General features: G+C 42.1%; 2 protein-coding genes across 2 annotated transcripts; both read right to left on the bottom strand.

The window, feature by feature from the left end:
• Positions 1 to 24360: 24360 nt before the first annotated feature.
• On the bottom strand, positions 24361 to 25906 carry LOC147435319 (uncharacterized). The gene is made up of 2 exons (XM_086487939.1): positions 25501 to 25906; positions 24361 to 25050 (listed from the first exon to the last, which is right to left on the bottom strand). Exons 1-2 carry the CDS (start codon positions 25796 to 25798, stop codon positions 24464 to 24466), a joined length of 885 nt encoding a protein of 294 aa, XP_086344065.1. The 5' UTR covers positions 25799 to 25906; the 3' UTR covers positions 24361 to 24463.
• A 5733-nt stretch (positions 25907 to 31639) lies between these two features.
• LOC147435318 (uncharacterized) lies at positions 31640 to 32080 on the bottom strand. Its single transcript, XM_086487715.1, has one exon. It carries the CDS (start codon positions 32078 to 32080, stop codon positions 31640 to 31642), a length of 441 nt encoding a protein of 146 aa, XP_086343841.1.
• Between the last annotated feature and the right edge of the window lie 40009 nt (positions 32081 to 72089).

Here is a 72089-nt window from a genome sequence, read left to right as displayed (position 1 = left end):
GCTATGGATGGCGTAAATCCATTTGGTCAAAGATCAACATCTTACAGTGTATGGCCCGTTGTCATCATCAACTACAACATTCCCCCGTGGTTGACTACGAAGAAGGGGCACCTATGGCTAAGCTTGATTGTGCCAGGGCGATATAAAGTGGGGAATATGGATGTGTATCTTTGTCCACTATTGGAAGAGCTACAACAATTGTGGATTGGCATAGAGGTGGTGGATATGAGCCGACACACAGGACGACGGAATGCTTTGATCAGAGGCATTCTAATGTGGACCATGCATGACTATCCCGAGCTAACAGAATGCTCAGGTGATCTCTTGACACTCCTCACTCAGACACTGTAAATCTTGTTTTTTCCCATAGTTGATCTATTATCATGTGTATACATGCAGGGCTTCAAACAAGCGGATACAGAGCATGTGTCACATGTGGACCTAGACTGAATGCACGTAGGGCACCCTCACTGAAGAAGCAAATCTACGAAGGTCATCAAGCGTATCTTCCAGAGAATCATGTGTTACGCGATGGCTTTTTGGGAAGAGAGCCACCAAGGATGTCTACACAAGCATGGTTAGAGCCGAAGGAGATGTGCGATGACGGATTGCCTCCAGGGATGAAGAGACTATCTCTATGGTACGAGTTACCATACTGGCCCCGACTCATGATCAATCACTTGCTCGATCCAATGCACATATTCAAGAATGTGGGTAATCTACTACGGGACCATCTGACCAGCAAGAAAGATACTTTGGGAGCCAGAGTTGACCTTAGAAATGTGGATCGTATGGAGCAATATTGGCCGCAAACAGCGTCTGATGGATCGATAAAACTCCCTAAAGCACCATGGATTTTCATAGGAGCCCAAGAACGCAAAGTAAAAGAGACCATTCGATCTTTGCGGACCCCCACTGGCGTAATGTACTCGCTCCGATCGTGTTTTACTAAAGAAGGAAAGCTTACCGGTTTGAAGTCACACGATTGGCATAAAATGTGTCAGGTACGTTCATAGTGGACTTTAATATCATTGCATAAAATGTGGACTTTAATATCATTGCTGCACATACTTTACAGTTTATTTTACCGGTTGCCATTGAGGGATGTTTGTCTCTCGACATCCGTAACACAATCTACAAACTTGCAAAGCTGGTGCAATGGATCTCACAAAAGGAGATCAACGTAGACTCCATACCATTCGCCAAACTAAATGCGACGGAGCTTGTGTGCATGTTTGAGAAACATTTTCCTACTACAATGCTAACCATTCAGGTGCATCTTCTTGTTCACATAGTTGATGAGGTGGAAATAGCTGGCACAGTTCATTCCAGATGGATGTTCTTCTTAGAACGTTTCATGAAAACGCTTAAGGGATATGTGCGTCAAAAGGCACGTCCGGAGGGTAGCATGGCAGAAGGTTGGTTGGTATCAGAGTCCCTAGTGTACATTGGAGAGTGGCTAGACGGATTTGATAAATCCCGGGACACGCTATGGCGAACCATAGATGATGAGCGCATATCTGGGATTGTCATGTGCAATCTCGGTGTTGAGAAGAAGATGACGGAAGATCTAGAGGCTAAAATCAACCGATTTTGCATGCTTCACAATCCAGTGATGCAAAAGTGGATTTCACAATATGAGGATGCAAAGCAAGAGCGACAAAGGGCACAAATCGAGTGGAGACGGGGAAGACAACCACCGATGCACTGTCCAGCGGTTCTGGAGAGCCTACCAACCTTCATGAGCTTAAGATGGTTGCACAACCAATTGAAAAGCGCACAACAATGCGGTGACGAAGTGACTGAAGAAGAGTGGGAGTACTCTCGGGGTTGCGCGACCAAGGTAAGTTTGCAATGTACGACTAGCAAGTGACTTTATTTATAAATGTTTGAACGGCCACTCATAATCTTTGTTCGTTGTAGTATAAGTCATACACAGCAGCATGGTGTAAAGGTCGACATTTTAGGGTGGAACGAATCGACAAAAAGCGTTTTACTCAAGATTGTGGAATCATGGCAAAATTTGAACAGTCTAGTCGACGACGTTCCTCTGATGCAGATCCTGTGGTGGCGGAACTCACTTACTTCGGCACGCTGCAAGAGATTTTGAGGATCGATTACAGAGGATTTTTTGTCAACTTGTTCGACGTGCAATGGTTCAAGATAATCATGGAGGGTTGCAACGCTACTGTGCGTAGAGGAGAGTCTGGTTTTCTTGAGGTGGATTCTACTAAGAAATGGACTGACCTAAGAGACACTTTCGTACTACCCAAGCATTGTGAACAAGTAAGTATGTAAATAGTTAACATCCCCCTTTTACAAGTTATGTGCTTGAAAGCTCTCATGTAAGTTATGTGGCTCTGGCAGGTAATATTTCATCCTACAAAGTCTACATCAAACTGGTGGTACGTCATAGAGGTAGCCCCTCGTAGTGCAAGGACGTATGAAGGCTACCATGTACCAATCACAACGGCATCAATGGAGGAGATCAGAGAAGATGCTCAATCAGAAGCCGTTGCGGTGGTGCCAGACGAGCATCAAGATGCTACTACTCTATATGGGGTGCATGCAGAGGAGCTACAAAATGAAACAGAGGATATGTGTTTAAACGGAGAGCTCTATATAGATATAGGAAGTTATGCTGAGTTATGAGAGGATGAGAGAGAGATCTCTTAAAGCCACAAATATTGTATTTGAACAATTTTGCTCCGTGTTGTAAAAGCTCTGGCTCTCTAAGTACCTTCCATGGTGTATAACGCTCTTTTCTACTCGCGCTCACATCTTTTGATTGAAAATTCTGAGTTTTCGACTTGCCTCTTCTATCACTCAATTCATTGCGTCATTGTATTTATATGCGTCATTACGTCATTGTATTTAATGGTCTTTGCTCATTGTCTACTCTATTCATTCAATATTAAGTTTAAATATTCGTGTGTTTAATGCAGGTATGGATGATGAGGAGTTTCTTTCTTCTTTGTCACCGTAGCAGAGACAGTGGTACGTGGAGCGTCATCGCTCTGGCGCATCATCGCGCGTTCCTACTCCATCCGCATCTCCCTCTCTTTCGGAGCATTCGGCGCGCTCCGAAGCTTCGGCGTCGACGAGACGAGCTTCACACTTGTCTAGACACCGGCGCTCTAGTGGTGGCGGTGGCGGTTGTTGTGGGGATTCCGCCACCGATGCCTCCACACCGCCTCGTGTTCGATGAGGCTCTTTACCCTCCCCTTCTTTGCCCACCCCCACACCAGCCACAGCATCGCCATCTACGCCAGGTTTTGCACGGCTGACTGTTCCTAGAAGCTACACACCTCTACCTACTCCGCCAGGAGCCACCCCACTCGACACTCCTCGCTTCGGGGCCCAGACGCCGATGGAGACACCTGACGTCCGTACCCCCATTGACACACCGCTAGAGACCCCTGCCGGGACACCCAGGTTCACCCGTCACCGGCCAGAGGGCTTGTCTTACTCCATCGACTTCAGCGGCGGCATCATCATGGATGATGACGGCAAGAAGGTGATCTCGCGCATGCGTGGTCTTTGCTCTCAGCTGTTTAGACACTACATACTAAACAAATGGAGTGAAGTACCAAGTGATTTAAAAAACAGAGTTATCAGCATACTTCATGATGAGTTTCCCGTTCCAACACGGGATCAGCGCTTCAATGAAGACCTGATGAAGATTCGAATGCGCGAATACTGCAAACACAAGCGTTCCGAAGTGCAAAAAGCAATCAAGAATGGGTGGAACAGGCCAGATTGGCTGGCCAAAGAAGATTGGAAGAATGCGAAGAAAGCAGCGCGCAAGAATCCCGACAAGTGGAAGCAACAAAAGGATGCAGCCAGAGCGCAAGTAGAGGCAGGGAGCTCGCACCACTTGGGGAGCGGTGGATGGGCATCATTTGAGGCCGATTTTGTAAGTGTTTTCACATTGCTCTTTATGTTCGATAGTTTAGGGTTTATGAGTTTTTTAATTCTAACATAATGAAATCTTTGTATGTTTTGACAGTGGTCGATGATAGGACGTGATCCCACACCGTACGAGCGCAAGTACGCAGGCACGAAGGGCTTAAACGCCCTGATGGACATTCTCAGTTCTCGCGGAGGCATGGTTAGTATTAGGGTTTACTCTTTTTTATTTTTTGTATTGTTTTATAAATGTCGTTATATGTTTATACTTACTGAAAGCTGTTTTATTGTCTTTTTTTGTAGAATCCGACAGATACGCCGCTTGGACGCGATGAGACGTCTGACTAGACGACGTCAGTTTAGCCGTAGCTAGATAGCATTAGTTTAGGGTTTCTCATAGCTTATGTATCATGAGACGGATTTTATACGTCTTTTTGAACCATGTATATTATTACATTTGTCACCGCAGTTCCTTTTGGCAATCAATTCTTTATGCCTATGATGTTGTACAATTGTCATTATTATATTTGCCAATCAATTCATTTTGCCTATGATGTGTACAATTGTCAATTTTGCAAACAATGCGTCTTTTGGGTGACTATTTTGGGTCTATTATCTACCCTTGCACTTTTTTTAAAAAGTGAATCAAGTACAATATGGTTGATGGGTGGCAGGGCATTCAATGCCCTGCCACCAAAAAAAAATTCTCTCGGGCATCGCTATAACCGTCGCTATTTATGGCTCTGTAGTGTCGCTATGAGCGTTGCTATAGTCTTCAGTGTAAACGTCGCTATAACCGTCGCTATGAGCGTCTCTATATTGCGACGCTTATAGCGACGCATATAGCGACGCTCTTGTAACGACGCTCGTAGCGACGGTTTTAGCGACGCCGGGGGTTATAAAAACCCAGTGTATTTCCGTCGCTAACAGCGTCACAAGAGCACACAACCTCTTGTAGTGGAAGGGATGCGGCCCTAGCGCAGTACCTTTCAAAGCTTTGCGAGTCGCCGATAGTAGTTTTTCACAATTCCATGTCACAAGAGGGTTCAATAGCAACTTACACATTCAAGACACTATCACGCTTCTTGGGTGGACCGGTGCTGCCCAAAAGTGCAGATAAAGTCATTCTTGTGGACAAAGTGTTTGCTAGAGATTGTTTTGGTTACTGCCCGGGCTATACAGGTGGTCGGGCAGCGTATTACTACACCTACACAGCAATGGCACTAGCTCTTGGTAGACAAAACCCAGATGAACTTTTAGAGTATGGCAAACATCTCATGATTCGTTACAAGGGTGACGTGCCAACAAACAAAATTGAACCTTCAAAATCTTGATACACTTCAAGTAGAAATTGTATAAGATCATGTATTACATAAATTTTTTACAATGTCATCCACTCAGAGTATCTTTCTCCACTTGTGATTCACATACACCATTGTCTCTCTCCACCTTCATTGACTTTCACGAGCTCCGGAGTTGTTGTATGCCATTGATCTTTTAACTTTTTGTTGTTATAAATGTCTGATGGCTTGTGCTGTTGCTGAATTTGCCAAGACTTCTTTTGCCTGCATTCGATGAATGATTCTACGATAGAACCATTCAAGTAGTTCTCTCAAACTGTTAGCCTTGATTCGAGAGCCACCATGTCGTGTGTGCCTGAAATAAGCATTTCTCGCCATGTAATGAGACTTTTCCATCCCTTGGGTATTCCATATTGCCGGGTTCCCATAATTTTGTATAAAATATGGTAAATGATTGAAGATGATGTGCTGGATATAAAAACAGATTAGTTAGAATGTTTTACAGTCACATATTTGCACATAAGAGAGAAAGAAATACATGATAATACCATGTAGTGAGTAATCTGGGTGTCTGTCCATGCTGTCTTGAATGATTTTTTCAGAAGGTTGAGATTTTCCTTGAACTTGTTCATATCACCTTGTGACCAGTCATCTTTGTCGCACATCAAAAATAGGATGTCTATTGATCGCCAAACCTCAGCCTTCGCGTTACGAGTAGTTGGTTCGTGGTCTTTGACTACAATATGTAGCTTTTTCTAGCTCTGATACTCTACCTTGCTAACATAAGATGTGTTATATATCTTTCCATGTTTTGTTAGCTTCGGATCTCTTGTACCTTGGGGCTTAGATAAAAACCTCCGTGCCTTCACCCCACCGATGGATGGTTTGCATGGGACATCCTTCTCAGCAGTTGATCTCTTTTCATCCCGCTGGATTTTCACATTGCCACCATGAAGCCCCATATCCGACAGTACCATTTCTAAGCACTGCAGGGCTACTTGTCGTTCTGCGGAGTTCTTAATCTTCCAAGCAAACCCGATGTATAAGTAGACCAATTTCTCCACAATTCTACAAAGGGCATGCATTGTACAAATGTGGACATTCACAAGTGGTATTTTCAAAACCGGTCGAAAAGCAGGATCCTCAATGTGACGTGTTGGAGCTTTTCTCCACCACTTTGGGTCCATGACCTTTGCAGGCTCCATGCAGAACAAACACGGCGACTTTGCCATTGCACCCATTCCACAATTATACATGCACTTTAATGTTTTGAGGTCACCTGCAAGATGCCACTGAACTTGAAAGTCTCCCCTTCCATCTAGACGTAGTACCTCTCCCTGGTTAGTCTGTCGATCAATCACCTTGGGAATATTAGTTCGATGGAACACCCAATATAGAATCTCATGATCTTCTTTCTTTACCTGCAACACAAAATAAATGAGACTTAAGTAGATGTGAACATTTGAGCTTACCTGAGAATCTCGCTTACCTCAAACGCACCAAGCCACCATATGTTAGATTCTGATTGAACACTAAAATATAAAGGATCATCACTGGGACACTTTGAGAGGGCTCTATTCATTAAAGTAATAGTAACATGCTCTAGCTTTTTGTCTTTAACAAGCTCACACTCATCCAGTTTTAACACAAAATGTAATACCCCTCGTGACTCTTCAAATGTGATGTTGTAAAACTCCACCATTCTCTTCTATAATATCCGCAGGTCCATAAAAATATTGTTGAACTCATCATATGCCATGTTTGCTCCATGGCCACTGTAAGTTGCTTTAATATGAAAGGGCTGTCCAAGATAGTCTCCCTATGCCTCGCTAAGCTGAAGCCTCTCTTTCCAAACACTTGAGGCTGATGGTAGAAGTTTGGATTTTATACCCTTCCTAACAAAGATGGATGAGACAGACTTTTGGATAGCCGAATATCCTCTTTTGCTTACACCAAGTGAATCAAGTGTGCCTTGTATCTCTTTTGCAGGCACTGAGTTCTCTGAAATAAAGCGGTCCACTACATTTCGTTGTAGGACCTTAAACTTCTTGTCATGTACTATATCTGCTGCCAGGCTTCTACTTATAAGTGGCTTCAATCTCTTTCCTATATTGGCTTTGGGGCCAATGTTTTCCTTGTCAGGATAGATTGAATCTCTACATGAAGACAATGCATAAGTAAATAACAGAAAATTTGCTTCACTAACACTATTTAGGCACATGAAAACAATGCATAACAAGAAAAAACAAAAAGATTACTTAACTAAGACAATGTAGCCAACCAAGAAGCATCACCTTAATGCTCGGATTCTTTTCTTGAGACCTCCTGATGCAACCTGCAATGTTTCAAGATTGCGCAATTTCTTCTTTCGGATACGACCACCCAAGATGGTGTCCTTCATTTGACAACTTCGCACGTTTCCTTTCAGTTCTTGTACCTCTATTTTATGTTGCAAAATGGTAACCTGATCTGTAGAATGTAAATGTGAAAGGCGAACAATCTCACATTGTTGAGCTTGGAGAATGCTCTTGTAAGTTTCAGCTTCTCTTGTAAGAGATTTACAATAACCCAGAAGGCCCTTTTCTCCATCACCAGCAAAGGTCAATAAGCTTGTAGAATTGACAAACGGTGGAGACGCATTAGTCATTGGATTCTTAGGGTAGAGAGAGCCTCTCGTCCAGATATCTATGTGTTTAGCTCCCTGAGCTCTGAGCGTGTCTATGGAAGCGGGAGGTATATGTGTGTTTGTTTTACGCGCTTAATCAATGGTTGGTACTCATTGTCCAAATCAATGTGAAGATGATATTTGGCTCGTTTCTGGGTAACATTTGTGCCCTTTGAGGAGTGCGCCATTAGCCAAATGTGCAGGTTTAATGGAAAGTGAATAGCGGATGCGCCTTCGTCCCTCCATGTTAGCCTCATTCCCTCCATATTGACAAGGTTCATTCAATGCAACTGAAAAGAGGATTATCCCTCAATCACTACGAACGAATGTTCAGAAGAGTAAGGAATCTACTTAAAGTACACATTTTGAACTTTTACTATGAAAGACCCAGCTCTTTTATTTGCCATTTTTTCTAGAGAGAGAGTGCAAAAAATACATTTTCTTAGAAGGCACTCCAAATGACCTCCGAAATTTCCTAATGATGGAGATGCTTTAGGTTAGAAGTGGTTCTTGCTCACGATTGCGACTGACATGTTGACACTGCGGCCACGATGGGTATATTAGGTGTTGCTGCTTCAAGCATATGAGGCAGTGAAAGAGGCAAATGCATGGTGCTACTATGAGGACAGATGCTAGAGAGTATGCATGTGATGGGCATGTCACGTTTGAATCTATCTTGCCTTCATACTTCTTTGTGTCTTGGGATAGCATATTGTCTACGTGTTTTCTACTAGAGGAGCATGTAGTTTTTCACGTGATGCCACGTCGTGATTTGTTTTTCTCTTTCTCTAGTGGACGACTTGGTTGTGTGCAATTTACTGATGATTCAGCATATGACATAGAGGATGATGGATATGTATGCATGTCTTTACCTAGCGGTGCATTGCTTACGCTACTACGAGATGTACGTTATGTACTAGGACTCAGTTAGAGCCTCATTTCAGTGCGTCAAATACAGAGTAGTGGACATTGACTACTCCTTGGAGAGCGGTCATTTTAGATGCATAGGGGATCACTCGTGATAGCCAAAGGTGCTAGGAGTGGTCTGGTATACCCTTTAAATATTTCTGACACACAAGGCAGTGTAGTTTCTTTGTATTTGCAACCATGTTTGGAGTGAGAGACAAGGTGTGTCTCTTTTGTGGATATGCTACATGGATTGCAGATTATGCGTTTGTCTTGTGGTGACATTCACGCAGATAGTGGTATCTCTGGGGATGCACAGCTTGGTCAGTCTCATGAGTTGAGGTGACATCAGTTGAGCCAGAAACCGATGCATTGTTCTATGATGTGTCTGATATGTTTGAGGGCGACAATGTCCTTTAGATAGTTGTGTGTGACTGCAGTGGTGCTGATTTTTTGATTTTGCAGTCATTCTCAATAGATATATCTTTGTCAGATGATGCTGACACGGTGATGCATAGTCAGGTGGTTCCTGAGATGAGGATGCATATGGCACTGAGGTTGCTGACAGGGATAGGTTGGCACACATAGTGCATGTTTTGTTGGCTTTGGGTCGCTCATCTTTGACCTTTTGGTTTCGAGACCTGATCTTTCTTATGTGGTTGGTGCATTTGCACTGGGAGTTATAAGTTGTGCGATGACTGACACTAGCATTGTGCATTGTGGAGCCATGCAGATTGTCACTTGATACCTACATCAGGAGTGTCATTGTGGCTCTAGCCCTAGTGGTATGCATGTTGCATTTCCACTAGAGCGGTTATAGATGCACTCACGTGTTTGGAGTGAACCAGTGGGCATAGGCTGAGAGCTATCTTCTATATACTAGTTGTAGGCTAGTCTTCTCTCCACTTATCAGCACACAGCCTTTAGTGGGAGAATGTTAGGTAAAGGTGGTGTGCCTCATCGTGCTTTGCCCGTGTACGCCGGCTAGTGTCCAATTGCCCACATTTATCTCTTGATTCTTTATACATACAAAGAATAAAGATCTCTCACTAATTCTCACAATGTTCTCATATAAAGAGATTTGGGAGCTCCACCCCACATACCTGTGTCGTGCTCTCTCTCTATCGCACTCTCTCCATCTTTGTTGCACACACGCACGCCTATGATCCATTCCTCCACACACACTCATTCTCATGGTGTGTTGAGCAAGAACTCCATCTCCTTCTCCAAGATTGAGAAGTTGAGAGCCTACACCATCAACCCTTGGCTATGGAATGAAAATCCAACCAAGAACCATGCTCCAAAGTGCAAGCTTGCCATCTTCTTCATCTCCATTACTATGCTACTATGCTATGCTAAGCTACAAGAGTAATACAAGTGAGAAGATTATTTCTTTCTCGTAAGTTACTTCTTCTTCCTCTTTCCTACCCTCATTTCCTGCTAGCTCTCTCCACCTTCGAAGGTGTTTGAGGTCTTGGGACTGAGACCGTGGACAAGTTAATGCTTTCATTTAGCTAAGTTACAATCATATTGTGGTGCATGATGCCCTCTAGCTTCATTGCACTATCAAGGTCTCAAGGAACACAAAGCTTGTATTTTACCAAGTCTCTCTTTGTGGGAGAATCTATAATACAAAAGCCTTTTGGAGGGGGGACCAACTCCACATAAATCCAATCCTCAACTGTTGTCAAGTTCTCTAATTCTCTTTGTTGAAAAGTATTGTTCATGCCAAGTTAACCAAGTATAATGGTTATGTTGCTACCTCTAATCAAGTTCACCCTCTGTTTTCTCAAAGTATTCTCATAAAAATGCCCAGTACAATTTTCTTAATTCCGTTGTTCTTGGGGCTTGCCTTTGGCTTAACCATTATTGAGTTACTAGCAAGCTCAATAGGAACCATAATCAATCGAGCAATTTTAGACCCTCTCCACTAATCTTTGCAATCAACAGTCTCTAAACCACGGGTGTGGATTCTTGAGAGCTAGTTTTCAAAGGTAAAGAAGAGTAGCAACTAAGGTTTTTGAGGGTAACAAAGCACAAAGTAGCATATACATAAGTTTAAATAGCATAACTGGCAATAATCAAGAGAGTAGAATGAATATTGACAACTTTGATTTGCACATAAAGGTGCTACTAATGATGCCCCAATGTTTGTGAGCTATGTTGTTACTAGGTTGCAACAAGCTATGGGCAACCCTGCATTGCAAGCCAAAGTTACCCAACAACTTTGTGCTTATGGGATTTCCCTACCTCTCCAAGAAGAGATAGAGCTTAGGAACCTTCTTGTTGAGACTTCCAAAATAAGACTCTCTCTGATAAGAGAAGAGGAGGAATCCAATGAACAAGAAAGAAGTGAATCTCTAAATTCTTTTAAAGATGTGGCTCCATGAAGACGGCTGTCTCGACGATCCCCAACTCCTCCCAAGAGGAAAAGAGCATCCTATAGTCCTTCTCCTCGTCACTCCAAAAGAGAAGAGGAAACAAAGGAATATAAAGGCAAGAAAGAGGTCACCCTCTTCTCCTTCTTCTTCACATTCCTCCTCTTTCGATGAAAGAAGCTGTTAATCTGCTAGATAATGCAAGAGGAGAGGACATCGCAAATACTACCCTCCTTGAAGGTCCCACAAGTTTAAGAAGTTCAAAGAGGGAGGAAAGAGTATCTCTTTTCTCACCTATGATGGCACCTTTGGTGCTACTGACAAAGTATTGGCCTTCATCCAAAAATTTGATGTGACCTTTGGAGATGAGGGCTTCACTAAATCCTCCAAGCTACATCATGTAGCGATGCACTTTCAAAAATCTTATTGTCAATGGTGTGCTATCCTTCGTGGCAACAATGATATAGCTCCAAAAACATGGAAAACTCTACGAGTTTCCATCATGAAGCAATTCCTTGCAAGCAATGCCAAAGGTAAAGTGCTCACCGAATCGTGGAGTTTGAAGCTACTCTCCAACAAGTCTATCCACAAATATGTAGACAAGTTTTGGGACTTACTGTTGGAATTAGGGTTGCAGAGAAACACACACAGCTTGGAGAAGACGAAGGAAGCTCAAGGCACACAATAGAGAGTGTGTTACTTAGTGTGCAATGGAAAGATAGATAGCCCTAGAGTGATGGGCGTATATACAATGCACGGGGGAAAAAACCTCCTAAAGAGGGAAAAAATGCCCCGGCGGTCCTAGTGTGTATACACACATCACTACCACATGTATATGGTAACAAATCCCCCCTGGAGTGATGCGATGAACGAGAGATGGCACATGAGTAAAGGGAAGTGCCATGCCCTGAGGACAGGATCAGTCCACAAAGGGGAGTAAGCCCAAAGCTTTGCGGAAAGCTTCAAGCTTCTCATGAGACAATGCCTTTGTGAAAAGATCTGCAAGGTTGTCCTGTGTTGGCACATAAGCCAAGCTGATCTCTCCTGCTGAGAGCCTCTCCCTAACATAGTGGTAATGCACCTCAATGTGCTTTGTGTGAGCATGAAAAACTGGGTTCCTCGCAACTGCCAATGTGCTCTGACTATCAATGTAGATAGTGTTGGCAGTGTCCTGTCCAACACCCAAATCAACCATAAGGCGTCTGAGCCATACACACTCAACCGTAGCTGTGAAGACTGCCCTGTACTCAGCCTCACAACTCGAAGTGGCCACAGTAGGTTGCTTCTTGCTCAACCATGATATACATTAATTGCCAAGCATGAAACAAAAACCACTTGTGGACACTAGCGTGTCAAAACAACCAGCCCAATCTGAGTCCGAAAAAGCATGTAAGTCTGGCGGCAATGATCCCCCCTTGGGATAAAACAAGCCAAGATGTAAAGTGCCACTAAGGTAGCGGAAAATCCTCTTGACAGCCTGCCAATGCTTAGACCCTGGGCTATGCATAAATCTGCTGACCTGTGAGACTGCAAACTGAATATCCGGCCTCATGTTGCATACATAAATGAGGCAGCCAACAGTAGTTTGGTAAAGAGTGACATCAGCAGGATCACCAGCATCATGTAGACTCAACTTCAAACCTGTTTCCATGGGAGTGGCAATAGGTTTGCAATCCTCAAGTCCAAACTTACATAGCAATGTCTCTATGTAACTTTTCTGACACAAGGCAATACCACCATGACACTGCTTAAACTGTATACCCAAATAATGATGCAACAGCCCCAAATCTTTCATCTTGAAAGTAGCATTCAAATCAGCCTTAAATTCCGCAATATGTCTTTCATTTGGTCCAGTGATCAGCAAATCATCAACATAAAGAACCACAATGAGAAGTACATCACCCACACGCTTTACATACAATGTGCTTTCTGTTGGACTATTACGAAAGCCTTGTTTGACCAAATGAGTGTCATCTTTCTCATACCAAGCACGAGGAGATTGCTTCAACCCATACAAAGCCTTGTTACATTTTCACACTTTGTCCTCTTGTCCTTTGATGACAAAACCGCGAGGCTGCGTTACATAAACTTCCTCAAATATGTCACCATTCGAGAAAGCAGTAACAATGTCTGATTGATGTACATCCCAACCAAAATGAGCTGCCAATGCACATAGAAAACGCGCAGTACTCATACGACAAGTGGGAGCAAAAGTCTCTTCATAATCTATGCCTTTTTGCTGTGCCTAATCCTTTTCAACAAGTCGAGCCTTATGGCGATCGATCTCACCATCCGGCTTGCGTTTCAACTTGTAAACCCACTTTGTACCAATGGCCTTTTTGCCAGGAGGCAAATCACATAAAGTCCATGTGTCATTTTCTATAAGTGCATCATATTCTGATTGCATGGCAGCCATCCAATTTTCTGAATTTTGTGCTTCATCAAAAGTCGGAGGCTCCTCAAAATCATGTAAGCTAAACACAGCCAAAGCATAACAATCCGATGCATAAGATGCATGCAGAGAGCCTGAACGAGTATGACTAGACAAAGGTGCATCCAATTTACTGTCACGCAAAGTGTGCACCAGCCATTTTGGCATACCTCTAGCCTGCTCATTTTCAGCCCTTTCCTCATCAAGTACATCATGTACATCTGCATCAGTAATAGGCTGATCTAGAACATTTTCAGAAACCCCCATAGGTTGTACATTTTCCTCATTGGAACTTACATTCGTATTTCCACCTCTGAAAAGAGGCAACAAAGTGTCATAAATGTCGTGTGAGCTTACATTACTGTCTCTAGTACATGACAACAAGGGCTGAACAGAATCTTCCACAAACACTACATCCCGAGAAACCAGAATACGTTTTATTTGCGGATGATACAACCTGTAACCTTTGCTTTCAGCACTATAACCAACAAAAATACATTTGACAGCCTTATCATCCAATTTTCTGCGCTGCACTTGTGGCACCAAAGCATATGCCAAATAGCCAAAAAAACGCATGTGCTCAATAGAAGGCTTTCTATCATGCCATGCTTCATATGGAGTAATAGACTGCAAAGCTTTCATAGGACACCTGTTAAGTACATAAGTGGCACACATAATGGCCTCAAGCCAAAAAGAATGCGGCAAAGCTTGACTTTTGACCATACATCGTGCCATTTCCGTCAGTGACCTGTTTTTCCTCTCAGCAACACCATTTTGTTAAGGTGTATAAGGCACTGTACATTGGTGTTTTATCCCATGACTAGCCAGAAATGCATTAAATTCATGAGACATATACTCCCCCCCTCGATCACAATGGAGGGTGCCCATAGTACATTTCGAGACATTTTCAGCCATAGCCAGAAATTGTTTGAAGCACATAAAAACTTCGGACTTCGCTTTAAGCGGAAATACCCATGCATGCCTGGAGTAATCATCAATGAAAGTCACGAAGTACAGGTAATTGCCCAAGGACGGAGTTTGCATGGGCCCACAAACATCACTATGCACAAGCTGCAACCTGTATGTGGCCCGAACTGAACCATCCTTTGGAAATTTAGAACGCTGCATCTTACCCAAAATACAGCCTTCACAAACATGTTTGACAGGTGCTTCAAGAGGCGGCAAAGAAGCAACCATATCAGATTTCTGCAAACGCAGCAAACTGGGAAAATTCAGATGACCAAAACGTGCATGCCAAAGTTTTGCATCTGAAATAGCCCTTGAATCTGCAACAGCATTTGCAAAGTTTTGTCCACACTTGTCATACAAAGTGAGCTTATACAGCCCACGGCAAAAAAGCGCAGATGCAGCAATTTCATCACCAAAATTGAGATCATGAACTGTACATCTGTCATCCACAAATTTGACTACAAGTCCAAGTCTAGCAAGTGCGGATACAGACAAGAGATTCTTCTTGATCCCAGGTACATAAAGTGCATCAACAAGTGTGAAAGAACTGCCATTAGCAGCAGTAAGCACAATCTTTCCAACTCCCTGAACTGGATAAGAGGCGTTGTTGGCACAAGTGACTGAATTCCCATGAGGGACAGACTCGAGAGAGGTAAACAATTCACGATGTGAGGTAATGTGCTTTGTAGCACCACTGTCGAAATACCACACATGTGAATCTGCAGCAACTGACAAGCATGCACCATGGACAGCAGGATTGTAAGTGCACTCTGCGCTAAAAGCCCGTTCTGCATCAACATCAGCAACACAATCTCCTTTCACAGAAGACTCAACAATGGCTGCATTTGTAGTGGAACCAGCATTTGCAGTGGAACCACCCTCTTTCTTCTTAGCCTCTTTGGCCTTCAACTTAGGACACGACTTGATCAAGTGATCATTGGCTTTACAATAATGGCAACGCATCTTGTTTTTGCCCTTATCACCAGAATTGCCAGACGAAGTACTGCCAGCAGAAACATTAGGAACAGTATTTTTGCCACTCGCAGCAGAACCATAAGAAGTGGCTGCATTACTATTACCACCCTTTCTTTGAGAAGCAATAAAAGCCTGTTCAACTGCACGCTGCCTAGTCATGTTTTTTCTGGAAAGTGACTCTTGCAACAGCAATGTGCATAATGCATCAAACTTGACAACTTCAGGATTTCCTTGGGTCATAAGTCTCCAAGTACTAGCAAAAGTCTGGTAGGAATCTGGTAAGGCATCAAGAACAGTCTGCACAAGGGAACTATCTGAAATGACTTCACCTGCAGAAATAAGTTGCTCATTGATATCCTTGACACTAGCAAGGAAAGTGTCCATATCATCTTTCTCATGCATAATCTTCGACTCCAGCTCTTTACGCAGCAAAGAAATTTTAGCCTCATTGCGGCTTGCATAAAGACCTGCTAAAATATCCCAAGCCTGTTTTGCAGATTTTGTTGAACGGATGTGAGGAACAATGGTGCGCTTCACAGACAACGCAATCAATGCACGAGCCTGCGCATCCTTAACATCCCAACGAGCTTGTTCTGCCGTAGGCAAAACAACTCTAACAGCTGCAATCCTTGCAGCAAGACCTGCAACATCCTCAACATCGCCTACATCCTCAGAACCATGACGTACATCAATGCCCTGCACAATGTTCCAGACACCCTTTGACACAAGAACATGTTGCATCATATAAGCCCACATAGGGTAGTTGTCCCCATCCAAGCTGTCCTCAGCAGCAAACGTCTTGAACACATCTGTGTTGTTGTTGTCAGCCATGGTAAATGCTGCACCTGATGTGAAAACTACCCGAAAATAGGAGAAACGGAGCGGGAACAACCTATGCTATATAGCACAAACCGTAGAAGACTATAAGGCACATGTAATGCAGAAAACGGCATTGACAGAAATTCTATAAAAAATGACGAAATAGCCTGTGCAATACTGCCTGTAGTGGAAACGGAGGCCGAAATGAGCCCAAATCAAAATTCTAAGCAGACCAAGCTCTTTGAGCTTACCCAAAATTTTTGTCGACCTGCGAACGCTCGCCAAAGCTCACTGAAATCGGAGAAAGTGAGCAGGCGTGTGTTGGAGCAGCTGGCGACTAAGCCCGGGAGGACGTGACCTGCTCTGATACCAATTGTTGGAATTAGGGTTGCAGAGAAACACACACAGCTTGGAGAAGACGAAGGAAGCTCAAGGCACACAATAGAGAGTGTGTTACTTAGTGTGCAATGGAAAGATAGATAGCCCTAGAGTGATGGGCGTATATACAATGCACGGGGGAAAAAACCTCCTAAAGAGGGAAAAAATGCCCTGGTAGTCCTAGTGTGTTCATACACATCACTACCACATGTATATGGTAACACTTACACCTCAAAGCTACAGTCTTTTAGAAGATAGATTTTGCTGAGCAAAAGCAGCAATTTTGTGCGGGATTACCAGAATAAATGGGCGAGTATGTCAACTCCCAATGGCCCGATTCTATCACTGAAGTCATCCACCACACTATAGTTGCATCTCGTATCAATTTCCAACAAGGGGCTAAAAGGAATGCCAAGCCCATGAAAAACAAAGATCAAAATGATGCAAAGAGGAAGAACAATGCTCAAAGTTCTTCCCAAGGCAATTCCAACAACAACAAGACCAAGGAGAAAGAAGTTTATGAAGGTAAAAACAAACTCTCTCCTAAAGATCTAGAGGCTTTTTGTAAAGATCACAAATGCTTTAAGTGTGGGAAGCAAGGACATGGTTATCGTTCTTGCCCCAAAAGAAACGCCCGCAATGAGACTCCTAGAGCTTCCATGATTGAAGCTCCAAAAGAGGATTCTCATTACAAAGGATCATCCCTTTCATATGCTTGGGGATGGTGAGGGAACATGAGGCCTTCATCAAATTTTATCCTAGCTCTACTCACAACTTCATATCAATGGACTTGGCCACAATGTTGGGCATACAAGCTTTCAAGATGGAAGATATTGTAGCTACTGATGGGGCTTTCAAGGGACAGCAGGCTTCCATTACTCCCTTGATTGGGAATTTGAGGCTTCATGTCCAAATCGACATCGACAAAGAAGACTTTTTTATATCTCTTCTCCAACATGAGGATGTTATCCTTGGGGCACCATGGTTCAACCACATGGCTACCAACATGAAGTTCCCTGAAAGGAGAATTTATTTCACCTACTGGGAAAAGAGTATGTATATAGATACTAATGAGTCCAATTGTACTATACCTCTTGTAAATTCACTTTCTTTTGATAAGTCAATGAAAAGCTCGGTTTCTTTGTACATGATTTTTGTCAAAGAGTCTCTAAATGATGCTAATGTTTTAACAAAACAAAGTGGTAGAAATCAAGAAGATTTAAGCTTGTCTAATTTTCTAAATAGATTCCAAAAGATGTATTTATTTATGACATCCCTATGGAGTTACCTCCAAAACGAGGAGATAATGACATATGATAGAGCTTCTACCCGGGAGCTCACCGCCTAATAAACCTCCTTATAGAGTTTCTCAAGCTCAACAAGAGGAGATTATGAGGCAAGTCCATGACCTAGTAGACAAGGGGATGGTGAGGCCTAGATCCTCTCCCTTTTGTTCTCCAGTCTTTTTAGTGCAAAATAAAGCTAGCACATATCGCATGTGTGTGGACTATTGAGCACTAAATCATATCACTATCAAAAAAAAAAATCATGTACCGCAGGTAGAAGACATGTTTGATAAGCTACAAGGTTCAACCTACTCCAGTAGGATTGACCTTAAAAGTGGCTAGCATCAAATAAGGATAGTGAACGAAGATATCATAAAGACTGCGTTCTGTACAATGTTTGGTCTTTATGAATATCATGTCATGTTTTTTGATTTGACAAATGCTCCAGCCATGTTCATCCGCCTAATGGAAAAAAATATTTATACCCTACCGCAAGTTCACTATAGTGTTCTTTGACAATATTATCATCTACTTCAAATCTTTGGAGGAGCATAAGCAACACCTCCAGGTAGTTTTTCAAGCTATGAGGGAGAATAAACTTTTCAATAACCAAAAGAAGAGTGATTTTTTCCTCCAAAAGATTCAATACTCAGGTCATATTATCTTTTAAGATGGTATCTGTATGGATCCAACCAAGCTTGAGGTAATAAAAGGATGGCCTAACCCAAGGAATCTATATGAGCTACAAAGCTTTATTTGTATGTGTGCATACTATAAATGATTCATAGCTAAATTATTCCAAATAGCACAACCACTATATGACTTGACAAAGAAACATGCTAAGTACATATGGGCTGCAAAAGAGAAAAGTGCTTTTGAAAAGATTACTTCTCAACCCATTCTTACACTACCGGATCTCTCAAAACCATTTGAGGTCCAACGTGATGCTTGTGGAGATTTCCTTGGAGCAGTTTTGCTTCAAGAAGGGCATGCCATAGCATATGAGAGTCAAAGAATCAATTTCGACGAGCGAATATTGGGCATCTACTCAGAGGAGCTACTAGTTGTTCTACATACCCTCAACACATGGAAGCACTATCTTTTGGGAACTCCATTCATCCTACGTATGGCTCACCAAAGTCTTAATTACTTCATGACACAAACCAAGCTCTCCGACAAACAAATGATGTGGGTACATTTTCTTTCACAATTCAATTTTCATATTGCTCACGTCGCTGGCAAGCACAATCAAGTAGTTGATGCACTATCACAATGGCCAAGAGCCAATGTGGTGTCCATAGCAACTCACAATGCTCTATCTTCTATGATAGATGAGTATGCAACTGACCTCGACTCTAATCAGTCCTTGCCTTAGGGAAGAAAGAAGAATCATTCACCTTGCAGGATGGTTATCTTGTCTATGACAATAGGCTATGTGTTACTCACACTCTCTGTGAGAAAGTGACGTATGAGTCCCATGCTTCTCATATGTAGGGAACCAAGGGACTCAACCTATCCTTCATGGAGTAGAGATGTATTGCTATTGGCCTACCATGAAGAGGGACATACAAGACTATGTGTCAAAATGTGTGGTATGCCAAAAGATAAAGTATGATAGTGGGAAGCAATCTGGATTGCTCCAACCTTTGCCAATTCCTTTCACCATGGGAGAGCATATACATGGACTTTATCTTTGGATTGCCCAAGCCCATCCATGGGAATACAAGAATATAGACAATAGTAGACAGGTTTAGTAAACAAGCACATTTTATACCTGTCAAAAAGACTATTAAGGCACACCAAATGGAAACCCTCTTCATATCCCAAATTTTTAAACACCGTGGCTTGTCAACATTAATAGTTCCGGATAGAGATTCTCAAATGAACACTAATGTTTGGAAGGGTATCTAGGTACTAGGCTTAATTTCTCTTTGGCCTATCACCCACAAAGGGATGGCCAAAGTGAAATAGCCAACCTTACGATTCTAGATCTACTTAAGACCTATGTTACTGAAGTAGATCAACGTTCACAATGGGAAAGAAACCTACCTCTTGTAGAGTATGCATACAATAACATTGTCCATACTACTACGGGGAAGGCACCTTTTGAAATCGTTGTGAAGGAAGACCCAAAAGTCCCTTGCTACTTAAGGTACATGGGAAGATCTTCGCTACCGATGAATATAGCCGAGGACTACAAGAATCTTTCCAAAAGGTTAAGGAGGCTATATCCATCTTGCAAAAAAAAAGACAAAAGGTTGTTGCTAACAAGCACAAAAGGGCCTTAGGTTTCAAGGAAAATGATTCGGTCCTACTCAAATTTCCCAAGGCTAAATTGAGGCAAACCACGGACAAAACATCTACAGCCATCAAAAGTGTTATGCTAAACTAGCAAAAAGATATTATGGTCCTTTTCAAATCCTAAAAACAATCAATGAGATGGCCTATAAACTCAAGTTGCCCAACCATTGGCTCATTCACAATGATTTTCATGTGAGCCTACTTAAGCCTTACAAAGGAGAGCCACCACAAGAACCAATCATTGAGGACCCGCCCGAGATCAAAGATCAAGAAGAGGTGCTTCCGTCGGAATCAATTCTTCTACATGAAGACAAGATACTAAGACATTGTAAGATCATCCAACGATATCTTATTAGGTTCAAAAATTATCCTTTTGAAGATGCTAGATGGATGCAAGAAGGAACAAAGCTTAAGGATAGTATGAACTTTGTCAATGCTTACAATACTTAAATGAAAAATACTTTGGTCTTATAAGACTAGTTCTTTTTTTTATTGTGCACAAATTTAAGTAGTATGCATGATTAAAGTCATGTTTCTGAGATGACGTCTCTCAAACACCAAGTAGAATTTGTCACTCTACTTTGGAGAATGAAATGGACTTAAGAGCAGACAGGCTTGTGGCAGCTAAGTCTCCCAAGCACCAAATGGATTAGTCATCCATTATGGAATCATGACGTAAGGTAAAAAGGGATCCTCTACCCGCTAAGAAACATAGATTAATGACTAAGTCTTTATCTCCTCTACCTCATAATCGAGGACGACTATGACTTCAAGAGAGAGATAATTTCATAAAATCTAATATCTAACTAATCCAAATGATTTTCTCATATTAAAATGATCATTTAATGTGGGCGAATAAACAAGAACAAGACTTAGAATATAGACATGTGCTTATGGATCTGTCTTAGCACTGGACCAAATTCAATGGATCCAAATGAGAGATGGTCTATCAAAGAGCAATGCTAGCTAATAAAGCTTGAAAGACCTTAGGGTTAGCTTCATTAAAGACTTCCAAAGGTTAGTGTTTAAAATCCTTAGACCTAGGACCTTAGACAAGCTGGGGGCAAGCTAGGCTTGAGGTGGGAACCCGGCCAAAGCTTGAGGTGCTTGTTGTGCTTCCTGACTAAGGTGCTTGAGGTGCTTGTCATACTTGCTGACTAAGGTGCTTGTCATGCTTGATGATTAAGGTGCTTGAGGTTCTTGTCATGTCTTATGACTACAATGCTTGAGGGGCTTCATGATTAAGATGCTCGAGGGGTACTGAGGTATTCCAAAGTCAACATGATCCCTACAAGAAGAGGGGCGATCCCTAAAGCTAGGGGCATGAGAGAGAACACACACACACACACACACACACTCAAGGTAAGCCCAAGACCTAAGAGGCAACAAGGACACATGTCAAGCACCTACACATGCTGCCCTCGTGTAGTGCCTAAAGCCTATTGATTGACCTCTAAAGGGGTCCAATGAGAATTTAGTTTATTTAATTAATTGTCTAAGCATTTTTCAAGCCCTCTCTCTCAAAGGGGAAAGGAAAAGACTTGTCCAAATGCTACCGGATGTAAAAAGAGCAGGTACTTTTATGCAACAAGTTTTCTTTTCTAAAGCATCTTTACTTTGAATTGCCATTTGTTGATTTATTGTAGATGCAGTGTGAACATAAGAAGGAAGCTAAATGTGAAATGTTCCCTGTGTGTTTGTGCTTGAAAATTTATGTAGAGAGGGGCCCATAAGTTAATTTCAAAACTGTAGAAAGCAGGTTCTAGTGATTCATAAGTTTGGACAAGGTTCCAAGAGGAAGTGGAGGCAGGTGTCCCAAAAGTTTACTCACGTGTGCATTTTCAGTGTCTGTTCACGCATGGCCAACCTATGACTAAAACCCACAACTTTGACCCAAAAGCTCAATCAAGTTAGCCTCAAGTGGCAGATTCTAGTACACGAGTGCATATGCATATGTTGTGAAAATTCTAGTATAGGATTACATGCATATGTTTTGTGAAGGTTTTACGTTATCCACTTGAACATAGAGAGAGGTATTGTCAACATGTACTGATTAAAGTCTGCCTAGAATTCTACCATATATATGGACCAATATCATGGCCTGCATAAAGATGTCTTGTAGGTCGCTTATCACATCATTTTCATAAAGGTTGCCTAGGAGAAGGATAAGATTAAGTTGGAGAGGTCAAGAATGATAAAAGGTGGTGTATTAGCTAGCTGCCCCTCCTATGGAGATTGAGGCAATTACCAGATCAGTCTCCTTTGTGCACAGCTTGTGGGATACTATTAGAGATAGATATGCTAGATTGGCCCTTGAGTCTTCCAGACAGTTAGCTCTTCAAGGGGACACTTCATGCTGGTATGCACAGATGACATCATGGTTTCAGACGCATGGTTTCACCATGGACAGGCTGCCCCCTTTCCAGTACTCTCTTCAGTCACCCTCGATGTCTCTTACATGGGTGGAGATTACTTGACTCATTCGTCAGGACCATCCAGCTGGATACCAGGAGGACATGGATAGAGCCGCCACAGGAGTTGGGCACGAAGATGGCTTTCTATAGAGAGCATCTTCTCCACCTCACAGGAGATGCGTTTGTGATTCGACCAAGCTACATGGACACACATATGGCTCATGGTTTGCGGTGTGCCATTGGTGAGATACGCACATCCTCACATTAGCTGGAGATTAAGACTGGTAGATTTAGAGGGATACCAGTAGACAGCAGGATATGCTGCTTATGCCAGTTAGAGCCAGAGACAGAGCTACATTACACATGTCATTGCACAGTGTACTATGAGATACGGGGTCATTTCATGGTGTGTTGAGCAAGAACTCCATCTCCTTTTCCAAGTTTGAGAAGTTGAGAGCCTACACCAACAACCCTTGGCTATGGAATGCAAATCCAACCAAAAGCCATGCTCCAAAGTGCAAGCTTGCCATCTTCTTCATCTCAATTACCATGCTACTATGCAATGCTAAGCTACAAGAGTAATACAAGTGAGGATATTATTTCTTTCTCATAAGTTACTTCTTCTTCCTCTTCCCTACCCTCATTCCCTGCTAGCTTTCTCCACCTTTGAAGGTGTTTGAGATCTTGGGACTGAGGCCGGGGACAAGTTAATGCTTTCATTTAGCTAAGCTACGGGTATAATTGTGGTGTATGAATCTCTCTAGCTTCATTTCACCATCAAGGTCATAAGGAACACAAAGCTTGTAGTGTGGCAGATTGGTTGCGTTTGCCTTTGCTATAACAGGACTCGAGTTCAACTCTCTTTGTCAGATAGATCTTTAAGGTCTCTTGGGATAGTTTCCTTCGATGTTAAAACGATCTTCTTCTTCTTCTCTCTCTCTCTCTCTCTCTCTCTCTCTCTCTCTCTCCCCACACACACACACACACACACCCACTTTGTCATTATCCTATTTCCTTTACACTGGTAGAGTTCCTCACCTGGATTCTTTAGCTTGATTAGATAGTTTTAACACCTTAGATACCTTGATTAGATTGTTTAACACCTTAGATACTTGCCTCCTTATGTAGGTTGGCCCCTCTTTGTAACTATTTCAACGATGCAAGAAATCTCAAAACAAGAACTTGTTTTGACTACATTGTCACATTTGGGGTATGGGAGTTTTCCCCTTCTTAATTGTAATGAAATTGGACTATGAACATTGAGAATAGTGGAATTAAGAAAATTGTAGTGAGCATTTTTATGAGAATACTTTGAAAAATTAGAGGGTGAACTTGATTAGAGGTAGCAACATAACCATATTACTTAATTAACTTGGTAAGTGCGGCATCTTAAAAGATTCCTCACGATTGCTTTTTACCAAAATTGACCACACATACTACTACCAAGATTGGGTGATAGAAAGGTTATTCTGCTTTCCTTTTCTACCCTTGAGAGAGGAAGGAAGGAAGGAAGGAGGGAGGGAGGGAGGGAGGGAGTGAGTCATATAAAGTTTATGGCAATAAGGAGCAAGACAGACTGAGAGAAGTCAAGGAGAGAAAAATGATGATAGAACGGGATTCACAGAGAATGAGAGCGCCAAAAAGCCGTTTACTTCATTACGTCCAAAGAAGCAAGCAGCCCCACCCAGTACAGAGACCCCCATCATGGATCCTACTTCCTTGGTATGTGACTTACAAACCTATGTGACCATGATACTTGTAGAGCATGACAAACCCTCCACAAATGAGTGAAGCAGAGATGCTACAATCTAGACACACAGAGAGAAGCAATTGCATGACAATGGGGAGGCCGCCACTTCTCGCTTCCAGTCTCTTCAAATGCTCCGACTTTGAGATGAGGAAATAAGCCCCTGTATAAAGAAGTAAGTCTGTGAAGAAAACAACTGCAAGAGGAGAGTATATCATGAAGTCAGCATCTATGTGGCCGTTGCCGTTCGCGCAGCTTGCTGCCAGGAATATCAAAGCTGTGCAAGTCGCACATACGAACCTCGCATGCTGCACATGTGAGCATTGCATACAGAAATTCAGTTTGCTCAGGATGTTGACAGGGCTTTCTCTGATGTTCACCCATTTACGCACTTTAATCTCTGCAGCAACATTTTCTATGGCTTGACATATGGTGGCATGATTTTCTACTGTGGGGCTTTCCGAGATTGTGGAAGTGCTTGTGTCATGCTTAATTGGCAGAGCTTCATTACATGACTTTTTCAGCTCGCTGTCGTCAGTAGCATCGCATCCACTGACAATAGTCTCATGATCTGCATTGCTTGTTTATTAGTGCAAACATCAGTGACATACAACCAGCTTATTTTATGCGCACGGCGTACATGCTTGCAGGCACATATCATGCATAGTTTTAGGCCTATATGCTTACCCCACTGATAAGCAAGCCCATACACACACACAACTGCCCATCAAATGTTTCTAATTGCTCCACAATTTGCATCCAAAGCCTCACTCAAGTGCATCAATATAGCAAGCACAAAAAGGAAGTTCACAACCATATGCAAAAGCACAGACGATGCAAGAAAATGCATGCAATTCCTGTACTTGATGCATATGCATCCCAATTGCTCACATGTTTGCACCGAAACCATTCACATGTTCCTCTTGCTCAGCAAATTATGTGGTGATTTGAGAAACATATTAATGGTAAACATCTAACGCCTCTTAGTTCTTCTCTTCACAAAGAAATCAAAATAAGGTACCTGAGAGGTATATGCAAATATCTGCATCCGTCGCAGCAGCAGCAGTGGTGACGTTTGCGACATCATCCACGGAGAGGGGGGATGGTGAGTTGGTTTTGTCAAGAAGGGGGGATTTGGACTGATCCCCTGCTGATGCGGTGATGTATGCCAATCTTTCAGAGCTGCGAGCTAGGATGCGCTTGCACCGGGCATCCCGCACCTCTCGCAGCTTGGCAGCATGCTCAAATGGTGGAGGTTTCAAGTTTTGGTGGTGCTGATCTCCAGGACTGTTCTCTTTCCCTACATCTGCCATAGTCATGTAGCCTGCTTCACTTGTCTACTCTGTCTCTCTCTCTCTCTCAGCTGCAACTAGGAGAACGATTCTCTCTCTCTCTCTCTCTCTCTCTCTCTCTCTATACGTAGAGTTTCGATTCCAGCGTTTGACACAATTAGGCCAGAGCATGTACTGGTCAAATTTAACATAGAAAATAGATGTTTTTTTGGAAATTTGAAAATATATAATAACTGCCTGTAAATCATCACAATTAATTTTCAGAATCTAGAAATTGAGCATAATGCTGCCTATAGAAAATTGATTTTAATGTGGAAATTTTATTTTTGCCTTCAGAATTAATTAAAATTCTACGTTTGATTCTTTCTTGTTTGGTTTAAACCCACCGAAAATGGACAAAAATGAAGCAGGCGGTACATAAAGTGTCCGTTCGCAAATGCAAACAACGTACTTTATGCAAGAGAGAGTGGGTATTATTAAAAACTCTTAAAGTTCCACCCCCCTCCCCCTCCCCCTCCCTTCGGTTATTTAAAACTTGGCCCACGCTTGTCATAGTTTTCTTTAAATTTAGAGACTAATTAGAGTGTGCATTGTGCACCAATAAGATTGGATTTCCCAAGCAAAGTGAAGGAACAGTTGCAAGACGATAGCATGCACGCCGCACAACAATATCAAGATATCTTACCTTAAGAACCATGAAGCCACTCCTCATGCACACCCATGAGAAAGTGGATGAGTGACAACCTTTCATGCGAGGACCGTACGCCGCCATAGCCACCTTCACTCCGGCCTTGGGAAGCGTTTACCCCTTCTCCTTCAGGTAACAGCACAGTAATCGAGCCTGAAGGTCCTTTACCCCCTCCTAAGGGATTTCCCCCAATGTTACTCCAAGAGGCCCTTAGGGATGGCCTCACCCAGCGCCCGCTTTCCACTTCTACGGCTTTTGGGCTAGTGGTTCCCATTAGACATGTGCACACACAAGCTCCCTCAACACAGTATCAATCTGTTCAAGTTGTTCCTCTACCCCAATTGCAATATAACTTTAATAGTTCACCCCCTCAAGCTTCTCATCTTGCCCCATCCCCAATGCCTTCGATACGGGCCGGGCCCAACATGGGCATGCAATTCAAAACAATTCTATGTCCCATCTTTGCCCAAGTTGTCAATGGGCAACAGTATGGTGGCTATTGCCCCCATCCTCAACCGAATGACTCGCTCGCCAACCACGACCACATATGTGAGGAATTTTTTTCAAGGGGCTCCCCCCAGGTAACATTCTTCACAACTTATCTATCTCAAATAGCTAGCTTAATGTAGATTCCCATCTGCACATCATGAAGAACACCAACACCACACTAATGGTAGAAGCACTGACAATGAGGGAGATAAAGATAACACCTTCCCACCAAGGAGGGCACTCAAATCCCTAAGATTAGTCAACCTTCTCCATCCCCTAGTCCTAGCCCTAACAAGTCTGATCCTACTGAAGACTCGGAAGGGGACATGGTTTAGGATGATACGTTCATCATCCCATCTGACACCCTTGATGCCTAGCAAATGCATCTACAGGACAAAGTGCTGATAGGCTATTTCAATTTCCATTCTTCTCCCACTCCTCCTACGTGAGCTTCTTTACATCAAAGTAGGGGTCCCCCTCTCTGCCTTCGCGCAAATGCTCGTAGTAGTTCTTGGAGTCTTTGAGAATATCCATCTTGGTTCGATAGATGGTGATGTGGTCAGCTGCAACCTGTATATCCTGCACATTGATGGAAGACAGCAGTGTGCTCAGACTAGGAGTCTGATTAGCTCCCTCAAACAATATGCCATTCCGCTGACGCCAGACGACCCACAAGAACTCAACCCTGGATTTCTTCCAGAATAAACTAAGTACTCCTACATAGTCCCCTAACAATAGTTGTTTCCAAGAAGGGGAGAAGCCTAGAGTCCTGACCAAGGGGGAGAAAATTGGGCGGTTGGAGGAGCAAGACACGAATAAGTGGCAAATATCTTCCACTTCTTTGTGACACCTGCAACATATTCCATTGCCGAGATTAGCCTGCTGCACCCGCTTACTCGTCCAGATGGCTTTATGCAGAATGAGCCATAACAGAACAGACTTTTTGGGTTCGATTGCTGTCGACCAGATGTTTCGAAACTTGAAGTCCCACTGCTTGGAGGAGTAGTTGACACTCCATCTTCTGTTTAGGGTGGAGGGTAAAGATCTTCCCATAGAGAAGTCTTTGCAAATAGGGTGATTGAGTTTCAATCAACCTCTCCAGGTAAAGGCCCTGATGTCTAAGACAGCAGGGGCCTGGAGGGTCCATTCGAGCTCGGGAGGGAAGATTCTGGTTCGGCTACGAGCGAGGGTACATTCCCAAGGTTTGAGCCTGAAGCGCAGCGAGAGTTCCAAGTTACTGAGCCAAGTTTGGGCAGGAGGGTCCCACAAGTTGAACCAAGTTTTGAGGCCTTTGTTGTGCAGAACCAGGGCTTTCCTGGACTGAGGTTGGGGAGATGGACGGGATGTCCGAACAAGGCCACCAGTAGGAGTTGTTCGGGGGAACAGAGAAACTATGCTTTGATGACGTATTCAGACCTAGTCTATCTCTGTGTCTATTCCAGGCAAGAAAGATGGACCTCAATAGGTCAGAGCCTGAGGGAGTGATGTTCTCCTTCCCAAAGAAGCTGACGGCGAGGGGGAGGTTGGCCCATCCTTTAGCATTTGTGAGCCTGAACCTCTGCAACTTCCTAAGTAGAAGAAGGGCCCATTCTTCGTTCGGCTGGTCAAGGGCTGCTACTAACAGCTTGATGGCCATTTTGTCGGCAATTGCACAGAGATCTTGGATACCTAGTCCACCCTTGGCTTTCGGCAAAGTGCAGATGTTCTATGCAACTTTTGCTCCTTTGTGAATGAAGGGGTCCCCTGCCCACAAGAAATTCCTACAAACTTTGGTAATTCGGAGAAGGTGGCTTTCAGCTGGTCTCCAACAGCCAAAAAAGAAGAGAATGTACGCATTCAGAAAATGGTCTATTACTACCACCCTTCCTGCCAGCGAATGTTGGAATCCTATCCATCTGTTGAGCTTTCTCTGGAATTTGCTGCAGACCCAGTCCCATCTTGACTTGAGAGTGACCCCAAATCTCATTGGAATTCCTAGCAGCCTGAAGATCTACCCTTCCTTAATAACTTTGCATCCTGTGTTGATGATCCAATCTGGGAGTGCTCGGGACGTATATACCCCTGTCTTGCTGTGGTTGACTTTGGAACCTGACGCCAAGCAGAATATGTTCATTACTACCCAGAATTCGGCTAGGGTTCTCACTTTGTTTGCTAGCAATGCATTAGTGTCATCTGCAAATTGGGAGAGACACTATTGTCTATTGGTTCCAGGCAGAGAGATTCCTTTAATAAGGCCTTGGGCCATCCTGTCCTTTACCAGGCAATTTAGGGAGTCGGTTGCAATTGCAAACAGTAGGGGAGCGAGAGGGCAACCCTGTCAAACGGATCTAGCCAGCCCAAAGATCTCGGAGAGTAAACCATTTACTGATACTCTTGCCCTTGCATTTCCCAGGAGGGTCTGTATAAACAGAATCATCTTTGCCCCAAACCCCATGGCCTCCATACATCTCAAGATGAAGGACCACTCCAAGCGGTCATATGCCTTGTCAAAGTCGATCTTGACAAAGACAAAGTCTTGGTCAGATTCAACTGCATACTCGAACCCTTCCCACAAGGATATGAATGCCTCGACTAGTTTCCGTCCTTTAATGAAGCCCTTCTGTTCCGAAGAGATCCATTTCATTAGTATCCCGCATATCCTATTGGCCACTGCCTTCGCGAATATCTTGTAGGCGGTGTTTAGCATAGTCAGGGGCCTCCAATTGGCGAGGTCATCCTTTGCCCCACGTTTATGCAACAGCTTAATGACCCCTGTATTGATAGAGCAGGGGAGGGCTTTGCGATATACCGATTCTTCCCACACCTTCAGAAGGTAAGGAGTGAGGAATTCCTTAAACAACTGGAAGAATTCAGCGGGTAGCCCATCTAGCCCTGGAGTCTTGTGGGGCTTTAGACCTTCTATGGCCTCGTGAATATCCGACAAGGACAGCGGGGATTCTGCTGTAGAAGCTTCTTGAGGGGGGATCACCCTGGATCTGCAAGCTAAAGTCTCAATTCTGGCCTCCACAACTTCTACTGACATCTTCTCAGGTGCATTGAATAGAGAAGCAAAATGGCTCCTGACATACTCCATGTTTTGAGAATCAGACTCAATGGGGGAGGGGGTAGAACAGAGTTCTCTCCCGGGCATTTTTCTTGCGAAGAGACTTAAACATTTCTTTAGATGGACCGTCCACTTTGCCAGCCCACCACTGTTTGAAGAAGGTAGAAGAGTGTCTCAGGATGACATCTTCTTCATGTCTTAGCTTAGTTCGGGTATCTGCAATTTTATCCTGAACTGCAGGGGAGGGGGGGGAGGATTCGAGCTCTGCCAACTCATCATAAAGCTTTTCTCTCCTCTTTTTGCGGATAAGAGAGACTTCTTTCCTGGTCTGAATAAGTGCTGCTTGTGTATCCTTCACGGCTTTGCTCCATGCTCTTGCAGGGGATACATTCATGGAGAAGGCCCTATCCCAAATTTGTTGAATAGATTCCTGAACAAAAGGGAGTTTGAAGAGGGCAGGGTCAGTGTGAAATCAATTGTTTCGCACTTTGTTTACTTTGTCATCCAAGGTGATGGCTAAGGGGTAATGATCAGAGGTACAAGTGTTGAATCTGGGTTTGGCTTTAACTCTAGTGAAGGATTTGATGAGGGATATATCCATGTAGCATCTGTCAAGCCTGGCCTTTCTGGCAAGGCTTCCTCTCCCATACTTTTGCCAGGTAAATTCTCCAGTCACTCCCACATCCCATAACTGGGAGTTGAGTTGAGTGCTTCCCAAGCATCTCGTTCAGCACCTCTAACCGTTGAACCCAGGGATTGAAACCTATCCTCCAGATTTTCGACCATGTTAAAGTCCCCTACTAGGATGATTGGACCTTGCAGCTTTGACAGCTCCGACCACATCTTGGTTCTGTCGAAAACAGAGCCTCCTGCGTAGATACCAACTAAGTGAAAATTGAGTGGCTGCGGGAGAATCACTGAACACCAGTTGAAACCTCTGAACATAGAAAGGTTGATACCCTTGAATTCTTCAGGAATTCCTATGGCGCAACCCCCTGAGCCATGGTTACGAGTGTCGATTAGCCAGCAATGAGATTTGGAGATTGAGCTGAGAGCAAGTTCGAGATCCTGCCCCGAAGTCTTGACTTCTTGGAGGACCAGAAGTCGTGTGAATTATTACTAATCCAATTGGCTACTTTCTTGGTTTTAGTAGGATCCGAGAGACCCTTTACATTCCATGATAGTATCTTCATTTAGCGATACGTTTGTCTTTCTTCCCGAAGTGCCTGGGCGGTGTTTGTGCCACACTAGCATGATTCCGCTTGTTATCCTTCAGGACCTCCATTGGGGTAGGATTGGTATGGGGAGGAGGAATGACCGAGTCAATTGCTGGGACATTCTCCTTGTTGAGGTCTGGGACTGGCTGGTTGTCCAAAGCGTTAACTTCTTCTTCTAGCTGGGAGTCAGCAGGCTCTGGGACTTGAGTGGGAGGGATGAATTCACCTGAGTCCTCAGAGTAAGAATCTATGAAGTCTTGGAGACAGGCTAGGATGAAGAAGCGATTCTGCATGGGGACTTTCCCTTTAGTGACCTGTTTCTTGGCGTGATTCTGTATGTGGGGAGGGTTGATGCTAGCTTTGCCCTTTTGGGAAACCTTGCTAGAGGCAGGGTCTTCAGGGGTCTTCAAGGGGGGCTCGAAGGGGGGCATCTAGTTGTCTTGGGAGACCTTTGACTGAGCTTTCCCCGGGCAATCCCTAACAAAGTGTCCCTTCTTCCCACAAAGGAAGCATGTATATGGCAGATACTTGTAGTCGATGGCTTGCTCCAGAACCTCTCCATCATCGATTCTGATTTCGATGAAGGATGGGAGTTTGTCTGGGTGAGAGATGTCCATCTCAACCAATACTTGAGGGTGCCAGGCAGGATTGTAGAAATCTTGTCTCTGGCGACCACCCAAAACTTTTCTAAGCTTCCCAGCTATGGGCCCTAGGTAGTTGTACAGGTGCATGGGAAGATTGGGGAATTCTACCCACATAGGATAATTATGAGAAGCTGAAACTTCAGGGTTGAACTTCCGATTCCAATGAAACAGACACAATGGTGAGTTCCACAGAATCCATTGGCCCGAGCTCAAAGCTTGAAAGGCCATGGCGGGGTCTCGAAAAACAAACAGAAAGTGATTTTTTGGGAGACATTGGACTGATTCCACCTCCATGCCCCTGGACGTCCACTGCTACTTGATCCACAACTTAAGCATGTCCACAGGCGGGCGGGGACCTGCTAGTAACCCTACCAGGGCCCTAGCCTCGAGATCTCTTTCCAGCTTCCTGACTTGAACAGACGGGAGGATGGCCCATGTGGCCGTGTAAAATGTAATTTTTTGCTCGTCTAATATAATTCACCGCGCTTATGGTTTTTTTTTTTTAAAAAAAGTGCTGATAGGCCTCTATCATGGTCCTCGACCCTTCCTTGACACCCTCAAGAACTAGATTCAATAGGACTGGTCTATTATCAACTCGGACGTTAACCATGTCTAGAACCTCCCTAACAACTATTACCTCTTCTTCTTTGAGAAGCCTGAAAGTTCTCCACAAGTTATAGGTGACAGTGATTGGATAATTAAGAACACACCCATATCTCTTTTTAGATGGTATGTTAGTTTCAACCCTAAAGGTGACAAACCCTCTAAAGTGCCTCTATGGGGATTACCAGGTCCAATACTACCCATGGTTGGAGGAAATTGGGAGGAAAATATGAAGGGTCATTGGCCAAAAGGCCCGTGAGGGGTTTAATCCCAAATGGGACCCTCACCTACTATTGATAGAGGTTAACGTAAATCGGGAACCAAATAGGAGATTCCCCTCCAAAATTCCTAGGGAGACCTCTTACACATTCAAAAAATCATCTATAGGAATCTGCCCAATGCCTGCTATCATTGCATGCAACAAGGACATTTGGTCAAAACCTATCCCATCTTACATCCTGTTGTCCCTCCTGCTCAGAAGAGCATAGATAAGGATAATGCCTTCCAACCTGCTAACATAAGGCAAGGGGGGAGAGGAAGTGGACAAAGACCACAAAACATGATGGTATAGAACATATTTGCCCCTCTTCTTGAAAGTTTTTTTGATCCCTTTGATTATGATTATGAAAAAAATAAAGAGCAACCAAGTTAAGCCAAGGAACAAATAGCTCCTCTCTCTCTCCTGATAAACCAATGGAGGTTCCCTCTCGCGAAGAGTCTAATCTAAAGGCATTCGACAACAATTGCAACCAACCTAGAGGCAGCAATGACTCCTCATCAGATGATGAAGAAAAAATAGTCCCTAGTACCCAACAAGACAACCATTTGAATGAGGATGACAAAACCTTTTTGTAGGAATTACATCAGCATGACTTGGAGACAAAACAAAAACTAGACTCTTCACCACAGCATTTTGTGGACATCCTAATGACTCAGGTTGAAGAGGAGACCCTCCCTCAACTCCAACCCTCCAGAACCAAAAGAAAGAAGGATAAGACCTCCTAGATCAACTGTGCATCGATGTGCCAACTAAAACCCTCCAAAGCTTCAAAGAAATGAATTTCCCCAAAGTTAAAGTCCTCAACTATAAATGCAAAGGACTCATTGATCCAGTGAGGGCTATGGAGATCAAGAACTAGCTACATGATAGTAGCATGCTGCAGGAAATCAAAACACAAGGTGCAAATCTACTCAACAATTTGAAAAGATTGGGGGCCCAATTTAGCTGGTACTACCCTGAGCATGACTACAGAAAAGGAGGAGCTACTCTAGGGGTCAATCACAAGCATGCTGAAAATATTAAAAAATTCTTGCATTCACTTACCCATCAATGGCGTACAGGTTCTCTAACAGCTCCCTTTAACTTCACCATTGTTAGTCTCTATGCTTCTAACTCTACTACTAACAGATGCAAGGCTTGGATAGAAATTCAAGACCATGAGGTCCTATTCTATTAATTGGAGACTTCACACGATTGAATCTATCGGTGAAAAATGGCATCTAAAGGGACATGTCATTACTGGTGCTAAGAAAGATACCTGGGACACTCTGACAGGCTCCCACAACCTTATTGACATTTTTGAAGACACTGGCACTACTTGGTCCATTAAACAAAGTGGGTCTTGCTTTAGAGCAGCAAGGTTAGACATGGCATATATGTCTACTAATCTGGTTCATGAACATTGGCAGATCTCGTCAGGTTTGCAACACAATTCTAATTTCAGTTCATCTTCCTCTAATCATTGAGCTAGATAGCAGTAAGTTTAACTTTAAAACAAGTTGGCCTCATGTTGAAAAATCTCTGTTCAAATTAGAGGTGTTGAAGCATAAAGTTAAGAGCATTTTTTCAGATTGTTTTGGTGAGTCTTCTTCTCCTTTTAAAGCTTGGGATTTTGCACCTGCTCAAACTTTGAGAATAATGACTAAGTATAAAAGCAAGTCTAAAATGGCTAGGAACAGAGAAGAATGATGATTCTGGATAGGATCTTTCAAATTGAGGGATCCTTACCAGTGAACAGTCATCCCTCCCCAGAGTTGATATCTCTCAAAGAGGATCTTAGACATGAAGAGCTCCTATTAGCTAGCACTACCCTTGCTTGGACCATATCCTTTTGGGCAAGTAAAATTGATAGACCCACTAATCAAATGTTTAAACTCTTGAAAAAGAAAAAAGCTAAGGACTACATCCTTCCTCTAAATGATTCTCATGAAAATAAAGCTCTAAACCCCAAGGGAAATCTCCTTATTACTCACAAATTTTATTATGAGGTTTTCTCTAAGCCCCCTCTAGGGGTGAACACATCACTCAAGCAAGAGCCAATATAGCCTTGCTCCAAAAAAAACCATCACTCAAGAAAGAACAGTTGATCAACCCCTTTCAAAGGGGGAGCTTAGAGAACACATCAAGCACTTAAGCAAAGGAAAAACCCCTAGGGTTGATGGGCTGCTCAATGAATTTACATAGGATTTCAAGATTTTTTAATCCCTTACAGTTTCAAGGTATATCAAAAAACTATGAGGGTAGGAGCTCTTCCTTCTAGGACCAACACTGGAGTAATTAAACTGATACACAAAAGGGAAAACTTGTCCAATTGGAGACCTATATTCTGTCTAACTTCTCTATATAAGGTTTTCTCTCACACTTTAGCTAGAAGAGTAAACCCAAACATGGATTAGATCATATTGAAGGAACCGAAAGGATTCATTAAGGGAAAATATATCTTGGATGCAATTATCACACTTTGGGAAACCATGGATCATGCTTAGAATATTGCTCAAGATTTCATTTTCTTTACAATAGATTTTGATAAAGCATATGATAGGATGGAGTGGGATTTCATGTTGAAATATCTCCATGACATTGATGTGGAAAAAAGTTTATTAGATATGTGCACATTTTGCTTGCCAATTTTATTGCCTAGATAGCCATTAATGGTCAACTATCAGATTCTACTTTTCTCAGCATATATGATAAGGCAGTGCTGCCCCCTAGCCCCCTTGATGTATGACATCAACTCTGATGCACTTGGATGGCTTGCCAAGGACTGTATCAACAAAGGTCTTATTAAAGGGATACTTATTCCTAACTCTCCCTCTCAACTGTGTTTGCAACAGTTTGGAGATGACACAAACTCACTGATGTCAAATGATTTGAGTATTATTCAAAATTTCAAAGCATGGGGATTCAAATGCTCGGATGGATCTCTTCCTAATCTAGTGGCTGAAGCTAGATGCAGGAAAATCAAAGATGGGGAAGTATTCAGGATCCTTGGTCCATGGGATTCAATATCTCTTCAACTCAAAGATTTGACTGGATTCTAGATAAATGAGAAGAGAATTTTTTTCGATGATGTCAAGCAATGCAAGGATCATTTTCTTCAAGAGTTTTTGTCTTGAACAATTACCTGCTCTCATCCGCAATCTATTTTTTGTGTTGTTGGAAGATGACCCAGGCCCATCTCAATAAGATCTTGCAGCTTTCTAGAACATTCTTATGGGGAGGTACTGACACCTACAATAAGATTTCCAAGGTCAAATGGGAAGTGTGATGCCTCCCCAAAAGTCAAGGTGGTCTAGGTATTCTTAACATCACCAAACAGGCCCACAAGTTAGCTGCCAAATGGATCCTAAGAGAAGTGGACTCAGAAGACTACTGGGGCATGCATCATAAAGAGAGATCTACACTCTTTCTCACTAGTATCCTACCCTAGCTGGAAAGGCTTCTCTCTCCAAGACATTATCACTTCTCCTTTTCCTCTTAAACATGTAGGTTTAGAACTAATCAAAAGGATGTGGACCTCCTAGTTTGAGATTAAGCAGGAAGCTGTCCTTCCCCCTCATTTGGCTTTCAATTTTCATTTCTTTTTGCACGACTCCCTGTGGATAGGTCACCTATGGATATCCAAAAATGAGGCTCTATTTTAGGACAAAACCTCTATCCATGTTTCCCTTTGGAGTTTGACATTCAAAGACTCAACAGTTATGTTTTACAATGTATGTAAGATGTCCCTAGATCTTGATTGTTTCAGGTTTTTAAAGAGTGCAGATGGCAGCAATGTGCCTCCACCCTTCTCTCTTTGTATTCTCCCCAAAGAATTGTGATGATTTCCCCTGTTAGTAGATAGGATGCTCTCTCTCTCTTTGGACCGCCCAACCATTAATGTTGGGACATGTATATTTTCTAATATTTTTTCTCTTCATTAATTTATTACTCCATTTATTTAAGAAAAGGAACCATGAAGCTACATATAATTAAGGCTTTGTGGATTTGCCTAGCTTTGGGTAGTACCTGATAGCGGGAAAAAGAGCAGTGCAATCGGGTGGCCTCTGTACTCATGCACACTCCACAAACCACGCCTCATGCAAACAAGCAAAGAACAAAACAAAGGGGGCACCACCCTAAATTAAGAGGTTTAGGGACCTCACACATAGTGCACATACGCAAGTGAGACTTCTGGCATTATGATGGCATCAAAACATATGGCAAAACACATAGAAACGAAGCTTAGGGACCTTATGTAGCATATATATACACAAGACATCATCTTAACAATACAACGGCATCTGATCATACATAACAAGGATATAGAGAAGCAAGCCAAGGATGGCATAATCCCTTGTCAAAAACAATCAACCCAACAAGTAGGTATGATCCTACTAGCAACACATCAATACCTTAGAGAATGATGGCGAGGATGGTGGCCATGGAGCATGAGAGAAGACTCCTTATTTAGGTTTTAGGGCTCGTAATGTAGCACACTAGAGGGAGAGAGCGAGAGGGAGAGAGAGTAGAGCTCCCTCCATAGCTCCTCGTTGTGAGCAATGTCGTCATAGCTTCATTGCTTGGTGAAGGGGGTGAAGTGTTGTGTTTTGAGTGAGAGAAGGCCTCCTTATATAGGTTTCTGAGAGGGTTTAGGATTAGGGATAAACATGCTTAAATCCGCTGATTGGGGTTACTTTTTGCTTAGGGTGGTCAACAGATTGAGGTCACATGATATGTCACCATCAAGATATTCTCTAGAGTAATGTGAGAGGGGAGGGTAAATGCTGATTTTTCTGATTGTGACACATGGGGATAAGGGCTTGACCAGCATTTAAGAGCAGGTAAGGTGGCTGTTGAAACTGGAGGTTCTGCACATGTCAGGGGGGGACCTGCTGGGTCCTCCTGAATATCAAATTCTCAAAAAATCCTCAACCCTGGCTTCTTTTGACATGTGTTCTTTGAAAAATTCAGCATGTCTCTTTTCAACTCAAAAGTCTTTATCCCTGTTGACTCACCTTTACCACAAGGCTTTCCCCTTTTCTCCTCCTGTAACTGCATTGTTACTGCCCAATCACTGCTTCTAGTAACAGTGAACTGTTACCTATCAAATACTTATGGTGCAGTAAAAAATATTTACCATGGGTAAAAAAAGTTACTGTAGGTAAAAAGAGATTTGTATTTACCATGTAGGTGAAAAATATTTACTGTAGGTAAAAAATATTTACTGTGGTAAAAAATATTTACTGTCGGTAAAAAAGTGAAAACGGAGTATGATGTGCTGTGAGTCCACACGAACATCCTCGTGTAAATTTCACTAGAAATTCACACCTAGAATGGGCTATTCTGTAAGATATAGGTTGTAGGCATGCATAAGAGCTCGTTCCCACGTATCTTCTGTCCATGGCACTTTTTACTCTTTGGTGCTTGTGAAGTAGATTTTTCTTCTCTTTCGAGATCCCTTGGACTAGAGTATCCTCATCTCCCCAACAGCTGACGGTGCCTTTATTGCATCTTCAGAAGGGGTCCTAAAAACCATGCATCATATAGCCCTCCCCCTTAAGCTAGAGGTATTTGATGCCTCTAGCTGTAGGTTGTGCTACAATAGGGTTCTCTTGAATTCTTACCCACCTGGTACCAATTGAATTTGCCATGTTACTGCTTTCTTGGCTGATGCACCCTGTTTAGTCCTTTCTGATGAATAATTGTATCCATCCATGACTAACAACTGGTCTCCTAGACCCTTGAAATCCATACCCCATCCATTGTCAATATCCGCTTTCACTGGTAGCATTCTCTTTTTTTCTTTTTTTCTTCTCTTTTTTTCCTTTTTTTTTTTTCTTTGCCCAACCCCTCGTTGAGCATTCATGCTCAACCATAGTATTATTTAGGTAAAAGATGACTGTATAGAGAGAATTATATAACATAGAGCTATAGACTGTATAAGAAAAATGATAGTATAGTGGCTATATAGATAGGATAGAGATAGAGAAAAAAGCATCTGCTACTGCATCACCCTCCAGGGTCAAATGGAAAGCTCAAAGCTCCCCCACGCATGGTGTAGAATCCACCTGGATCAAAAGTAAAGCATTGCTCATTGCCATCAACTTGTAAAACATGTATATCCAAGCCTTCCTTTGCACTTGTAGGCCAATAGACAGGCCACCCTTCCAGCTCTTTATAGCACGGAGCTTCGTCACCCTGCATCCATAATCCTTCGTGTCCACTATAAGCATACTTGCCATCACTTGAGAAACATGAATCATAAGCAGCTATCCTACCATCTGCTACAGAACCCTCCATGGTATAGTCCACTTCAAAAACCTCGCCATTGACACAAAAATATATGTAAAGCAACCTCCAATAACACATGTATCCATAGCATCACATAACATAGCAAGACCCTGCCATTTGCCTCCACTTGCTGCATAGCCAAGCAAACCTGATCACTTTTCAAACCTGTATCCAAACCCTCTGTAAACGTCTCCACAACCATCTCTTTATACTCAGAAACATGACCTATTCGAGCTTCAACCTGTGCAAATACCTCATCACCAACAAGGTTGACGGCACCTTCCTTTAATTGGATATGGTGTTGGGTTACCGTCACTCCTTTAATGTGCTCGTAATCAGTTATAAAGAGGCCAGCATGCTTCTTTAGTACCTGCAAATAGGGTTCTCTCTCTTCTTCTAGTAGGTCCTTAGCTAGCATCCCCTCTAAGCCTGTGGCTTCGTCCTTGTTTAGAGAGTCTTGACCACCTTCTCCTTCTGGGTTTCGCAGTATTATACCCATGACTTCCAAAGAGCTAGTTGTTGTCTACCCTGCTTCACGCCATACACAATTTTTTGTTGCTTGCCACCTACCTTATGATTTGGTCGCAACTCAAGGGAACCTGTCTCCCAATCTTGCCTAGCTTTCATAGCCATAAGCCAAGGTCTTCCAAGGATTAGTGGATAGCCCTCCCCCTTAGTTGGGATCACATAAGCATCAATTGAGATTGCCACACCAAAAGCTGAAACCTTCACTCCATTAACCTTTCCCACACAAGCCACCCTTACATTATTTTCCATCTTAGCTTGTAAGGAAGTTTGCTCGTTTACTTCCAAACCCAACCTGTGCCTTAATTTCTCTGTCATAACACAAATCTCGGCTCCACCATCTACGTACACATTGGAGACTCGCTGACTCTTAATCTCTGCATCAATGACTGGCACGATATCCTTCATGCCTCTTGCACTAATAGACCCAACTGACTTTGCCTTAGCCCTCCTGGTGCTGACCATCTTAGACCAGATTCTACGCATCTTTGGGGAAAGGTGGAGGAGTTGCTGCCATGAAATCTTTGGTCCTTGCTTACTCACATCTGCTACCAGGTCGTAAGGTATGGATCCTACCCCAAGTGGAAAGTCTTCTACTCCTATGTGCCTCCTTGACCTACTCTTCCTTTTCTTGTCTCCTATCACTTGGGAGGAACCCTCATTCCCTTTATCCGATTCTGAAGCTTCCATTTCATCAGTTCTTTGTCTCCTAACTCTCTTTATTGGCATGGCAATAGCTTCCTCCATTTTTTCTTTCCCTTTATCCTTACCATTGTCAAGACTTATGACAGAGACAGCCCTGTCCTCCCCTCCCGATGGTAGTGGAGGGATCTCTGATGGTGCTTGTGGTGGTGGAGGAGGGGGTCTCAATATTTGGATTGGTGGAGCCACGTGTGCATTTTGTCCATTTAGTGGCCTAGCTCGAGGAGGAGTGACTTGCTGGCGAGGAGGCCGTCTTTGATTACCATTTCCTTGATAGCGTCGTGGATGGGGGCAATAATACATGCCGTGACCTACCTCTCCACAGTTGTAGCAAATGTTCTCATGTGCTTGCCTTTGTCCTTCTTGTCTATTTCGTTCATTTCCTGGCTAGGGAGCCCTTACACCTTGAACCAGATTGATGGACAGGCTCTCTAGTTGATTGGTGATTTGTTGAAGTAATTCTTGTTGAGAGGACTCTTAGTCTATTGCTCCTGTCCCTGCTACTACCCTTGCCGTAGGTTGAGCTAGCGGTGGAGGCTCCATTCCCCCTTGTAGTTGAGCTTGGAATTTTAACTTCCTATCCTTCTCCCTTGCATAAGTCATAGCTTTATCAAAGGTATCTGGGAATTTACCTTTTACCTTTTCTCGAAGGATGGGGTAAAGCCCTGCCAGGAAACAGTCCTTCTTTAGGCATTCTGGCGCCCTTTCTCCTTCACCTAGTGATGCACACCATTTCTCCCACAGGTTGGAAAACTTTCCTTCATAGCTTCTATAGTCATTGGGTGATGTTTGGCGTAGCTCTAAGAGCTGTCTCCATATCTCCTCTGGAGGCTCATGGCGGCGAAATTCTTCGATGAAGGCCATCTTTAAGGACTCCTAGTCTCTTCTTTCTTCAGGTGCCAAAGTTTGATACCATAATTTTGCACCTTCCCTCAAGACCAAAGGAAAGGCCCTTAACTTAGTAGCTTCGTCATCCCTTCCCGATACCAGAAAGGCCATTTCCAAATTATCCAAAAAGTCTGGAGCAACCTCCCCAGGCTTACCATAAAAATTAGGGAAGGCCATAAGTGAGAGAGTAAACAATTACACAAACAGCTCCAATTTATTTTAAAATAGAGTATGGTAATTACAATTTGGAGCTTTAGCACAACTTAGCTCAAAATAGGATGAAGATCGACACATCAAAGGAATGGTAATAGTCTAGTAAGGGTAGAATGACAGGATGAGGAGAGCGCAAGATTTCCCCAAGTCTCTCGGCTCCAAACAATAGGGCTATTCTTTGCTGATAAAAGATTTTTCTATCAATACAACTATTCACACGGATATGACGCACAAAATGGAAAGGAAACATGCGGGGATCATCATTCTCATTATTGGCATCCATACTTACACACAAGAGCCTAGCTTAGTTGCACCACCTTGGGACCAATGAGCCTGATCAGCCACAGAAGGTCAGCACCTCGGATCACTTCAACTCTTCCTGATGCATCTGTGAAGACGTAAGGCGTGATGGAAACACTTTGTACAATGCTGAGCCTTTTAGCAAGCAACAATTCGATGCTATTACCATGACGAATGAAAGTGACACCATTAATGTGCAGCACATCATCAACTAAGATAGTTTCCTTAGATTGAGATAACTTCTTGAAAATTAGCAGCAAAGGTAGGGTAGGGAGGCTTTTCACCCGGTCTCCAAAGCACTTTGGACAATATCCAAAGTGATCTTCACGCGGACAGGAGGTTGGCTTGGGATTGGTGGTGTCTGGATTCACAAAGTGCACTGGGAGCACTCGCAGACGGGCGGCAATCTTGTAGGCAAGCCTTCGCCTCTTTGCTTCAGGAGGATTTAGGGGTGAGAGTCGTGGTTGCAAGTTGGAGGTTGAAGTTGGTTGCTCACTAGCCTTTTTCTTGCCTGTAGTGGTCATGTAATCCCTTATTAATGAGATTAAGCCAAATGTTACCTTATGCTTGAGCATGCGCTGCGGCCTTGGGCCACTTAGGTGTAGAGGTGATCTTCCTCCTCTTAGTCGGCTCCTCAGGAAAGAGAGGTCTGGTGATGCTTTCTCTTCCCTTAATGTGTGTCACAGTACCTTCGTGTATGTTGATGTAGAATATTTCAAGCTCGTGTGCGTTGGAGGTTTCTGGAGAACTCATAGGTTGAGAGGAGAGGTATATCAAGCTCTTCTTCTCACTCTCCTTCGTTGGCGACGATCACGAACAAGGCATGTAGAAGAACTTACTTCTTGAATTTCAATGACACTGCAACCTGGTAACAAGACCTCGATGAAAGCTTTTAAGGCCTCTAAAGCCTCCTCCTCTTCTGTTCTCCAATTTGAAAACTCCTCACGCCATTCGTCCATGTTGTAGATTGCACATCTTCATTGCTTGTGGACTGAAGGTCTGTGTAGCCCTCCTCAGTGGGGGCACCAAAATGATAGCGGGAAAAAGAGCAGTGCAATTGGGTGGCCTCTGTACTCATGCACACTCCACAAACCACGCCTCATGCAAACAAGCAAAGAACAAAACAAAGGGGACACCACCCTAAATTAAGAGGTTTAGGGACCTCACACATAGTGCACATACGCAAGTGAGACTTCTGGCATTATGATGGCATCAAAACATATGGCAAAACACATAGAAACGAAGCTTAGGGACCTTATGTAGCATATATATACACAAGACATCAGCTTAACAATACAACGACATCTGATCATACATAACAAGGATATAGAGAAGCAAGCCAAGGATGGCATAATCCCTTGTCAAAAACAATCAACCCAGCAAGTAGGTATGATCCTACTAGCAACACATCAATACCTTAGAGAATGATGGCGAGGATGGTGGCCATGGAGCATGAGAGAAGACTCCTTATTTAGGTTTTAGGGCTAGTAATGTAGCACACTAGAGCGAGAGAGCGAGAGGGAGAGAGAGTAGAGCTCCCTCCATAGCTCCTCGTTGTGAGCAATGTCGTCATAGCTTCATTGCTTGGTGAAGGGGGTGAAGTGTTGTGTTTTGAGTGAGAGAAGGCCTCCTTATATAGGTTTCTGAGAGGGTTTAGGATTAGGGATAAACATGCTTAAATCCGCTGATTGGGGTTACTTTTTGCTTAGGGTGGTCAACAGATTGAGGTCACATGATATGTCACCATCAAGATATTCTCTAGAGTGATGTGAGAGGGGAGGGTAAATGCTGATTTTTCTGATTGTGACACATGGGGATAAGGGCTTGACCAGCATTTAAGAGCAGGTAAGGTGGCTGTTGAAACTGGAGGTTCTGCACATGTCAGGGGGGGACCTGCTGGGTCCTCCTGAATATCAAATTCTCAAAAAATCCTCAACCATGGCTTCTTTTGACATGTGTTCTTTGAAAAATTCAGCATGTCTCTTTTCAACTCAAAAGTCTTTATCCCTGTTGACTCACCTTTATCACAAGGCTTTCCCCTTTTCTCCTCCTGTAACTGCATTGTTAATGCCCAATCATTGCTTCTAGTAACAGTGAACTGTTACCTACCAAATACTTATGGTGCAGTAAAAAATATTTACCATGGGTAAAAAAGTTACTGTAGGTAAAAAGAGATTTGTATTTACCATGTAGGTGAAAAATATTTACTGTAGGTAAAAAATATTTACTGTGGTAAAAAATATTTACTGTCGGTAAAAAAGTGAAAACGGAGTATGCTGTGCTGTGAGTCCACATGAACATCCTCGTGTAAATTTCACTAGAAATTCACACCTAGAATGGGCTATTCTGTAAGATATAGGTTGTAGGCATGCATAAGAGCTCGTTCCCACGTATCTTCTGTCCATGGCACTTTTTACTCTTTGGTGCTTGTGAAGTATATTTTTCTTCTCTTTCGAGATCCCTTGGACTAGAGTATCCTCATCTCCCCAACAACTCACTGTGCCTTTATTGCATCTTCAGAAGGGGTCCTAAAAACCATGCATCAGTACCAATCATATCTCTCACCCTCAAGAGAAAGCTATTTAGACTCAAAGTTTTCCACTTGCTCATCAATCTTGTGTGGCATGCTAACTCATAGAATATAACCATCATAATACGGGATTGAAAAGGATTTTTCCTGATTAGAGTTCCTCCTTCACGTGTGACTACAAGACTTGCCATTTGGGTTCAATTACCACTCTAAGCTAGCAACCTTAAAGCATGGGTGAACGAGACCATGAGTGATGTGACCAAGATGTTGAAAAGTTTTTACAAACTCAGTGTAGTATGCACACATTCCTATACAGCTTTCCAATTCATGTAGATTTGTTGGTATAGGCCAATCTTTTATTACCTCCAACTTCTTAGGGTGTATTTGGATCCCTGCTTAAAATAAAATATGACCTAAATATTTAGTACCTTTTAGGATAAGATCACTTTTCTTTTCATTAATATAAAGCTTATTATCTCTCAAAACTTGAAGGATTACCTAAAGATGCTACCTGTGTACTTCAATAGATGTGGCGTAAATAATAATGTAGTCAAAGAACAATCACTTGAAGCTTTGATGAAGTCTTAAGAGCCTCTCCATCATTCAATTAAAGCTATCCAATGCATTGGTGAGCCCAAAAAGGAGTACTAGGAATTCATATTGGCTAAATGTTGTACGAAAGACCATTTTATGAATATCTCGGTTCAATCTTTATATGGTGATAACCACATTTGAGATCTATTCTACTAAAGTAGGTAGACCCTTATAGCTTATCAAATAGATCCTCTATCTTGAGAACAAGAAATCTATTCTTTATGGTTATCCTATTAAGCGTTCGATAGTCTACACACATTCTATAAGTATTATCCTTCTTTTGTACTAGTAGAACTAGTGAACAAATGGTGATGAGCTAGGTGTGACCATTCCTTTTTCCACAAGCTCGTTCACTAGCCTCATAATCTCCTCTTGTTGAGATGGTGAGACCCAATAAGGAGGCTTATTAACAAGTGAATTATCATGTAGAAGTTCTATGGTATGATCATTTTGTTCTCTTTTAAGAGCCTCTTGCCTGTTATAGCTAATACATTCAAACCTTTGTGGTCCTATACCTCAACATTATCTTACCAAAAATCAGTATTTTCTCACCTTTATAGATGACTATACTCAGTTTACAATTGTATCTTTCCTCCTTGATAAGGCTAGTGTCACAATACTCGATTTACAATTGTATCTTTCCTCCCTGATAAGGCTAGTGTCACAATCTTATCAATCTTATCAAGCTTTCAAGCTTGTCATAGACTTGTGGAGAATCGGCTTGAACTTAATATCTCATCTATTTAGGTGGATAATTGGGATAAATCAACCCAAGATGTATAGTTCCACTCAAGTAGTGAAAGATCCTCTCATCTGCCTGCCAATGCGTAGACCTTGGGCTATGCATAAGGAAGTTATTATGCATCTTACACCTATACAAAGCTTATTATAGAGATCATGGCATTCATCAACATTTTATGGTGCCACATAATCCACAACAAAATGGCCTTGTTGAGCGTAAAAATAGAACTCTTGTGGATGTCACTCAAAGTATGTTGAAGGTTGTTGGATTATCCACTTCATATTGGGAGGAAGCTATGAGTATAGTTTGTTACATTCAAAATGTGTCTACCACAAGAGTATTGATGGTATGCCATATACTATATTAGATATAGTTTGAGGTCATTTTTTTGCTCTATAAGAGATGGTATAGAGAGAAAACATTTCATTTTCTAAAAGAGATTGTATAAGAGAGAAAACATTTCACTTCTTAAAATTTAGGCAAAAAATTTGAATCCCAAAATTTAGGAAAAACCTCCACCTTTTACCATTTGCATGGGATGTCACTTTTGGAGACCCAAGTGAAGTGTCACTTTCAAATCTCTAGAGAATGGGTCCTTTCCTCAAAATTACCCCTCCCAAAGCAGTAGTTTTCTCTTTTGGCCTAGATTCCAAATTTTCCCCTGCTCAGTTTTCTCTTGAGAATGGGTCCCTTTCCTAAAAATTATCCCTCTAAAAACACTAGATCTCTCTTTTGGCCTAGATTCCAAGTTTCTCCCTCCTTAGTCCTATCAAGCACCTTTCTTTTCACCACATCCAATCCCATCATCTTCTTACCCACATCCAAGCTTTTTCCTTGGTATTGTAACCATGAATCTTGTTAGGAGAGGTGGAAGAGTAGGAGAGACATCTATCATCTCCATGTTGAGCTCGAAGATGAATATTCTTCCCTTTGAAAAAGAAATAGAGTATATAAAACTCCTACCTATATCACTCAAGGAATGAGATCAGAGGGGGAAAAGCACATTTCATTATGGACATATGATAGATTGTCTTCCATAGACCCTATCACAAAAATCACACTACCGTTGAGTCAACTATTCTTCATTGATAGATGTCAAAAGTTCTACTAGGTTATGCACAAAACCTTGTAGCAAAGAGGGACATTTTTAAGTTTGTTGCAACAGCTCAAGTATTCTCTTGTTCATTAGCTTCAAGAAAGAAAGGAGAAGTTGAAGAACATGTAGTCATTATTGGATACAACCAAGAGAAAGAAGACATGGCTTGGGATTAGATAAGGACAAAGGAATTTGAATAATATTGAGAGTCTCAAGCGAGGAATTGGAGGTTGCAACAAAGAATCAAAGCAGTGAAGTAAGACTAGTTTATTTTCAAGTTCATGTATTTATAGTTATTAGGTGATATAGCCTTTGTTTGTGTTCACCTCAAGTCCTTAGTTCAACAAAATTGTTCACAACAAGAAAACATGAGATGTGCATCACAATAATTTTGTGAAGTGATTCTACTTGTTCTTGCTAGGTACCTATTGGATAAGAGAAGGTTCAAGAAGTCTAGGAAGAAAAGAAAAGGTTGTGTAACGAGCAAGCGAGTGCAGTTTAGAGTAGCAAGCAAGAATAACTTAGTGTAGCAAGAGGGTGTAGCTTGTTGGCTCAGGTGAAGGATTGCTACCGATTGAAGGTGCATGCATGCAAGCATGCAGGTGCACCCACGCATGCACACACACACACACACACACACACACACACACACACACACACACACACACACACACACACACACACACACACACACACACACACACACACACACACACACACACACACACACACACACACCAAGATCCTCCACTCCCCTTACAATGGCCTCCTACGGTGTTGTCACCTGCATGAGGGTTTTCTTCCCCTCTTCTCACTTGGCAGCCAAGCACTATATGCCCTTATTTATTTTTTTAAGGGATAGCTCACACATGACCATGACCCCTTATCTCGTTATGTGTGTGGTTGTGCATGCCCATACCCAACTATAGGATGTATCACATCCTTTCCCCTTAAGAAGAATGTTTGTCTTTGAAAACTTCATTGGAAGGAGTAATTCCAAAGTTGGGGAATATTTTCTGGAGAGTGCTTACTCGTTCCCATGTTGGACTCTCTTCAATACCTGGGGGGATTTATTACCATATACATGTGGTAGTGATGTGTGAGAACACACTTAGTACTGCAGGGGCATCTTTTCTCACTAGGAGGTTTTTGCCCCCGTTCATTGTATATACACCCATCACTCTAAGGCTAACTTATCTTTCCATTGCACACTAAGTAATACACTCTCTGTTGTGTGCCTTGAGCTTCCTTCATCTTCTTCAAGATGTTGTCATCAAGCAACTATTATGACAATGGTAGGTAAAGCAGGATTCTTTGAAGCATTGGTTCTTTTCCATTAGGAAAATGCTAAAGTTCTTTGAATCAATTCAATTCAATCATGTGAGAAGAGAGCCACAAGGTGGGTGGAGGCCATGATTATGAAAGAAGTGAATTCTTATGTGGTAGCTCACTTTGTGTTTGATAACATCTATTTTTGTTTTGGGGTGCCATGGGTACTAGTTTTTGATAGGGTTCAATGGTTTAGAAGCAAGCTAATGCATGCATTAGTAGAGAAGCTAAATATCCAGTACTTGTTTTCCTCACCCTATCATCCTCAATGCAATCGTTTGGTAGAGAGTGCCAAGGGGAAGATCTCTAAAATGTTACCAAAGTATGTGTATAAACAGGAGACTGAGTGGGAGACAAATGCAGAGAAGTGTTTATGGGCATACACGACATCCTCCAAGGTGGCTACTAATTTCACTCCGTTTGAGCTAGTCTATGGTAAGGAAGATGTGTTGCCAATGCATGCACAATTGGGAGCTTTAAAAGGTATGTGGCGTGTCAATGCCACTCAACAGGAGGTTTTACAAGATCAAATTGCCAATCTAGAAGCATTGCAAATGGACAGGGAGGCATCAACAGATTACTATGTGAAGCAGAGAGAGAAGCAGATAGCCAAGCTCAATAAGAACTTTCCATGACAGGAAGATAGAAGAGTGAGACTTGGTGATGAAGTACAAAAGATACTTGGACTTCACCTTCTAGAAGAAGTTCAAGAAGAAGTGGATGGGTCCGTACAAAGAGAAAAAAGACTTTCTAAACGGGACCTATCAGTTTTGGTAAGAGAAAATGTTAAGCTTCTTAGGAAAGGGGTGAACGGTGTCTGGCTCAAGTTGTATTTTGAAAGAAGTCTAGTGTTTGAGGTGCATCAGATTGTGGCCAAGGGGGGTGGGTGGCCCACCTAAAGTATGCAGTGTGCAAAGGAAATGAAGCTTTTGTACATAGCCTGCACATAGACTTGTGGTCTGCAAGTGCTTTGTGTTGTTAGTTTGGTGTGCCAGTTTCTAAAGTTCTGTAAATATGCTTCTGGTGGAACATAAATGTGTGACAAAAGGGCTGGGCAATGATGGTACAGACAAAGTTGGTCAAGGCTAGAAGGGGTACTAAGCAGTGCTAGAGGTGTGTACAAGTGCATGGCAAAGGACTTAAAAATGTATCAAGGTCTTGAGCATCCAAAAGGTAGGGGAAATGTATTCATTAGGCAACTTTTTGGGTCCAAAAGGCTCCAGAATGGGCTGGCTAGGATGGTGGGTCCAAGTGTCCAAGATGCAATGTTGATGCTATTGTAAGATCCCCAATTTTTGGGTCTCTTCTAAAAGTAAGAAAAATAAGTTTCAATATCTATTTTGTCGGATTTTGATTGACAGCATTGGAAAGTCATAATTATGTTGGGATGTTAAGGTGTGGCATAGTCTAGCTACGGTTTTTATTAGTTGGTTAGATACCGTTCGGATGGTCAAATTTAATGTAAAAATGGAATGGTAAGTGGGAGAGTTGACCACCAAAAAGCAAAGGGTTTTTTTTAGGAAAGAAAGAGTCTTTTTAAATAAGATAGCAGGAGCTTAGTTTAGAACTCTTTTCTTGGAGGCCAAACTTCTTCTTGGAGTCTCTAAAATCGTGCATCGAAATCCGGTCCTCAAAAAAATAAAAAATAAAAAAACAAATTTGAAGAGCTGCGAACGTGCACGAACTTGCCTCTTCTTGCTCACTCTATTCTTAGCTAGTGCTTTTGGCCTTGAGAGCATATATAAAGACCTCTCTTCTTTCACTTAGAAGAGGATAGATACACTCTCAGACGTGGAAGATCTCTTGCCTTTCGGAATTACTTATCTATTATACAGAGTGGTGCAATCTCTTCATCACCATCTCCATAAACTCTTCTCTCTCGTGAAGAAGAAGAAAAAGGATCCTCTCTCTCAATTTGATTATTATCTTCTCTCTCGTTTCACGGTGTATGCAATCCCCGGAAGTTTTGGTAGCGGATACCTCTACGTAGCTCTCATCACCACTCTCTTGTGGCAAAGCAAGAATCCTTTTGACAACCCCTAATCGATTCAAAAGCATGGTGAGAAACCATAAAATCCATAGTCATCATCTCTCTCTCTCTCTCTCTCTATGTCGTTTTTCTGCGTAGTCACCCTCTCGGTAATTGTTTTTTTCACATATGAGTGCATGTATGGATTAACCAAGTACATACGAGATTACCTCATGATTGTTTCATCATTTTTTACACATTGATGTGTTATGGTCACACACGTGCATAAAAAAGTGCTTTTCGTTTCACGTCATAGAAGCGATAGGAATACTGTTTTGGTCATAAATCATAAACCGTTATGAATCAGCCCGAACCCTTTATACCATACATAAAACACATCATTTAAAACATTTTCTCTCTTACGTATCATGTGAAAAACACGTACGAGCTAAGAGATATGGTCAAAAATTAGATTGCTGCCCACTACACAATTAAATTTTTTGACTCCAGGCTCCTTGGAGTGCTTGCTACCAAAGGGGGATACCATATGACGTCGTGAGTTAACCGAGCCGTTTTGATATGTTTTATGGTTTGTTTTGGTGAGTTGATTTCAATTATTAGATGGCCCTACACTTACATGGGAGTATATGGTTAAACATTTCGAACCGTATAGGCAAATATGAATTAAGTGACTTTCTTTTGGGGTTATTGTTTGTTGTGTGAGTACCATATGGTCAAAATGATGTGATGGAGTGATAGTCTACATTATAGAGCAGAAATTGATGCATTGGTTTGAGGTCAAATACTTTCGATTGCATGTTTTGCATGCTCCCAAAAATGTCAGAAAGTTGTTTTTGCATATGTGTGAAGTTATGGTTTATGGCTGACCTAAAGGTTGGAGTTGTTTTGCATCATGTTTATGGTGTTGGAATGTTATCATATGATGTATGGGAACTCATGTATTGATGTGGATGCCTCATATGCATGGTTATGATTGCTTTCCACCTTTCTAGGTTAAAAACTAGCTCTATGTGCTAGAGTGGTTAAGTGCAGATGTGATGCATCAAATTTGCATGGTTGGATGTTATCAAAAATTGGATTTTTATATCATGATTAGTCGCTGGTTGGACTCTTTTTATGCATGAATGAATCACATCTTAAGGGTCACATGTGTGTAGACTCCGATTGATTGCAGGGGATATGTCAAACTCCAAGTGTGGGTTGGTTCAATGTGATTATGATTTATGGTTAAGGGCTGAGATTCCCTCATGGATTATGGTTGATATTTTATGGTGGAAGCCGGTGTGGCTTGTGGTTATTTTTTTGGATTGGTTTATGCTGCTGAAATTGTTGTAGCCATGTTATGTTCTAAAGTGGTTATGCAAGATTGCTCGTGCCTCACCCAAGTAGGGTGGAGAGCTCACCCGTGTGATGTGATTGGATTATGGTTTATGGTTTTTTGGATTGGATCATGAAGTGATCAAGATGGTTTATGGTAGACGTCTAAGGGTAGAGACCCTGTACAGTCTCACTGTTTGGAAAAGGATTGTTTGTGCATCTGGGAAGTGCTATTGTGATTGGACTCATGTGTTATGTTTCTCATGGCAGCGTCGCTAAAAGAGTAGGATCACCTACATCGCTTAGCCTTAGACTAAAGGGTCACTGACCTGACGCTTTGCTGGATTGGGGGTGTTGCCTAGGTCTTCTTATTTTTGTTAGGCTCATCTACACGGTTAGTGCGTCGGGGGTTGAATGACCTACACGGCTAATGCGTCAGGGATCTTGCTTTGGCTTTGCCTAAACACCCGGTGCTGGGCATCGAAGAGGCGGGGCGTCTAAACTGGTATGGTTGGTGTTGATACCCTACAACCTACTAGTATTTGGGATCCTTTTAGAGCTCGGGTTCATGGAGGGAGGCAAAGCGGCCTCACCTATGTCTGGCTCAGGTAGGATGGAGGTGTTCTGGCTCGCTCCCGGCAAAGTGAAATTCTGTCTATCTGTAGTAGAGAGAAAGTGGATGGGTGGACCGATCGATCCCTACACAAGGTCCAGTGCTCTGCTAGTTGTTTTGTCATAAAGTTTTGATCTTATGGTATACCCAGATTTTGGCATTGCATTGATACATGGTTGCCTGTTCCATTTAGATGGGCATTTAAGGATTCTCTATTGTCATCTTCTCATGTCTCTATGCACTCTATTTCACCCTCCACTACATTTTCTCTCTCTCTCTCTTCCCGCAATGCAGTGTACACATATATTCACCCTCCACAATGTTTTATTTTTTCTTGAGTATGCTTTCATTCATAACACCCATTCAGGGGTAGCACTAGTCGCTAGGTAACTCTGGATGCAGTCCGGCTCATGGCCTAAACTCCAAGCTTGGTTGGGTGCTGAGAACTCCTCCCCTATGCAAATGCTTCCGCAACTCTGATGTATATTGAAAATTATATAAAAGTGTAAATTGTATATTTTGTGCATAGACCCCTGGGGAGGGGTATCTCTCAGCTATAGAATGTGGAGTTTGAGATTCTCTAGAAGTTGGTTCAGACAGCAGCTGGGGATAGATAGACAGAGGTAGTGCAAGTGAATACACATTAAGAGCTCAAATTGTGAAGCTTCAGAGGGCAAGTTATGGCCATCAAAAAATTTGTTGGGGGTCGGGTTTGGGGCCACTTCCTTGCTTTAGGAGCTATGCCATCTGGTGGTGGTGCATGTTGGTGCAACAATGGCCCATCGTGCATCGTGATGGTTGTGAGCGCAAATCGAGCGGTAGAGAGCATGGTTGTGGCATGGCAGGCCCTTAAGGGCACGTTCCCACGTGGTTCGAGGGCCGACTTCCACATTTTTTAGACATAGAGAGAGAGAGAGAGAGAGAGAGAGAGAGAGAGAGAGAGAGAGAGAGAGAGAGAGAGAGAGAGGAAAAATCCCAATGCCACTTTTGAGTCTGTCAAAGAGCACTCTAAATGGATAACTCAAAGGACAAGTGGAGGGTGGGTTTGGACGGTCACCAGATGGTGTGGTAAAGAAGAGAAATAATAAAAATTGCGAGTGCAAGGGGCACTAGCAACATTGCTAGTGCACGTCCCTCAAGCTCAAATGCAAAGAGAGATCAAATGAAAGAAGAGTAGATGCCTCCCAAAAGATGCCAAAACGGGGCGCCAGGTGGACCAATTAGAGGGCAATTTCCAAAGTTGAAGGCCCCCCACTATAAAAGCTATTTTTTTAATCAATGAAGGGATTTTTGGTGCCATTTGAATCTTGCAGAGTGGAGTTTTTTTATAGAAGAGCGTGCCTGTCAACCCCCTTTGTATCTTTCCACATTGTGATGGCAGTGCAAGTTTTGTATGTGCCTTGTGCAAGTCACCGGTGTAGACAATATGTCTATCAATCCTTTAGAGTTCATCACCTTTCCCGGATAGTCTTTGTGATGGCACCACCTTCACATCCGACTTCAATTCATATTCTCCCATGTAAGAGGGTAAGGTTCTCAGAGACTGAGGTTGTCTCTCTGAAGATCTTATAGATCCTCTATCCCCCTAATATGAGCAAATTTCTAGGTCTTCTTGAGATCCCGTCTCAAATTCATCAATAGGTGAAAGAAAGACATCCCTCCCCTTACTGGTCTAGTTAGCTCTTTGAATCAACTCATTTTCCACATTTCCTTCTTGTATTTGTCTACAAAGCTCCTCTAAGCCCTTGTAGTCATCTATGGTATTCATCACTTCCCTTGTCTTTTTGATTAACTTTGAGGGTTCTAACTCAACTATGGGAATATTAGCTATTACTTAAGGCTTGTGTCTTGGTGGGACCGCTGGTGTTGGAACTGGAATCTCTTTCAAACCCTCTGGTTTTCTTTCTGGTGGTTCTAACAAAGCTTAAAATATTCAGATCATCTTCTGACACACATTCAACATTTTATTTTCCAACTTGGCGTATGGGTATGTTATCCATCTATGTTCTTAGGTCTGGTTATTTTTAAGCCGTAACTCACATGCTTCCATACTTGCATCTAGAGGTGTATTCACTCTCTCAACTAGCATAGATCCTCCCAAGCTTGGGGTCTTGTTTCCTTTGTTTACTTTACCTTCTAGTTTTCTTAGTTTTGTTTGGTTTATTTTAGCTCTTATGCTACTAACTCTAGAATTCTATGTCCAATGGCTTTGGATATATACCAAAAAATAGCCCACCAAGTCTGGTAGCATTTGACCTTAGAACATGGATCACGATCCATGTACCTCCAAAATAGTACACAGATGTTTGATCTTGAATTAAATAGCAGCCTTATTGAGGAACCAAAAGGCCAAAGCAGAAACATTCAAAGATTGTGAAACCTAGCTAAGAAATGCTTTCAAAGTCATTGAATTTGACTAGCCAGATCTCCCACCTCAAATGGAATCACAAAGTACTAAAAATTAAGAGGCAATTGGACAGCAAGGTGATTCTCAGACATAAATCACCAAAAGCCAAGGACACACCAGAAGATGGTAACCAAAGGGCATTGATCAAAAAGGGGTTCAGGGAATAGATATGGTCAAAGCCGGGTAAACATGGCCATAAACGAGAAAATGAAGTAAACTTAGGAAAAACATGTCCAAACTTGAAAACACTTCACCAATGTGCTAGGATAGACTATAGGAACATGTGTGCAAAATGGCATCCCAGAACCCTACCAAACATGGATTGTGATTCATGTACCCTTTTCACCCAGCCAAGAAAAAACATCAGCGGTCCTAGACACCATACACACAAAGAGAACTACAAGGGGGAAGGCAATTAAAGCAAAGCCCTCAAACAGCGAGGAAGCAAAATTGAATGTCCAATTCATTGGTGAAATAACAAGAAAAGACAACATTCCTTCAGAATTGAATGTTCAATTCAATGGTGAAATAACATGAAAGTACTACATTACTTTAGAATATTGGTCCTTGGATGAAGAAGTGGATATAACTATTCCACTAGAGCACAAAAACAGGCTCTCATCTAAGCAGATCCCCATATTGCAAGCAAGACAAACTATGGAGGAAGTGCAAAAGGCTTGAGAGGAGAAAGAAGCAAAAAAAGCAGCGGATGCAAGGAAAACACAGTCCTCGGATTCAGAAGGACTAGATGCCACATTGGAGAAACTTAAAGAGGAACGGAGAAAGAAAGTGCAGGCCAAAGCGGATATGGTTGAGTCCACTAGAAAGCCATTTGTGAAACATTAAAGAGAAAGGCGGAACAAAGAGTTGAAGAGGAAGTAAAATTCTAGAGAGCAGCTAATCCAGAGTCTCCACGTGACTCTCCTCCAAGCCCTCCTACTCAACCAAAGATCGCTACTCAAGAAAAAGCATAAAAAATGGCCAACCAAACTGAAATAGAGGAATTAGAAGGACAAACAAGAACTCTTGAGGCATCATCACAAGAGAAAAATAGGGAACAAGAACTTCCAAAACCGCAAACTCCACCTTCTCAAACTACTCCAGAGGAAACTCAAAAGAAAGAGAAAAAAGAAGCTACAAAATTGCTGTTGAACAACAAAAGGAGCCAAGTGAAAGCTCCCAAAATTGCACCAAGGCATGAGCCAAGTGAAAGCTCCCAAATAGAGGCAAAGGCTTTGGAGATCGTTGAAGAATTCAACATCGATGAACACTTAGAGAGGCTGGGACTTTAGTACAAGTTCCAAAGAGCAATAATTCAGTTAAGGATCCAAGATGTTCAAACTGCCAAAGCGGAGTATTCTGAGGCCAAAAAGGAAATTAGTCAACTCTTGCTACAAGTAGAGAAGATGCAAGAGGACAAGACCAAGTAGGATTTGTCTAAGGAGGAAAAGGATGCAAAAATTTACTATGAAGCCCTAGAAAAAGAAATTACAGCAAATTCATAAATCCAGGTCAAGTATCAAGCTCTAGAGAAGGCTCTGGAGAGAGAAAGAATGAGATATACAAAGCTTAGTGTCTCAAAAAAGTACTCTCTCCACCCTCTTGGCAAATCAAGATATGACTCCTTCTACCTCCTAACAACCCTCTACATCAACAACAAAGGAGATTTTAAAACTTAAAGTGGAGCTGGAACAAGAGAAGCTACACAGACAAATGATCATGGCTAGAACACTGACAATGACCAATCAAAAAGATCAGCAAATTAGAGAATTGCATGAGCAACTAGAGAAGACATGTATGGAAATGGCGGCACAAAAGGAGCATCATGTCAAAGAATTACAAGCCAAAGGGGCTCAAACAGTCACTAAGTGTGTAGAAGTTTTGGCCCAACCAACTGGCCATACATTATCTAAACAAATTGAAGCATCGAAGCCCCTCAAAATGATAGAATTTCCAAGCACCTCCATGATGGAAGATTTCCTAGAAAATGAGGAGGCGGAAGGATCAGTGGATGCCACGGAAGAGCTGTGAAGTTGGATAGAGTGTACGCCTGAAGGCATACACAAAGAATACATGCAGTATGAGCTGAAGGTTCTTGAGTCTGCATCACTATTAATGATTAAACATGATGAGCAGCTCAAGAATTTTGGCCATGTTGCTACTCAAGCAGGAAGAAATTCTATGGAAAAGAAAAATACTGCCAGGTATGGAGCTCAGCGCACAGGGTAACTATGAGGATGTGTCCATCACAACAGAGCAAGAAACATTTATCTTGGAAATCTAGCCCAGTAGAGACAAAAAATGGTTTTTGAAGCGCCCTATAGATGAAACACTTTATAGGAATACTCCACAACACATCAGGTGACCCCAACTTAATGGTACCAGGCAATTTGTTTTTGGCCTCCTCAACCTCTTGCCAAGAAAACCTTTTCTTGGTCAATAATTTGACTTAGATGTCAAGCATGACTTTGGCCATAGAATTTCGATCTCTTATAGAGTTCTCCTTCTTGTCAGTGATTGCTATAATAGAGTCCCTTATTATTTTGACCTTAAGAGCTCTAAAGAAATGAGTGGAAGTCGGGTCTTTTCAATCTCCTCAGCTTGCAACTCAGCAGGTAGCAGGCCTCAAGCCATCTCTTGAGTTCCCCTTTAGAGGCACTCTCCATTTGAGTGATTTTGAAGGGCTCCTCAGATTCTTTTTCTAGCTCCTTGTTTCCTTTTCCTTGAGATTTTTTCACTAGAGGCCCTGCCCGTTTAATCAGTGGTTGTATGCTTCACACCAGGGAGGACCAGGTGTGAGGGTCAACAATATCCACATCATGCCCCAGTTAGCAGATAGCCTTCTTAGCTAGGGACCTGAAGAGGGAGTTCTCAAAAAGATGCTTCTCAAAGATTATATTTTTCTTCTTCTCCTCCAAGAAGCAAGCATCATTGTTGGCCTTGGCTATTAGAAGATTAAAGGGAAAGTGATCCGAGAAGCGCTTAAAGGTATTGATACTCAACGTCATATAAGTGGGAAGCCAGTTTGCCTTATGGGCGATGTAGAATCTATCGAGAAGATACACCGTGCTAGCATACTGTAGGCTTGTGTATTTCCAACTAGAAGAGCTACTCCATAGACCAACAATTCACAAATCAAGTAGTGACCATTTTCCTTTCAGGCCTCCACCATGTTTAAATCACCCATAATGCTCTAGTCTTCTTCCAACGATTGATCCCTCAAATGCACCCAGAGTTTGGCTCTCCCCTTAGTATCACATGTAGCATAAACATTGTCATGTCCACTTGACTCTTACCCCAAGGACTCTCCTTGAGGCATGGTTCAACACTACTTGAGGCTTTAATTTCCTATCAATAATGGAGAACACCCCACTAAACCCATGGAAGCCATCATCAAAAAACCCCAGCTCATTCCCTATTTCCTACTTCTTGTAGCTGCAAGCATCTCAAGATGGTACTCGTTCCCTATTGCCTACTTCTGGTAGCTCGAGGCATCAAGATGGTGCTCCTATATTAGCGAACAATTTATTGCTATTTTTCTAACCTCGTCCCCCTCCCAAAAAAAAGTGCTCTTTTGGGATGAATTTATACCCTTCACATTCCATGATTGAATATGAAGGTTGTCCATTAAGGGGAGAGTGGGCCATACTCCTCTACGCCTCAAGAACCATTCATAGCTATCTCTCTTTTGTTACCCTCATCCACTTCACCCTCAAGGCTGCCCTTGTGACCAGTGTTGCCCTTTTCCACCACGGTCAGCTAGGAGAAGAACATCTCTGAGGTGAGTAGGTACTTCAAATTGTTGGCGTGTAGAGCCTCAAAGAGGTTCCCCAAGTTAATGAGGGTCTCTTGACTATCTCGAGGCTTCTCCTTGTGGTGTTAATTGCTGTATGCCAAGGTTTGAACATGCTTGCACCTGATCATCGAGACTTCCTTCCATCCCTCATCCATGTTCCTTGGGGTCAAGAACATGGCAATTTTTTGACGAGGCTTCACTTGTGTTTTGATCACAAGGAATGCTAAGATTGTACTCTTGGAATGTCATGCCTATTGTTGGAATTAGGGCTCTGCTCTATAGTTGAATGGTCCTAGAGAGTGTCCTCATTAGTGCTTATCTTGTTCAATTTAAGCACTTCATTATGATTACTGCTCCCACCTTCTTCTTGCTTTGTCACTTCAACTTCCATGTTGGACATAGATGGTTCTTTACATGTGGTTGTTTGTGCATGTACTACCCTACCCTCTTTAGTTATACTTGTAACACTCATATGGAAGTCTCTAACAAAGTGGCTAAACCCATTCCACTTGAAACATGCTCCAAAAAAGTACCAAATCTAAGCGCGATCACTTTCAAAACTGCACCTACATTAATAACCATGTTCTTTGGAGGAGGTTTGCGTACATCCTAGCAGATGCACACTTTATTTGCTGCAATCCCCAAATTTTAATGTGCTGGTATGAACAAAGGAATACCTAGAGTACTTTTGCAAGGTCTCTAAGATTATCCCACAACCACATTGGTAAGTTAAGAATGTCTACCCACATCCAGCACAAATCCTTAACAGCCTCTAGGGATTCAAAGGATGGGCTCCAAGGTAGAACGCAAATGGGGGAGTGGTTGAGGTACAACCAGATTTTGGCTAGGATTTTTTAATTGCAACAGGATCTTTGAATCGGACAATGTAAAACCCTTTTGTTAGATATTGGACATAATTAATCATTCCACCATGGTTGAGGACCACCGAGGTGGCTAATGAGCTCTATTTGTGAAGGCACTTTTCCCATAAAGCCAAATACCAAAGAAAAATTGGCTACCACTTCAACCACTAGTTGTCATAAAATCTAATATCTAACCAACCCAAATGATTTTCTCATATTAAATTGATCACTTAATGTGGGAGAATAAACGGGAACAAGTGTTAAGATATAGATATGTGCTTATAGAACTATCTCAACACGGGGCCAATAGTAAAGGGGCCCAAATGGGAGATGGTCTATCAAGAGCAAGGCTAACCAATGGAGCATAAGACCTTAGGGTTAGCTTCATTGAAGACCTCCAATAATGTGTGTAAAAGTCCTTTGACCTTAGGTAAGCTAGGGCTGAGCTTGAGGTGGGAACCCGGCCCAAACTCGAGGTGCTTGTCGTGCTTAAGGTACTTGTCCTCCTTGAGGTGCTTGTCATGCTTGAGGTGCTTGATTAAGATGCTTGAGGTGCTTGACTGGCTCCATGCTTGAGGTGCTTGACTTGGTGCATGATTAAGGTGCTTGAGGTGCCTTGAGAAGCTTGCCTGAGATGCTTGTGGGAACACCCCCTACTTCAAGTGCTTAGTCATGCTTGATGACTAACGGGCTTGCTCATCCAAAGTCAAAAAGATCCCTACAAGGAGGGGGGCGAGCCTACAAGGGGGTGGGATGAGAGAGAACACACACACACACACACACACACACACACACACACACACACACACACACACACACACACACACACACACACACACACACACACACAAGGGAAGCCCCAGCTTGAAGACAGCAAGGACACTTGTCAAGTTCCTCCTCATGTTGCCCTCATGGTGTGCCTGAAACCTATTGGTTGGCCACCCAAGGGGTCCAATGATAATAAAGGATATTTAGTTAATTGATTTTGCATTTATCAAGTCCTCTCTCTCAAAGGGGAAAGGGGGACACTTGTCCCAAGGCTATCCCTGTTGCTTGTAATGGATCCTGCTTGTGATTGGCTAGGCCTGGAGGGGTCCAATGAGCTTCAAGCATGAGCTACAAGGGGGGGTCGACCCAAGCAAGCTAGGGGGGTGATTAGGGGGTATACTCACCCACACACACTCACAAACACTCTCATTGTGTACTATGCAAAGTGAAAGAGCTCCCTCTCATTCTCCAAGCAAGTAGAGGTTGAGAGCCTACACCAACACTCTTGGCTATGGAGTGCAAATCCATCCAAGAGCCATGCTTCAATGCTTGAGCTTGCCATCTATTTCTTCTTCATTACTATGCTATTATGTATGCTAGCACAAGAGTTATGATAAGTGAGGAACTAGCTCTTTCTCGTATGAAATGTTTCTTCTTCCTCTTCCCTACCCTCATTCCCTGCTAGCTCTCTCCACCTTCAAAGGTGTTTGAGGTCTTGGGACTGAGGCTTGGTATAGTTAAAGCTTTCTTCAAGTTGAGGTTATGCTATGATGGTGATGCATGAAGCTTTCCATCTTCATTGCTTCACCTAGGTCACAAGGAACACAAAGAATGTATTGTAACAAGTCTCTCTTTATGGGAGAAATCATAATACAAATGCCTATTGGAGGGGGGACCGGATCCACATAAATCCGGTCCTCAACTGTTGTCATGTTCTCTAAATTCTCTCTCTTGCAAAAGTATTGTCTATGCCAAGTTAACTAATTGCTATGATTATGTTGCTATCTTCAATTATGTCAACCCGCTATGCTCACAAAATCATTTCTTGAAAGTACTCTCATTAAATTCCGCTACTCTCAAATTGAATAGGCAAATTCCATTACATTGGTATCAGAGCATTTGGTTTCTCTTTTCTTGCTTAAGAAGTGAGGTCCTTAAGTAGCCTATAAATGGTTGATGTTGTTAATTATAATAGAGTAAGTGGAACTGGGATCTAATATCGGTTTTGTTAAGGCCACTATGTGGGGGATGGTGCACACCTCGGGAGCTTTGGACTTAATAATGGAGTCATTTTAGACTTGCCTACGGCTTTACCATTATTGATCCATAAGAAGTCCGAAAGGAGCTAGCCCTTGGCAACTCTGCTATGTTAGACCTACTCCTCTACTCTCTATAATTAACCACTTTGAGCCGTGGGTGTAGATACTTAAGAGCCGATTTTCAAAGGCTAAGAGGAGTGGCAACTAAGGTTTTGTATTGCCAAAGCATACACTAAGTATAAACATAAATTTTGTTAACATGGATGACAATAATCAAGAGAGTAGAATGAACATTGATAGCTTTGATTTTGCACATGAAGGTGCTAATGATGATGCTCCCATGTTTGTGAATTATCTCGTCACTAGGTTGCAACAAGCAATGGGCAAACCTGTTTTGCAAGCCGAAGTTACTCAACAACTTCGTGCTTATGGAATTTCCCTTCCTCTCCCAGAGGAAAGAGAGCTTAGGAGGCCTCTTGAAGAGACCCCCAAAAGAAGACTCTCTCCCATTCGAGAGAAAGCAATGACAGTCTAAGTTCTTCTGAAGATGTGGCTCCACGAAGACGGCGGTCTAGACGATTGCCTACTCCTCCCAAGAGGAAAAGAGCAACCCATAGTCCTTCTCCTCATCACTCTGAAAGGCAAGAGAGGAAACAAAGGAAGAAAAGGGCTAGGAAGAGGTCACCCTCTTCTCCTTCTTCTTCACCTTCCTCCTCTTCCGATGAAAGTTATGGCTATTCTCCTAGAGAATACAAGAGGGGAGGACATCGCAAATCATTTCCAACATGGCGAAGGTCACAAAAGCTAAAGAAGTTCAAGGAGGTAGGAAAGAGTATCTCTTTTCTCACCTATGATGGCACCTTTGGTGCTACTAACAAAGTGTTGGCCTTCATCTAGCAATTTGATGCGGCCTTTGGGGACGAGGGCTTCACAGAGTCCTCCAAGCTACGCCATGTAGCTATTCACTTCCAAAAATCAGCTCGTCAATGGTGGGCTAGCCTTCGTGGCAATGGAGAAGCCCCAAAGACATGGAAAACTCTACGAGTTTCCATCATGAAGCAATTTCTTCCAAGTGATACTAAAGATAAAGTTCTTACCGAATGGCGCGGCTTGAAGATTCTCTCTCATGAGTCTATCAACAAGTATGTAGACAAGTTTTGGGATTTACATTTCAAAGCTACTGTCTTTCAAAAGATAGACTTTGCCGAGCAAAGACAGCAATTCTGTGCGGGATTACCTGAAGAGATGGCCGAATACATCAACTCTCAACGGCCCGGTACTATTACCGATGTAATCCACCACACAATGGTTGCTTCACGCATCAATTTCCATTAAGGGGCTAGACGTAATGTCAAGCCCATGGAAAACAAAGATAAAAATGATGCAAAGGGGAAATCCAATGCTCAAAATAATTCCCAAGGCACTTCCAACAACAATAATAACAACAACAACAATCGGTCCAAGGAGAAGGGAGTTTACAAAGGTAAAAAAAAACTCTCTCGTGAAGAGCTTGAAGCTTTTTGCAAGGACCATAAGTGTTTCAAGTGTGGGGAGCAAGGACATGGCTATCGTTCTTGCCCCAAGAAGAATACTCGCAATGAGACTCCTAGGGCTTCCACCATCGAAGCTCCACAAGAGGATGCTCATTGCAAAGGATCATCACTTTCCTATGCGTGGGGAAAGGTAAGAGAGAATGATGCCTTCATCTTGTTTGACCCAGGCTGTACTCTCAACTTCATATCAATAGAGTTGGCCACCAAGTTGGGCATTCAAGCTTTTGAGATGGGAGATATAGTAATAGATGATGCAGCTTTCAAGGGACAACAAGCCTCCGTTACTCCCTTGATTGGGAAGTTGAGGCTTCATGTCCAAAGCTATGTTGACAAAGAAGACTTCTTCATCTCTCCTCTCCAACATCAGGATGTTATCCTAGGGGCACCATGGTTTGATCACATGGCTGCCAACATGAAGTTCCCTGAAAGGAGAATTTACTTCACCTACAGGGGAAAGAACATGTATATAGATGCTAGTGAGCGTGGTCGCACTATTCCACTTGTAATTCCTCTTTCTTTTGATAAATCAATGAAGAGCTCAGTTTTTGCGTACATGATTTATGTCAAAGAGTCTCTAAAAGCTAATAATGTTTCATCAAATGAAAATGATAGGAATCAAGAAGAGTTAGACTTGTCTACTTTTCTAAAAGGATTCCAAGATGTGTTCATCGATGATATCCCTATGGACCTACCTCCAAAACGAGGGGATGATGACCATCGTATTGAGCTCCTTCCAGGAAGCTCACCGCCTAACAAACCTCCTTATCGAGTCTCACAAGCTCAACAAGAGGAGATTATGAGGCAAGTACAGGAATTGGTAGACAAAGGGATGGTGAGACCTAGTTCCTCTCCCTTTTGTTCTCCAGTCCTTTTAGTGCAAAAGAAATATGGTACATACCGTATGTGTGTGGACTATCGAGCACTAAACCATATCACTATCAAAAAAAGATTTCGCGTGCCTCGGGTAGAAGATCTGTTTGATAAGCTACAAGGCTCTACCTACTTCAGTAGGATTGACCTTAAGAGTGGCTATCATCAAATAAGGATAGTGGATGAAGATATCCTAAAGACCGCATTTCGCACATCATTTGGTCTTTATGAATATCTAGTCATGCCTTTTGGCTTGACTAATGCACCAGCTACTTTCAATCGTCTCATGGAGAAAATTTTTAGACCATATCATAAATTCACTGGAGTGTTCTTTGATGATATCATCATCTACTCCAAGTATTTGGAGGAACATAAGCAACATCTCCAAGTGATTTTTCAAGCCTTGAGGGAGAACAAACTTTTTCTCAACCAAAAGAAAAGTGAATTCTTCCTTCAAGAGATTCAATATCTAGGTCATATTATCTCTCACGATGGTATTCGTATGGATCCATCAAAGTTAGAGGTAATAAAATCATGGCCTAACCCAAAGAATCTACATGAGCTAAGAAGCTTTATTGGTATGTGTGCATACTATAGACACTTCATAGCAAAATTCTCTCAAGTAGCAGGACCACTACACGACTTAACAAAGAAGAACGTTAAGTTTGTATGAACTGCTAGGAGCAAAATGCTTTTGAAAAACTCAAAGAGAATCTTACTTCCCAACCAGTCCTCGTGCTTCCGGATCTCTCAAAGCCATTTGAGGTCCAATGTGATGCTTGTGGTGATTGCCTTGGAGCGGTTTTGCTTCAAGAAGGGCATGCCATAGCATATGAGAGCCAAAGGCTCAATATTGATGAACGAGTCTTGGGAATTTATGAGAAAGAGCTTTTAGCTATTCTACATGCCCTAGACACATGGAAGCACTACCTATTGGGGACTCCATTTATCCTACGAACCGACCACCAAAGTCTCAAGTATTTCATGACGCAAACCAAGCTTTCCGACAAACAAATGAGGTGGGAAAATTTTCTTTCACAATTTAATTTCCATATTGCTCACATAGCTGGTAAGCACAATCAAGTTGCCGATGCACTTTCACGACGACCAAAAGTTAATGCGGTGTCTATAGCTACTCACAATGATCTATCCTCTATGATAGATGAGTATGCTACTGACCCTGGCTTTAGAGACATAATGTCAGCCCTTGCTTTGGGGAAGAAAGAGGAACCATTCACCTTGCAGGATGGTTATCTTCTCCACGGCAATAGGCTATGTGTTACCCATTCCCTTTGTGAGAAGGTTATGTATGAATCCCATGCTCCTCCATATGCAGGGCATAGAGGTATTCAACCTACTCTCCGAGGAGAAGAGACGTATTTCTATTGGCCTACCATGAAAGTGGACATACAAGAGTATGTTTCAAAATGTGTAGTATGCCAAAAGACCAAGCATGATAGTGGGAAGCAACCTGGATTACTCCAGCCATTGCCTATTCCAAATTCACCATGGGAGAGTATATCCATGGATTTCATCTTTGGATTACCCAAGTCTATCCATGGGAATACAGAAATATGGACAATAGTCGACAGGTTTAGCAAGCAAGCACATTTTATTCCTGTGAAAAAGACTATTAAGGCACATCAAATGGCAACTCTCTTCATATCTCAGATTTTCAAGCACCATGGATTACCCACATCCATCGTGTCAGATAGAGATCCTAGAATGACCAGTAATTTCTGGAAAGGTCTCTTTGAAAATCTAGGAACAAGATTGAATTTCTCTTCGGCCTATCACCCACAAACGGATGGCCAAAGTGAGATAGCCAATCTTACGATACTCGATCTACTCAAGACTTATGTTACCAAAGTAGATCAACGCTCCCAATGAGAAAAGTATTTACCTGTAGTAGAGTATGCCTACAATAATACTGTCCATACTTCTACGGGGAAAGCACCTTTCGAGATCATAGAGGGAAGACCTAAAAGTCCCTTGCTACTCAAAGTACATGGGAAGATCTTCGCTACTGATGAGTATAGCCGTGACCTACAAGAATCTTTTCAAAAGATTAGGGAGGCTATAGCCATCTCTCAACAAAGGAAAAAAGCTGCTGCTGATAAGCACAGAAGAGTCTTAATGTTCAAAGAAAATGATTGGGTCTTACTCAAGTTTCCTAAGGCTCGATTAAGGCAAACGAAGGGCAAAAATCCTATGGGCCATCAAAAGTATTATGCTAAACTAGCAAAAAGATACTATGGTCCTTTCCAAATCTTGAAGCCCATCAATGAGATGGCTTATCAACTCAAGTTGCCCAACCATTGGCTTATACGCAATGCCTTTCATGTAAGCCTAATTAAGCCCTACAAAGGAGAGCCACCAACTGAACCAATTATTGAAGACCCTCCCGAAGTTGAATACCAATAAGAGGTGCTACAACCCGAAGCTGTCCTTCGGCATGAAGACAAGGTACTACGACATGGTAAGATAATCCGACGGTATCTTATTAAGTTCAAAAATTATCCTTTTGAAGATGCTAGATGGATGCAAGGAGCACAACTTAAGGATAGTATGAACCTTGTCAATGCTTACAATGCTACATTAGAGTAAGCAAATGTACAAATTTCTTTTAAATGACTCATGTTTTTGTCTTATAAGACTAGTCCTCTTTTTAATTGTGCACAAATTTAACTAGTATGCATGCTTAGAATCATGTTTGTGATGATGACGTCTCTCAAACACCAAGTAGAATTTGTCACTCTACTTTGGGAGAATGAAATGGACTAAAGAGCAGACATGCTTGTGGCAGCTATGTCTCCCAAGCACCAAAAGGATTAGTCATCCATCTTGGAAAGATGTCGTAGGGTAAAAAAAAAGGGATCCTCTACCCGCTAAGTACAATTGACTAATGACTAAGGCTTTATCTCTTCTACCTCATAGTCGAGGACGACTATGATTTCAAGAGAGAGGTAATGTCATAAAATCTAATATCTAACCAACCCAAATGATTCTCTCATATTAAATTGATCACTTAATGTGGGAGAATAAACGGGAACAAGTGTTAAGATATAGATATGTGCTTATAGATCTATCTCAACACGGGGCCAATAGTAAAGGGGCCCAAATGGGAGATGGTCTATCAAGAGCAAGGCTAACCAATGGAGCATAAGACCTTAGGGTTAGCTTCATTGAAGACCTCCAATAATGTGTGTAAAAGTCCTTTGACCTTAGGTAAGCTAGGGCTGAGCTTGAGGTGGGAACCCGGCCCAAACTCGAGGTGCTTGTCATGCTTGAGGTGCTTGTCATGCTTGAGGTGCTTGAGGTTCTTGACTGGCTCCATGCTTGAGGTGCTTGACTTGGTGCATGATTAAGGTGCTTGAGGTTCCTTGAGAAGCTTGCCTGAGATGCTTGTGGGAACACCCCCTACTTCAAGTGCTTAGTCATGCTTGATGACTAAGGGGCTTGCTCATCCAAAGTCAAAAAGATCCCTACAAGGAGGGGGGCGAGTCTACAAGGGGGGGGGGGGGGGGATGAGAGAGAACACACACACACACACACACACACACAAAGGAAGCCCCAGCTTGAAGAGGCAGCAAGGACACTTGTCAAGTTCCTCCTCATGTTGCCCTCATGGTGTGCCTGAAACCTATTGGTTGGCCACCCAAGGGGTCCAATGATAATAAAGGATATTTAATTAATTGATTTTGACTTTATCAAGTCCTCTCTCTCAAAGGGGAAAGGGGGACACTTGTCCCAAGGCTATCCCTGTTGCTTGTAATGGCTCCTGATTGTGATTGGCTAGGCCTGGAGGGGTCCAATGAGCTTCAAGCATGAGCTACAAGGGGGGGTCGACCCAAGCAAGCTAGGGGGGTGCTTAGGGGGTATACTCACCCACACACACTCACAAACACTCTCATTGTGTACTATGCAAAGTGAAAGAGCTCCCTCTCATTCTCCAAGCAAGTAGAGGTTGAGAGCCTACACCAACACTCTTGGCTATGGAGTGCAAATCCATCCAAGAGCCATGCTTCAATGCTTGAGCTTGCCATCTATTTCTTCTTCATTACTATGCTATTATGTATGCTAGCACAAGAGTTATGATAAGTGAGGAACTAGCTCTTTCTCGTATGAAATGTTTCTTCTTCCTCTTCCCTACCCTCATTCCCTGCTAGCTCTCTCCACCTTCAAAGGTGTTTGAGGTCTTGGGACTGAGGCTTGGTATAGTTAAAGCTTTCTTCAAGTTTAGGTTATGCTATGATGGTGATGCATGAAGCTTTCCATCTTCATTGCTTCACCTAGGTCACAAGGAACACAAAGAATGTATTGTAACAAGTCTCTCTTTATGGGAGAAATCATAATACAAATGCCTATTGGAGGGGGGACCGGATCCACATAAATCCGGTCCTCAACTGTTGTCATGTTCTCTAAATTTTCTCTCTTGCAAAAGTATTGTCTATGCCAAGTTAACTAATTACTATGATTATGTTGCTATCTTCAATTATGTCAACCCGCTATGCTCACATAATCATTTCTTGAAAGTACTCTCATTAAATTCCGCTACTCTCAAATTGAATAGGCAAATTCCATTACACTTGTGGTAGGCTTTTCTTTAGGGCTTGGAAGTCCATCTCTCCAATTGAAGGGATGTAGTCAGACGTGTCTATTCTAGCCTCCTCAAAATATCTCTTGAGGTAACCATCTTGCTATGCCTTGCAGCTTTTCTGCTCACCTCTGCTAGGATTGGATGGTTGGGCTTTAGGTTGTTGGACCCTAGTGCACCCTTGATCCTCAAACAGGGCCTTAATTTACGATGTTCAGCCAAGTTTTCCATCTTAATGAACTCCCTAGCAAGCTGACTTAGCGGCCACTAAAGCCTCAAGACTTCAGGCCGATTAGAATAGGTCCTCACCTAAGGTTTTGAAGGGGATTAATAATTGTGCTTATAATGTCCATGTTGGAAGATAAGCGCCTATCAAGAGGGAAAAAAACCTGCTAAGGTCAAATATAATAAGCACATCAAGAAAGATGATAATAAGAGTGATATTAGGCAAAAGTAAGCGTAGATAGAACACCACCTTGCAAAGCAAAGGATCTAGAGATGGGTCGGTGGTGGAGGAGATGTAGAATGCCCCTTAGCCTGATATCGGTGTCAAAAATTACAACAAAAACTAACAACCTAGCATGGATCAAGTATTATATTTAGAGATCGAGTCATTTATTTACTACAATGTTTGCATCTCTTAATTCCAAAAAATTCAAACAGCATCTCCTTTGTAATTCGGATCAATTTTCAAAATTCGAGTCCAACAATGTCTCATTTGAGACACTCACATGAGGTAAAAACTCTTATTTGAAACATAGGAGTGATTGCAAAGTAAGACATTAACATTTATTCACCAAAAAAGGATAGCATCAAAAAGCACTTTACAATTTTGAATGCACCAATATATACTTATTATCTTCACAAAAAATGAGTTTCTATAAAAAAGTTCATTAAGTTTGGTTTAATTACTAATGGTAATTCCTATATCAATGGTGATCCAATTTTAATAGTTTTGAGCTCACATACTTATACATAGATTGATATAGGAGAGTAAGAACCCAATTTGTAGTCAAAGAAAATTCACCTACACCATGAAGCTATCAAATAAGAAGCAAGATTTCTTTTATCAAAGCAAAATAAGAACCTCTATTTAAAAGCTATGATTTATCTAAACAATTTTAAAGATTCTAAACTCTAGTTTCAAAATCTTCAAAAATCTTCTTACTTCTATGTTATGAAGTGTCCTTTTAAGCCAAGGTTCCCACAGCAGTCAAATGTCAAGAATCTGTTTACACTTATGCATCATTCCAGCTTCTAGTATAAACAATCTCTATAAAGTAAAAATTTGGGCAGCATCTATTTTGTAAAATTGATAGATTTCTAAACTTTGAGGCTCTAGCAAACTCTCATAAGTAAAAACACTTGCCTACAATCATGGAATTTGTGACCTTTGAAATTGTTACCTTTGAAAGTGTAGGCATCGTTTATAAAATAAACTACTCCTAACCTAGATCTAAGTGTAAAAGATCATTTTGAAAGCTATCCAACCCAATTTCAACAAAGAATTTGTAAGTCTTTTGTCCAAAAAATTGTGCATTTTTTGTCTAAAAACTGTGCAAGGTTGATCCAATATCAACCCAAAAGCCCAACATTTGAGAAAATCTTGAGTGAGCAAGTTTGAAATGATCCCTCTAGAGCACAAGTGAAAAACCATATTTTATTTCTTCTTTTGGGAGTGTGTGTGAGCAAGATACAAACATCCAGTCAAGTTCTCAAAAAAAAAAATCATTATATTTATGTGATACAACGATATACCCATCAACCATATGTGCTACCCAGCACATGATGTAGCTGACCCACTAGTGCATGGAGGCTACAAGAGATAGCTAATATCTCAAAAAACCCAAGTCTAAGTGGTTCTACCTAATTTGGTCTCAAATGTGTTTCAAATGTCAAAAGATACTTTCCTTATCGCAACTTTATCCAAAAAAGTTTGTGCATATGAGACTCTGAATTCAACAAAACTTATTGCTTAGCATGAGCAGAGTATCCTCAACACTCTCATGTGCTCAAATGTCATTTTTTACACTCAAAAACAATCACGTATAAGATAAACAACCTATTTTAGGTCAATCAATTTTGGCATTCAAAACACTCTATAGCTTCCTCTAGACGTGCTCTATCTATTCCTAAGGTCAAAAATTAGTTTTTGTGTGTATATTGTGTGTAGGAAGCAAAAACAACTTGAAGATGGGAACAACTAAAAACACACTTTCATTATTGCGAGAAACTTACGTTAAATGAAAGATATTTTGCTTGCAAACGTGTTGGTATGCTCGGAATAGCAATGCAATAGAGAATGAGAGAGACACGAAGAGTTGAAGAAATAGTAGACTCACAATAATCTTTTGCAGCATGTATGTGCACTTTATTATCCAAAAACTTATGTCAATAGTTATAAAAATTGGCTTTTATACCCTAGACAAGGTTCAAAGAATGGATTGCTAACTATTTGGGCTCAGTAACAAGGCTTAAAAACTGCTTAAAGTTACAAACTCAAAAGCTCTTGACCCCTTTAAACTCATTGGCAATCAATAACGTTACAACGGCTTTAGAATTTGCAGGATTTATAATCAATACAAAGGGATTTAATACTATCAATTGGAATCAAAACTAAGAATGGTGTCCCTTGATGCTCTTTTTTTAACTTTGTTAGCTGAGTAGGTAACATTCCCCCTTCCTTGCTTGTGTCGTTCGTGACACAGCTACTTACGGTGCTAAGTAGCGGTCGAGCTATGTATTTTGCTCTTGGAAGCGATATTCTAAATGTACCATCTGAGTATTTGCAATATTTAGTTGGATCTACAATCGTTGTATTGTGGAAGATGACTCTTGTAAAGAGGTGGTTGCACCGTCAAACTGTTTCTCTTGCTGCTGATTCTTTGCTTGGAGAGCTTCTAAGTCCATTGTGGACTTTGCAATTAATTTGGCCAGCTCCTTTTCTTTGAATTCCAGGGCTTATTTGTATGATTCATTACAAGTGTTGATATGTTGAGCCTTTCATTTGAGTGCCGCAGTTGCTGATTGTTAGAAGCAAGCTAACCAATGTAACCTTTTTTGGGAGCTTTATTGTGAAAACACTTATTCTTTTGATAAATTAAGAATATTGTAACTCTTATTTTCCAAGTGGATATTGTAATCTATGAGCCAGAGATATAAGCTTTCATATTGTATCAGTTTATCCTTAGTTAGAGCTCTTAGATGATTAGTTTTTTACCAAAAAAACATTGGCTAAGGTATAAAAGCCAATTTTGTAAAGTTAATATTAAGTTTTGGATAAGAAATACATAGCGTGAGCTAACAACGCTCAATTCTCTCCTTCTCATGCTTCCTACTCCCTTGTCAATTTCCACATTGCAGTGACGTCTGTTGCGTTGCAACTACAGGTAAGAGCTCTCTGCATTGACGTAAACATATCATGGTAAATTGTAGCTTTTGATGTTGCCAACCCGCGACCTGATTTCATTATAAGTAGGAATTTAAGCTAGGAAATCACAAAGTATGCATAGGCAAGATGTTGGGGGATCATTGTTAAGCATTCAAATGCATTCGAGGTCAAAAACAACTAGGTCAAAAACTCACTGCTATTAATAATCGCGTTGTTTGCACTTCATAAAAAGTGAGATTTGAGACCAGAAGCATGTGTGATTAGGTCATATATACTTGTCCTAGAAGTTTTGTAATATTTGGATGTCATTTGATGCTGTAACGGTCATGTTTGGTTTGTTGATTAGTGACTAGCTTTTGATCACTTAGGTCATTTGAGTGTAGTTTGTGCTAGATGCGAGTTGTTTGTTGTTTTCCAAGAGATTGACACTGTCTTGTAGCCTCTATGTGCTAGTCGAGTCAGCTTTGTCCCATGGATTGACAATTATGTTCGTAGTTCTCGCTATGTCTACAATAAGATAAGAGTGAGGCTAGGAAACCCATCCACATTTGACGCCGCTGTCGGGGACAAATAGACATAAACTAGGGAAAACAAGAGTGTCTTGTGTAGTTTTCCTTTAACTTCCTCTAGGATCACCTAGAGTAAAACTTTCTCTTTAAAATCACATATCTTAAGAGTGTTGTCTTTTGCTGTGTAGAGATAGTTTGGAGGTAGCTTAAGAGTGTCGTCTTTTGCTGT

The sequence above is a fragment of the Adiantum capillus-veneris genome, chromosome 18, assembly GCF_014529385.1.
Source record: "Adiantum capillus-veneris isolate H3 chromosome 18, ASM1452938v2, whole genome shotgun sequence".
NCBI classification, from domain to species: domain Eukaryota; kingdom Viridiplantae; phylum Streptophyta; class Polypodiopsida; order Polypodiales; family Pteridaceae; genus Adiantum; species Adiantum capillus-veneris.
This window is presented reverse-complemented; position numbering and strand designations above follow the sequence as displayed.

Coding starts and splice junctions, on each gene's coding strand:
- LOC147435318 (XM_086487715.1), bottom strand. CDS start 32,080: ATGGCCTTTCAAGCTTTGAGCTCGGGCCAATGGATTCTGTGGAACTCA.
- LOC147435319 (XM_086487939.1), bottom strand. CDS start 25,798: ATGACTATGGCAGATGTAGGGAAAGAGAACAGTCCTGGAGATCAGCAC. Junction 25,051..25,500: donor TATTTGCATATACCTCTCAG/GTACCTTATTTT, acceptor CAAGCAATGCAG/ATCATGAGACTATTGTCAGT.